The 60948-nt window shown below is 38.9% G+C and overlaps 3 protein-coding genes across 3 annotated transcripts; 1 reads left to right on the plus strand and 2 right to left on the minus strand.

Annotated features, from left to right (window-relative positions):
- Nucleotides 1-11730: 11730 nt before the first annotated feature.
- Nucleotides 11731-13065, minus strand: LOC122036665. The gene is made up of 3 exons (XM_042596064.1): nt 13021-13065; nt 12720-12902; nt 11731-12609 (listed from the first exon to the last, which is right to left on the minus strand). The coding sequence occupies exons 1-3, from the start codon at nt 13063-13065 to the stop codon at nt 11731-11733; spliced, it is 1107 nt and encodes a 368-aa protein (XP_042451998.1).
- A 38469-nt stretch (nt 13066-51534) lies between these two features.
- LOC122036660 (putative germin-like protein 2-2) lies at nt 51535-52512 on the minus strand. The gene is made up of 2 exons (XM_042596058.1): nt 52355-52512; nt 51535-52251 (listed from the first exon to the last, which is right to left on the minus strand). Exons 1-2 carry the CDS (start codon nt 52467-52469, stop codon nt 51692-51694), a joined length of 675 nt encoding a protein of 224 aa, XP_042451992.1. The 5' UTR covers nt 52470-52512; the 3' UTR covers nt 51535-51691.
- Nucleotides 52513-53100: 588 nt separating this feature from the next.
- LOC122036671 (putative germin-like protein 2-1) lies at nt 53101-54092 on the plus strand. Its single transcript, XM_042596070.1, has 2 exons — nt 53101-53288; nt 53397-54092. The coding sequence occupies exons 1-2, from the start codon at nt 53162-53164 to the stop codon at nt 53954-53956; spliced, it is 687 nt and encodes a 228-aa protein (XP_042452004.1). The 5' UTR covers nt 53101-53161; the 3' UTR covers nt 53957-54092.
- Nucleotides 54093-60948: the final 6856 nt, after the last annotated feature.

The following is a 60948-nucleotide window of genomic DNA, read 5'->3' on the forward strand; positions in this document are numbered from 1 at the left end:
CAGAAAGTCCGGAAGCGTCGAGTGCTGAGCAAAAGTCCAGTCGATCTGGAGGATCGCACTGGCAGCAGGTAAATCTCCTGAGTGGAGTAGGTGAGGACGCGTTCCCTGTAGAGGGAATAGTAGGCGTCGGGTCGACCTAGGGTTTTCGGACGGAAATATGAAGTCAGACCCGGATAGTCTGATGACTATCGATAATATTTTGTTACCTTATTTATGATTTTATGTGCTAACTTTGTGTTGCAGGATATTGTTTGGGACTAACATGTCTTGCAGGTACAAAATAATAAAGTCTTCCCTCGGATGAATAGTATCCGAGGCGCCTCCATGGAGCTTGGAGGCGCCTCGGGTGTAAAGTTGGAGTTGGCGTCGAAGCACCTTGGGAGGCGCCTTGAAGGAGACATAAGGCGCCTTGGAAGGCGCCTTGAATGGGGCATAAGGCGCCTTAAGCAGATGAACTTCGACCAGTTCAAGCTTGATCCACGCGGGAGACTCGGCAGCACGGAGGCGCCTTCGGAGGCCTTCAAGGCGCCTTGAACACCCTTTATAAGGGGGTTTCGAGCAGCACCTTGAGATCATCAAATTCCAAGTCTTCTGTCTCCAACGTGCCTCTCTGAAAGACGCCCGAAAGTGCTGCTACAAGTCTACGACGACCCGAAGCTCCGAGACTCTATTCTTGTCATCGGTATAATTAGTTTTTGCATTTACTTGTACTTCATCTTGTAATCCTTTTATCGAGCTTATAGTTGTTACCCACGCAAAGCGATCAAGGATTGCGGGCCTTCGAGTAGGAGTCGATCTAGGCTCCGAACGAAGTAAAAATCTCTTGCGTCTTTTTGTGTGATTGTTCTTTGTTTTTTATTCCGCTGCTTTAACCCTTACGCTTTTTACGATTCCGATAATCTAACGCAATAGCCGCGAGCGCTATTCACCCCCCTCTAGCGCTTTCTCGATCCAACAATTGGTATCAGAGTGGGGTCGCGTTGATCTGGTGCAACCACCAATCACGCATCTTTTTCGTGGTATTTTTAGATTTTCGGAGTCAAATTAGAATTATCTTGCTAGCTACATTATAATTATTTTATCGAATCGGTTTTGCTCGAAATTGGTACAATACCACTCGAGCTCGTTTTTCCTTATTTCTCCCGCACTGCTAATCCAAGACCTAGTCTTGGAACATTCTTTACGTTTTTGTTGTTACATATTACAAATGGCCCTCCAAGAAAGCTTTAGCACTTCTCGCCCCCCGCTCTTCTCCAACGAAGACTTTGCCTATTGGAAGAACCGGATGATCTATCATCTCAAGACACAAGTCGAGGTGTGGATCATCATCTAGACCGGTCTTGAGCTACCACTTGACGGCGCTGGAGAACTCGTTTCATGCACTAACTGGGATACCAGCATAAGAAAGAAGGTCGAAGCTGATGCTAAAGCAACCTGTATGCTGCAATGCGGGTTGACAAAAGAAGAACTGAATAGAGTCGGACCATTTTCAAGTGCGAAGGAGTTGTGGAACAAACTAATCGAGCTACACGAGGGCATGTCAGACGCTAAAGTAAGTAAGCGTGATTTAATTTTAAATAAATTGTATAATATTAAAATACAGGAAGGTGAGACAGCGAACCAGCTTCACGCACGCATCCGGGACCTACTCAATGGGCTTCATGCGATCGACCAAAAGTGGAAAATCACGACGTAATAAGGTACGCTGATACCAATTTATTTGGTATCAGAGCAGGTATACCTGATTCCGTGTTTGTGATTTGTGATTTTATCTGATACCAATTTATTTGGTATCAGAGCAAAGTTTCGCGATACCTACTGGTCGGGTTTTGGATTTACGATGCTTACTTTCGTGAGCATTTCTCGGTATTTTGGATTTGTACGGATTTTCGTCGACTTGTTTCGGAATTTCGAGGTATTTTGACGAGGTTTTGTTGGTTCTATTTGGGGCTAAGCAGCGACAGGATATCTCCAGACGACAAACAGGTAAATTCAGGTAATTTTATAGTTTTCATACCTGTAGTGATATCTGAGTAACATTTTGTTTATAGATACGACACATACAGGTGTTCCGATACTGAGGCATGGTCGCCCCTGTAAGAGGGCGATAGATTCTCCGGAGACAGAGTCTCCAGAGAGATCTGCTAGGGTCGAGCCTGTCCGTTAGGGACAGACTCGTCAGGATATTATAGGCACGTCGGATTATCAGACCCCGATAGTTCTGACTTCAAAGGGACATACCTCGACTGTACCACTAGTGGTATCACCTTCAGTATACCCGACACCCCCTCCAGTCGTGCCTACTGCTGCGTACTTGAGGTACGAGATGAGGCAGAGATCTGGTGGAGTACGCAGCACTCCATTATAGGCGAGTAGCATATTACATGGGCGAGATTTAGAGAGGCATTCGAGAGTCAGTATTTTCCCCGGGCGTATCGGATGACACGTCAGCAGGATTTTCTGAGTCATTGGCAGAATAACCGCTCAATGATGGAGTATAATGCCGAATTTAATCGGTTGGCCAGATTCTGTCCTGAGTTAGTTGCCGAGGATAGATCTCGTATGTTTCAGTTTGTCCAGGGACTGGACGGGCATCTTCAGGTGAAGATTGCCGGTCTTGGTATTGCATCATACACAGAGACACTGGATAGAGCGCTTATGATTGAGTTTGCTTATCAGAGAGTGAACGCAGACAAGAAGAGGAAGCAGACTGATCGGACTTCCGGACAGATCCAGCAGCCACAAACTACGGGACAACAGCAGAGCAGTCGTACTCAGTCGGGTCAGGGTACTTCTGGATCATCTGGACGACTCCAGAAGTCAGGACGATCTTCATCTGGACGTTCTTGGTCTTCTAAGTAGAAGCGGAAATAGTCCACCGGTGACACTGCACCCGATGCGGATCCCGAGATCACATCACCTCTGCGTGTACTCTGGCACAGTCAGTTTGCTATTATTGCAAACTGCCCGGACACATAAGACGAGACTGTGCGCTGAAGTCTCAGCATGTAGCCTTCGGGATTTCTGTTCTGGGAGGACAGTTTGGTCAGTCCGGAACTCAGCGAGGCGGGTCGAGAGCCTAATCTTCGCATCATCAGCAGAGGATAGCTCGCCCTGCAGCAGTTGCATATGGCATGCACGGGCAGGAGCATTTCGGTGTCCTTGTGGAGAACCCCACGGTATTCCGCCCTAGTCTTCTCCGGTACTATTCGTCAAGAAGAAGGATGGTACTCTGAGGTTGTGCATCGATTATAGGCAGCTGAATGCAGTGACTATCAGAAATAAGTACCCCTTGCCACGTATTGAGGATTTATTTGATCAGCTTAGAGATACATCAGTGTATTCTAAGATTGATCTGCGGTCTGGATATCATCAGCTGAGAGTTAGAGATTTTGATATTCAGAAGACAGCATTTCATACCAGATACGGATATTATGAGTTTTTGGTAATGCCATTTGGGCTTACCAATGCTCCTGCAGTATTTATGGATTTGATGAACCATATCTTTCTGGAGCACCTAGATCAGTTTGTTATTGTGTTTATCGATGATATATTGATCTATTCACGTTCTGAGGAGGAGCACACACGACATCTTCGCACGGTCTTAGAGACTTTGCGACGACATCATCTGTATGCGAAGTTCAGCAAGTGTGCATTTTGGCTATCCTCAGTTGGTTTTCTAGGACACGTGGTGTCAAGCCGAGGTATTTCAGTTGATCCTCAGAAGATCGAGGCTATCACTAGCTGGGAGCAGCCGAAGTCATTTCAGGAGATCCGTAGTTTCTTGGGACTGGCTGGATATTACAGATGATTTGTTGAGGGTTTCTCCAGTATTGCTATATCGTTGACACGTCTGACTAGGAAAGGCGTGAAGTTCACGTGGTCAGAGGCTTGCGAGACCAGCTTCCAGGAGCTGAAGCGGAGATTAGTATCAGCACCAGTTTTGGTTTTACCTTCTGGTGATGACGGATTCGTACTGTATATAGACGCATCTCTTCAGGGCTTGGGCGCTGTTTTGATGCAGCACGGTAGGGTAGTCTCCTATGCTTCTCGTCAATTGAAGGAGCATGAGCAGAACTACCCAGTACATGATTTAGAGCTAGCCGCTACTATCTTTGCTTTGAAGATTTGGCGACATCATCTTTATGGTATTACTTTTGAGATTCTTACTGATCATAAGAGTCTCAAATATATTTTCACACAGAAGGAACTCAATCTCCGACAGAGGAGATGGATGGAGTTCCTGAAGGACTATGATTGTACTATTAGCTACCATCCGGGTAAAGCTAATGTGGTTGCTGATTCACTTAGCAGGAAGTCCAGAGGGACTTTAGCTTGTCACCGAGTTTTAGTCACGGACTTGATTCAGGGATTCTCCGAGTTGGGCCTTGAGGAGCAGGGACGTACAGAGTAGGGTATTCTTGTTACCATGGTTGCTCAGTCGTCGATCAGGATGAGGATTCGAGAGGCCCAGGCCAGAGATCAGCATTTACAGTTCATTAGCAGCCAGATAACTTCTGGACAACAGACTGAGTTTACACGAGATGACGAGGGTATTGTTTATTTCTGAGGCAGATTGTGTGCCTCAATCTCACCCAGTCATGGAGGAGTTACTCCAGGAGGCTCATCATTCTAGATTTGCTATCCACCCAGGTGGGACCCGTATGTATCGTGATTTGAGGCGTTCCTATCGGTGGAACGGTATGAAGAAAGACATCGCAGATTTTGTAGCTAGATGTCTTGTCTGTCAGCAGGTGAAGGCTGAGCACCAGAGACCTGCTGGATTACTTCAGAGGATCCCTATTCTAGAGTGGAAGTGGGAGCATATTACTATGGATTTTGTGGTAGGATTGCCTAGGACTCGACGAGGCCATGATGCGATTTGGGTAATCGTTGACCGATTAACCAAATCTGCACACTTTTTAGCGATCCGGAAGACTGATTCTCTGGATCGATTAGCTGAGTTATATTGTCGAGAGGTTATTAGATTACATGGTGTTCCTTTGAGCATCATATCAGATAGAGACCCACGGTTCATGTCCCGATTCTGGCAGAGTCTGCAACAGGCTTTGGGCACACAACTTCATTTCAGTACGGCATTCCATCCGCAGACAGATGGGCAGTCAGAGCGGACCATTCAGACTTTGGAGGACTTACTGAGGTCTTGCGTTATAGATTTCTGAGGCAGTTGGGAGGACCACCTGCCATTAGTGGAGTTCGCCTACAACAACAGCTATCATTTGGCTATCCAGATGGCACCGTTTGAGGTGTTGTATGGTAGGCCTTGTCGGACACCCATCCTCTAGGAAGAGGTTGGGGAGGCCTAGTTGGTAGGATCTCAGAGAGCTCAGCAGGATGCAGAGTTAGTTCACACTATCAGACGGAGGATGTCAGAGGCTCAGGACCGTCAGAAGAGTTATGCTGATCAGGGACGAAGCTCCAAGAATTCCCGTGCCAGCCGTGTCCTGTTGTCAACTGTGAAATACTTTCCATAGAATACCTCCTTAAAATCAGTCCAAGTCAAAGTAGCCAGATCTACAGTCAGCCGCGCACCCTCCCACCATACTCGAGCATCATCCCGGAGCATGAATATCGCACACCTGACTTTGTCCGCATCTGCGAGCTGCATGAAGTCAAATATCATCTCTAGAGACCGAATCCATCCCTCTGCAGCGATCGGGTCCGTGGTGCCTTTAAACTCCGTCGGTCCAAGCTCCCAAAACTGCTTGTAGACCGGTTGCGTGCTAGGTGCAGAACATCTGGGTGTGCTCCCCTGCTCCCTAGCCTGCAGTATTTGTTGAATTTGTTCCCCATGAATGCGGTTATGTTCATGTAGGAGTGATGTAAGTCCTTCTAGGAACTGGTTGTTCTGACCACCCATCTCTCCGTTGTTGTTGTTCCTTCTCCCAGCCATAACCTGTACATTTCCGATTTAATCTCATTTATATCCCATAATTACATATCAATGTATCAATCATAATATGACTAAGTTATCACATTAAATACAAAACTTAAATAACGTAGATCTTACAAACTTGTTGGCTGAAGTAGTCGAGTTCCTGACGAGATGGTTGACGCATGATGTCCCTTAGGAGTGTCGCTCTGATACCAACTGAAACATCCCGTAACCCACCCTCAAGTTTTTTTTTTTTTTTTATATATATATAGTGCATCACCCACCAAACACAAACCAATCATATACTTATGACACGATACCAAATCAAACATTCTGTTTCATCGAAAGTAAAAGAAACCAACATCTCTTACAAAGTGTGACAAATAAAATTTCAAATCAAAACCCTTGACCTCTCCGAAGAAAAGCCCCTTTCCCGTGAAGCACCTAAACTCAGCACTCCTAATATCCGGACAACGCCATGCGTCCATCTCGCCTACTCGCCTACTCCGTCCGTGGGCCCTCCGCCCCGTCCGTGGGCCCTCCGCCATGTCCGGAGATACATCCTCACCTGTAATGTAGGCATCATGAGTCTACAACCTAGCAAGTATAATCTCATGTGATGGAACATGATATCCAAAAAGTAGTAGAGATAGGAGTTAAACGATAAAACCATATTTAAAAGGGTTGTATAATAGAGAAGGAAGATGCGGTAAATAAAGTTCCTACACAGCTAAATAAGAAGAATATGTCACATATCCGGTAACCACAATTAGAGCCAGTCAACAGTCCCATGAACCTAGAGGTACCTCGTAGAGAACATGCATCCAGTCATATAGCCGAAACTAACCATATCAGTCAAGTTTGGATGGGCCCTCCCCGGAGCTCATCCCGGGTCACCCATCCCGTACTGCTACCACATATGCACATATTCAACCAACTAGCCACATAAAACTTATTCTACCTGTACCATAAATATAACAATAACTCAATCTATCCAGTTACGGTCAACATATCAATATACCATATCCATGTGTATCTAATCTAATCATTTCATAGGAAAATTTATTATCAGGTGCACGTATATAAATTTGCAACAAGAGACTGAAAGTTAGTAATTAAGATTACCATACCAGACTTGGACTCAAGGGAAATTAGTCAATTCTCATGGCATCTGTTACTTTACCAATAACCAATTCAATTCCTACTCCAGAAGAAATTTGCAACACTTACAATTGATTCTATCAATTCACTACAAACTGTACCATCACAAAAATCCTAACAGTAATAAATCTCCGAAGAAAATATATTCTTAAATCTCCTAATCAACATGAAGAACACTTCCACCAAAAGAGTCAACTAAGATTTTCTACATCAGTATAAAAAATGAATCAACAATATAGCCAAACCACACAAAATTCCAATTCACAATTTATAAACGATACCAACAGTGAAGTAAATGCATTGAGTAAAACTGCACAACAATTCCGAAGCAAAATTCCCACGGAGTCTCAAATTCAATCTAAAGCCTCACAAAATTCCTCAAACCAAATCCAGAATTTCCATGGAAAGCTCAAATCACAACTGACATCTCGGTCTAACATTTAATCAAACAGGTTATGCACAACTCTCTAAACCATGTTCATCACCAAAAACAGGAACTCAAACTAAATTCCCAACTCATCGATCACCAGCCAAGACTTTCAGAAGTGCATATTGCGGAATTTGACCTCATCAAATTGAAATCACTGCCACAACTTCGAAATCATAAACGAACCTAACACAAAAACCTTCGGCCGAAACCTCCAACAAAACACATCCTTACAGAGGAGAAGTCAATCCAACACATTTACCAGAAAATGATCGAATGCATCCACAAATGAGAAAAACAATCGAAAACATCTACCCAAGGAGCAAATTCGAACATCTCCAAGGAAAGAAAAAGCTACCAGAACATCTCCAAAAAGAAACCAATCGAAATCCATACCCATCCTCTCCTTCATAGGGTTTTCCTCCCCCTCCATACCTCACAGATCTCAGGTTATCACAGTAGATTTACTTGCCTCTTTCTTCGTCGTCTCGCCTCCACCCGTCCTCGCGTTGCGCCCCGTCAGCTGTGGCGCCGCCTGCGAAGATCAGCTAGGCAGCGAAATGGCTCGACGAGTGGCTCTGTCAACTCGGGGAAAATGGAAAGAAGAGAAGGGGCGGCGGAATCGGCAGGGAGATGTGACGAGGAGATGAACAGTGAGCTCTTATAGTTAGGTCATGTTCACATTAGGTAGGGGAATTAAGGTTAATCATCTCCTAATTACATTATGTACCATATGTTTTCCTTAGACTTCGTTTCCGATTTCCCCCCTTAATCACATTGGCCAAGTACATTTAAATTCCGAAAAATCATCAGAATTCCTAAATTTCCATAATTTTATTTCCCTTTATTAACGCTCGTGTGATCCTAACGAGTTATATATATATATATATATTATGATCTATAGCAAGCTTCTTAACCAATCGCTTAGGGAGACCTTACAATTCTCCCTCCCTTATAAAAAAATTTCGTCCTCGAAATTTAACTTACCAAATAATTCCGGATAGCGATTACACATATCTGGTTCGGTTTCCCAGGTGGCCTCCTCCATCGTCTGATTTCCCCATAAAACCTTCACCATCTTGATCTCCTTGTTCCTTAGATTCCGGACTTGCCGCTCCAGGATTTGTTTTGGTCGTTCTTCGTAGGATAGATCTGGCGTCCATTGCACTTTCTCATGCCTAATTATATGAGAAGGGTTAGAGAGGTACCTTCTAAGCATGGATACATGGAACACATTATGAACCCCCGACAAATTAGGTGGTAGGGCAAGTCGGTATGCTCGGGTCCCAACCCGATCCAATACTTCAAATGGTCCAATATATCTCGGACTGAGTTTCCCCTTCTTCCCGAACCTCAACACCCCCTTCAGTGGAGACACCCTGAGAAATACATGGTCCCCCACCACAAATTCCAGGTCTCTTCTTCTCAGGTCAGCATAACTCTTTAGACGACTTTGTGCTGCCTGCATTCTATCTCGGATCTTGACCACCAAATCCACAGTATGGTTTACTATATCCGGACCCAGCACTGCCCTCTCGCCGACCTCGTCCCAATGCAAGGGTGTACGGCACTTCCTTCCATATAAGGCTTCATACGGAGCCATTCTGATCGTGGCCTGGTAACTATTATTGTAGGTAAATTCTATTAAAGGTAGTTTTGCCTCCCAGTTCCCTTTAAAGTCCATCATACATGCCCGCAACAGATCCTCCAAAATTTGGATCACCCGTTCTAACTGGCCATCTGTCTGGGGATGGAAAGCGGTGCTAAAAGTGAGTCTTGTACCCAATCCTCGATGCAAGCTTTCCCAGAATCCAGAGGTAAACTTTGGGTCTCTGTCTGACACAATCTGAATGGGGACCCCATGTAGTCGTACTACCTCCCTTATATATAGTTCTGCATACTGTGTCATTGTGAAGGTGGTTTTTACTGGTAAAAAGTGAGCTGACTTGGTCAATCGATCCACTATCACCCACACCGCGTTTGATCCTCTAGGAGTGGTGGGTAACCCCACCACAAAATCCATGGCAACCTCTTCCCATTTCTAGACAGGGATCGGAAGTGGCTCCAACAATCCTGCCGGTCTTTGATGCTCGGTCTTTACTTGTTGGCAGGTGAGACATTCGTGCACTACATTGACTATGTCCTTTTTCATACCCGGCCACCAATACAGTAATTGCATGTCCTTGTACATTTTTGTGCTTCCAGGATGGGTGGAGTATGGAGTATTGTGCGCTTCTTTTATGAGATCCTCTCGGAGAGTCCCTGTTCCAGGCACCCAAATGCGGCTCTTGTAACGCACCACTCCACCCATTGTTGTGTAAACAGCCTGCCCCATTTTCTCGTCCCTCCGCTTCCATTCCGCTAACTGTTGATCCATCATCTGTCCTTCCCGAATTTGATCCAGTAAGTTTGATTTTATGGTCATTGCTGACAATCTAAGGTGATCCTCCGGCGCTACCACTTCCAGACTCAGCCGTTGGAATTCTGATATCAATTGCTGCTGGGTGGTTAGTTGCAACAACATTGCGGATTTGCGACTTAGTGCGTCTGCCACAACATTAGCCTTGCCCGGATGATAGCTGATACTACAGTCATAATCCTTCACCAGCTCCAGCCACCGTCTTTGTCTCATATTCAGTTCCTTCTGTGTGAAGAAATATTTCAAACTCTGGTGGTCTGTAAAAATTTCACAGCGTTCTCCATAAAGGTAATGTCTCCAAATCTTTAATGCAAATATAACTGCCGCTAGCTCTAGATCATGGGTGGGATAGTTACGCTCGTGCACCTTCAACTGACGTGAGGCATACGCAATGACCTTCCCATTCTGCATCAACATAGCTCCTAGTCCGGTTTTGGAAGCGTCAGTGTACACCACAAACCGTCCAGAGCCGTCCGGTAACGCAAGCACTGGTGCCGTCGTCAATCTTTCTTTCAACTCCTCAAAGCTTTTCTTGCACTGACCTGTCCATTCATATCTTACCCCCTTCTTAGTCAGTGAGGTCAGCGGCAAAGCAATACGAGAGAAGTTCTGGATGAACCTCCGATAGTAACCTGCCAAATCCAAGAAACTCCGTATCTCGGAAGCAGTCTTTGGCGTATCCCAATTCCGGATTGCTTCAACCTTGGCAGGATCCACTTCTATCCCGTCCCCTGAGACGATGTGCCCTAGAAATGGAATCTGGTTCAGCCAAAAGTCACACTTGCTAAATTTGGCATACAACCGATGTTCCTTCAATGTCTGCAGCACCGTGGTCAAATGCAAGCGATGTTCTTGGTAATTCCGGGAGTAAATTAATATATCGTCAATGAAGACGATAACAAACTGGTCCAAATAAGAGTGAAATACCCGATTCATCAAGTCCATAAATGCTGCTGGGGCATTAGTAAGTCCAAATGGCATAACTAGGAACTCATAATGCCCGTATCGGGTTCTAAATGTTGTTTTGTGCACATCCTTCTCCTTTACCTTCATCTGGTGATATCCGGATCGCAAGTCAATTTTTGAAAACACTGTTGCTCCTTGTAATTGGTCAAACAGGTCATCGATCCTGGGCAATGGGTACTTGTTTTTGATTGTCACTCGATTCAGCTCCCGATAATCAATGCACAGACGCATAGTCCCATCTTTCTTACGTACGAATAACACCGGTGCTCCCCATGGTGACACGCTTGGTCGAATGAAACCCTTGTCTAGCAATTCCTGCAACTGTTCCTTCAACTCTTTCATTTCGGTAGGCACCAATCTGTATGGTGCTTTTGACACCGGCATAGTCCCCGGTACTAGTTCTATTCCGAACTCCACCTCTCGATTCGGAGGGAGTCCTGTAACATCCTCTGGAAACACCTCTGGGAAGTCTCGTGCTATATCCACTTCCTCCAAACTTGGTCGTCGTGCCTCCGATTTAACCGAGATGTGGACTAAAAGACCCTTACATCCCTTACTTAGCATTCTTCGAGCTTTACACATGGAGATCATGTGGGGAATGGCCAGTTGTGAAGCTGCTTGAAAAATGAGGAGTTTTTCATTTGGTAGTTTCAACTTAACCGTTCGTTGTTTGCAATCTATGACTGCCTCATGCTGAACCAGCCAGTCCATGCCAAGGATCACATCAAACTCTGTCATTTCCAACACGATGAACCTTGCGCCCACCATATGGTTTTGCATCATCATCTGACAGTTCTTTACCATCCTGTTGCTAAGCAATTCCTCCCCCGATGGTAATAAAACACTATATCCCACAACCATTCATTCAGGTATAATGCCCAGTTTTGTGAGATAGGCCTCAGATATAAAGGAATGTGTAGCTCCGGAATCTATTAATGCATGGGCTGGAATATTGGCAACATAAATCATACCTGTGATAATAGCCGTGTCCAGATCCACATGCTCTTGTGTCATCGCAAATACTCTTCCTTTGGTTGGCTCCCTGAGCAGTGGGCATTCCCTCGCAAAGTGTCCTGACTTCTTACACATAAAGCACGCATCTGTACCTGTTAAGCACTGCCCAGCATGAATCTTCTCGCACTTGGAACAACGAACCTTGTTTTCGACCCTGGAACCAGTGCCTTCAGCTGCTTGTGCCTTCTGAATTTGCTGACGCGGTTGTGCTTGCTTAAACGGCTGCTTTCCTGAATTCTGACCAGGAATTGTCTTCTTCTTCCCCGTCTCCTGTTGATCCCGTCCCTGATAACTTAGTCTCTTGTTTTGAGCTTCCTTGATCATGTCATTTCTGTCTCTTTCGGACATCAATGCCTGGTCAACAGCTTCTCGGAATGTGGTGACCCGACTCAGCCTGACATCATGGCGAATAGCCGGCCTCAAACCTTCTGTAAATTGCTTCAGCTCCTCGACTGGTTGGCTAGTAATCATAGGTATGAAATAGCGTCCTCTCTCGAATCTCCTGACATACTCCGCCACTGACAAATCTCCCTGACGAAGCTCCAAGAATTCCCGTGCCAGCCGTGTCCTGTTGTCAACTGTGAAATACTTTCCATAGAATACCTCCTTAAAATCAGTCCAAGTCAAAGTAGCCAGATCTACAGTCAGCCGCGCACCCTCCCACCATACTCGAACATCATCCCGGAGCATGAATATCGCAAACCTGACTTTGTCCGCATCTGTGAGCTGCATGAAGTCAAATATCGTCTCTAGAGATCGAATCCATCCCTCTGCAGCGATCGGGTCCGTGGTGCCTTTAAACTCCGTCGGCCAAGCTCCCGAAACTGCTTGTAGACCGGTTGCGTGCTAGGTGCAGAACGTCTGGGTGTGCTCCCCTGCTCCCTAGCCTGCAGTATTTGTTGAATTTGTTCCCCATGAATGCGGTTCTGTTCATGTAGGAGTGCTGTAAGTCCTTCTAGGAACTGGTTGTTCTGACCACCCATCTCTCCGTTGTTGTTGTTCCTTCTCCCAGCCATAACCTGTACATTTCCGATTTAATCTCATTTATATCCCATAATTACATATCAATGTATCAATCATAATATGACTAAGTTATCACATTAAATACAAAACTTAAATAACGTAGATCTTACAAACTTGTTGGCTGAAGTAGTCGAGTTCCTGACGAGATGGCTGACGCATGATGTCCCTTAGGAGTGTCGCTCTGATACCAACTGAAACATCCCGTAACCCACCCTCAAGTTTTTTTTTTTATATATATATATAGTGCATCACCCACCAAACACAAACCAATCATATACTTATGACACGATACCAAATCAAACCTTCTGTTTCATCGAAAGTAAAAGAAACCAACATCTCTTACAAAGTGTGACAAATAAAATTTCAAATCAAAACCCTTGACCTCTCCGAAGCAAAGCCCCTTTCCCGTGAAGCACCTAAACTCAGCACTCCTAATATCCGGACAACGCCATGCGTCCATCTCGCCTACTCGCCTACTCCGTCCGTGGGCCCTCCGCCGTGTCCGGAGATACATCCTCACCTGTAATGTAGGCATCATGAGTCTACAACCCAGCAAGTATAATCTCATGTGATGGAACATGATATCCAAAAAGTAGTAGAGATAGGAGTTAAACGATAAAACCATATTTAAAAGGGTTGTATAATAGAGAAGGAAGATGCGGTAAATAAAGTTCCTACACAGCTAAATAAGAAGAATATGTCACATATCCGATAACCACAATTAGAGCCAGTCAACAGTCCCATGAACCTAGAGGTACCTCGTAGAGAACATGCATCCAGTCATATAGCCGAAGCTAACCATATCAGTCAAGTTTGGATGGGCCCTCCCCGGAGCTCATCCCGGGTCACCCATCCCGTACTGCTACCACATATGCACATATTCAACCAACTAGCCACATAAAACTTATTCTACCTGTACCATAAATATAACAATAACTCAATCTATCCAGTTACGGTCAACATATCAATATACCATATCCATGTGTATCTAATCTAATCATTTCATAGGAAAATTTATTATCAGGTGCACGTATATAAATTTGCAACAAGAGACTGAAAGTTAGTAATTAAGATTACCATACCAGACTTGGACTCAAGGGAAATTAGTCAATTCTCATGGCATCTGTTACTTTACCAATAACCAATTCAATTCCTACTCCAGAAGAAATTTGCAACACTTACAATTGATTCTATCAATTCACTACAAACTGTACCATCACAAAAATCCTAACAGTAATAAATCTCCGAAGAAAACAGATTCTTAAATCTCCTAATCAACATGAAGAACACTTCCACCAAAAGAGTCAACTAAGATTTTCTACATCAGTATAAAAAATGAATCAACAATATAGCCAAACCACACAAAATTCCAATTCACAATTTATAAACGATACCAACAGTGAAGTAAATGCATTGAGTAAAACTGCACAACAATTCCGAAGCAAAATTCCCACGGAGTCTCAAATTCAATCTAAAGCCTCACAAAATTCCTCAAACCAAATCCAGAATTTCCATGGAAAGCTCAAATCACAACTGACATCTCGGTCTAACATTTAATCAAACAGGTTATGCACAACTCTCTAAACCATGTTCATCACCAAAAACAGGAACTCAAACTAAATTCTCAACTCATTGATCACCAGCCATGACTTTCAGAAGTGCATATTGCAGAATTTGACCTCATCAAATTGAAATCACTGCCACAACTTCGAAATCATAAACGAACCTAACACAAAAACCTTCGGCCGAAACCTCCAACAAAACACATCCTTACAGAGGAGAAGTCAATCCAACACATTTACCAGAAAATGATCGAATGCATCCACAAATGAGAAAAACAATCGAAAACATCTACCCAAGGAGCAAATTCGAACATCTCCAAGGAAAGAAAAAGCTACTAGAACATCTCCAAAAAGAAACCAATCGAAATCCATACCCATCCTCTCCTTCATAGGGTTTTCCTCCCCCTCCATACCTCACAGATCTCAGGTTATCACAGTAGATTTACTTGCCTCTTTCTTCGTCGTCTCGCCTCCACCCGTCCTCGCGTTGCGCCCCGTCAGCTGTGGCGCCGCCTGCGAAGCTCAGCTAGGCAGCGAAATGGCTCGACGAGTGGCTCTGTCAACTCGGGGAAAATGGAAAGAAGAGAAGGGGCGGCGGAATCGGCAGGGAGATGTGACGAGGAGATGAACAGTGAGCTCTTATAGTTAGGTCATGTTCACATTAGGTAGGGGAATTAAGGTTAATCATCTCCTAATTACATTATGTACCATATGCTTTCCTTAGACTTTGTTTCCGATTTCCCCCCTTAATCATATTGGCCAAGTACATTTAAATTCCGAAAAATCATCAGAATTCCTAAATTTCCATAATTTTATTTCCCTTTATTAACGCTCGTGTGATCCTAACGAGTTATATATATATATATATATATATATATTATTATGATCTATAGCAAGCTTCTTAACCAATCGCTTAGGGAGACCTTACAGTTTGGGATACCTGTTTAAGTGAGGAAATGTTTGTTATATAAATTCCTTTTATTTTAATTCTTTCCCCACATAAGAAACGCCGATCCCTTTTGAATCCCGAACCTGAACCTCTCTTCCCCTCTTCCCTGCGATTTCCCGATCTCCTTCCCTTCCCTTCCTTTGTTCTCTCTTGCGGACGATGCAAAGCCGAGGGTTCCGGCGAGTGTCGACCTTGACGGAAACCAGTGGAGTCATCGCAGCGACCGATCGTCGGTGATACGGTGGCTAGGGCATGGTGAGGAATGAGATTCGCTTCGTCTTCCAACCTATCGACTCCCTCATACGTCTTCCTCGAGCTTTCCTCCCGATTCTACCGATCCTTTCTTCCGCCGATCACTGATGGCACTGGATTGGGACTCGATCGCCGGCGTGAGGGGACAATTAGGGCTTCAAGGGTAAGCAATCGAACCTTCTTCCTCGATGTGGTTGCGTTCTTGTTGCAATTCATGCCCTAGATCCATCGCATTGTATTGTTGTTTACCCTATCAATCTTGATCCTCTTCTTCTGGCGACTATTGGTCACGGTTGAGATGATGGGATCATTGAGCTGTCGGGAGAGGCTTGGAGAGTTCTTGCTTGATTGGTGATCTCCGCATCTTGATCCTGCTTGATCCGATTGATAGCAGCAAGGTGAGGTTCTGTTCCATTTCTATGGTGTTGATTTCTTGATCGCTTGAGATGTTATCTTCATCCGATCAGTAGGAAGGATTTTAGCAGCAAGGTTGAGTGCTGTGGTGTTCTTTGATCTAGTAACAGTATCTTGTGTGGATCAACGAAAGGGAGGGCTGAGCTTGAGGTATGGTTTTTGATCTTGTTGTAGGTTAGTTAATTTAGGTTTATGATTTGAATTAGGGATAATTGGATTTCATGATCATGTGTAGATTTAGATGGTGATACATGTTGTAATTAGTTGTTGATTGTGTGTAGAATTGTTTAGTTTGAATTTATCTAATGGAATGATTAGGGTTAAAGTAATTAACCCTAGTCAACCGTTGGATTTCTAATCTAATTGGTGATTAGGGATTAGGTAACTAATCCTAATTTACCATTAGATTTAATTATGTAGATTGAGGTTGTATGATTAGGGTTTTGCCCTAATTTAGTTCTAGGGGTTCTATTTAGCTATTCATTTGTTTTAGCTAAATAAAATATATATATTGTTTGTTGACACAGGATTCTGATTCGAGACGGGCGTCTCGACCTTGGATTGTTTGACTTGTACCTTCTATTTGAGGTGGGTACCCTTTGACTTATCTTTTGATACTGTCTTGTGATATGTATAGTTTATATATAATTACTAGTGGTAGGTGGTAGATTTATCTCTTCCCTAGTCGTAGCTTAGTTGATACCTATCACATGCTTCTTCTGTTAGTTGTTTTACTTTAGAACTGGATGCTTTTATCTTTTGCCATGTATATATGTTCATAGAGATGGATATTTATGATGCTTATCTACACTTGATTAGTTGCTGGAGATACTTGCTATATGTTGTTGGATTTGCGTTGCTTATATCATTGTTATACATATGCGTTTGTTGTATTGGCACCTACGCATATGGAGGAGGATATGTTCAAGTATGACATACTGTAGCCGCACGCACCATATTGCATGATTGCATGCTGGGCGATTGACGACTCCATTATTGTTGAGCTCGTCGGCCGGCTACATGAGGGCCTGCACACAGCGTGACCACTGCATGGGTAGTGGCACAACACTCAGGGTGTGTATGGCAGGTTGCTCGGTGATGCACCGCCGGGGTGCTCACCTGCGAGGCTTGTGCAACTGACTGTGAACATACACAGATAAAAATAGTCAGAGCAAAAATATGTATCTTGTATGCATGTCATGCACTCACCAAAATGCATCAATCATAAAGAATGCAATCCGTGCATATGATGCAAAATGACATGGTCACCCCTGTCAGCCAGTCAGCCATCTCACACACAATGGTGAGACCGAGTGGGTAGGGCTGTGATACCGTGCACTCTGCCGTCACTACCCCTGATGAGTGACCGAGTGGACAGGATACTGTCGGAGTACACCTATCCTCCAACATCAAACATAGTGAGGGAGCGCAATGCTCTCATCTCCCGGTACACAATGGCGGGGAGGGACCCCGGCTGCAACCCCGCTGTATCGTGCTACCCATGAGCACCCCGGCGGTGCACCACCGAGCAACCTACCATATACACCCTAAGTGTTGTGCCACTACCCATGCAGTGGTCACGTGTGTAGAGGTCCATGTAGCCGGCCGACGAGCTCAACAACAATGGAGTCGTCAATCGCCCAGCATGCAATCATGCGATATGGTGCGTGCGGCTACAGTATGTCATACCTGAACATATCCTCCTCCATATGCATAGGTGCCAATAAAACAAATGCATATGTATAACAATGATATAAGCAATGCAAATCCAACAACATATAACAAGTATCTCCAGCAACTAATCAAGTGTAGATAAGCATTATAAATATCCATCTTTATGAACATATATACACATGGCAAAAGATAAAAGCATCCAGTTCTAAAGTAAAGCAACTAACATAAGAAGCATGTGATAGGTATCAACTAAGCTAAAACCCTGGGAAGAAATAAATCTACCATCTACCACTAGTAATTATATATAAACTATACATATCATAAGACAGTATCAAAAGATAAGTCAAAGGGTACCCGCCTCAAATAGAAGGTACAAGTCAAACAATCCAAGTTCGAGACGCCCGTCTCGAATCAGAATCCTGTGCCAACAAACAATATATATTTTATTTAGCTAAAACAAATGAATAGCTAAATAAAACCCCTAGAACTAAATTAGGGCAAAACCCTAATCATAGAACCTCAATCTACATAATTAAATCTAATGGTAAATTAGGATTAGTTACCTAATCCCTAATCACCAATTAGATTAGAAATCCAACGGTTGACTAGGGTTAATTACTTTAACCCTAATCATTTCATTAGATAAATTCAAACTAAACAATTCTACACACAATCAACAACTAATTACAACATGTATCACCATCTAAATCTACACATGATCATGAAATCCAATTATCCCTAATTCAAATCATAAACCTAAATTAACTAACCTACAACAAGATCAAAAACCATACCTCAAGCTCAACCCTCCCTTTCGTTGATCCACACAAGATACTGTTACTAGATCAAAGAACACCACAACACTCAACCTTGCAGCTAAAATCCTTCCTACTGATCGGATGAAGATAACATCTCAAGCGATCAAGAAATCAACACCATAGAAATGGAACAGAACCTCACCTTGTTGCTATCAATCGGATCAAGCAGGAATCCACCATGAAGACTACTGATCAAGCACAACCCTAGCTCAAGAAACACCTCTTCAACCGAATCCCCACAGAACAGACTCATTGATCCCCTCCAATCCGTGACCTAATTCAGCCGCAAAGAAGAATGAGGATCAAGATCTAATTGGGTAAACATCGAGCATCAATGATCCAAAGGGGCAAAGCACCGGCAATGGATCTAGGGCATGAATTGCAACAAGAACGCAACCACAGCGAGGAAGAAGGTTCGATTGCTTACCCTTGAAGCCCTAATTGTCCCCTCACGCCGGCGATCGAGTCCCAATCCAGTGCCATCAGTGATCGGCGGAAGAAAGGATCGGTAGAATCGGGAGGAAAGCTCGAGGAAGACGTATGAGGGAGTCGATAGGTTGGAAGACGAAGCGAATCTCATTCCTCACCATGCCCTAGCCACTGTATCGCCGACGATCGGTCGCTGAATCCACCGAGCCGCAACCCCTCGACCGAAGAAGATCTGTACTCCACCAGTCCCGTCGTGCTCCAGCAAGCTGCGGTGACTCCACTGGTTTCCATCAAGGTCGACACTCGCCGGAACCCTCGGCTTTGCATCGTCTGCAAGAGAGAACAGAGGAAGGGAGTGGAAGGAGATCGGGAAATCGCAGGGAAGAGGGGAAGAGAGGTTCAAGTTCGGGATTCAAAAGGGATCGACGTTTCTTATGTGGGGAAAGAATTAAAAGAAAAGGAATTTATATAACAAACATTTCCTCACTTAAACAGGTATCCCAAACAGGCTTTATCCGTGCCACCGATTGATCCCCTCAAAACCCTCCGTACGAGCTCAGAAAAATTCCCAGAAAATTCCTAAAAATTCAGGAAAAATTCTATAAGGTTATTTCCCAAATAACCTTATTTATTAATTTTTTTCGAGATCTCACATACGCGCTAAGCACTTTTCCGAGGAACACTTTGTGGGCATCCATGATTGATGCTGTAACGACCCGCCTTCTACTGGCTAAGCTGTAAGGCCGATCGTCACATTATGCTGTGCTAACTACTTCCTGACCATCACTAAATCTAGATGCGGAAGCTGTTCTAATTAAAATTTTGCTAAACTATTATCTTTTCTCCATTCTACATGTGCTAAGGGTGTAATCTAAACTATTCATATCGTTATTACCTCCCCCTATGGTCAAGGAACTTAACTAGAGATTTCCCTGCTGTGATCAGGCCTCCCAATCGATCCACAGATCGATTGGAAAGATCGGATCGATCCAGTGATCGATCCATCATGCTACTGTATGGTGAATTCAGGTTGGATCGATCCAGTGATCGATCCGGCCCGCTACTGTGCTCGGGACGATATTCTGGGGCGATCGGCTGATCGATCCAGACTGGCCAATCGACCCAGTGATCGATCCCAGAGCCTTCTGTTCGCGAGAGAATTAGCTGGATCGATCGGCTGATCGATCCAGAGGCCTACTGTTCGCGAGACAAGTTGGCCAATCGATCCTTCGATCGACTGGAAACTCCCGAATCGATCAGCTGATCGATTCAGGTTTCTGATTTCATGCCAAAGGTCTAATTTCAACACTTGTTCGTGCCAAAATGACTTATAACCATTCCAAACTCAATCAAAACATTCTGATATCACACAAATACTATTCTAAGCATGATAGGGTGCATGATCAACTAATTCATAGCAATTAACAAACTAAGGTGCAAAATAATAAAATGCTAAAAGGTTCTAATGTTTAAAACAAGTTTGCTGAAATTCCCTAAGATCTCTATTCCAAGTTCCATCCACACACATCCTCATCGCATTGCCCTTCAGCCTCCGCTAGTCCATTTTTCCTTTACCTTTATCTGCAGTATAAGGAAAGAGTATCTGTAAGGTTTATGCTTAGTAAGAAACCATCTACCTCACAAAACATGCATATGATGCGAATTATGTTTTTGAAACATGCTATTTGAAATACATGCTAAAGATGCTAAGCATGGCATGACATACAACACATAGAAGTAAAACTGATCATGGCAATACAGCTAATTATAAACTATCAGGTTGCATCAACAGAAAACTAACTGATACCATGGTTGAGCTAAGCTAATAATAATCTGATGCTAAAGCTGAACTGGACTCACATGACTAATTTGTGATGTTTGAAAACTATATTCATAAGTAGATTAAAATAATAATCAAGCTATTGTTTGGGCCCGGCAACTGTACTTGTTGTGCGCGCATTCCTAACTAGACCTGGGTTTGCAAGTCCCGAATTTAGTAAGGTTACTAGGTTATCTGAACCTAGGGACGACTGTGGGAGTCCAACCCAATGGATATCTAATCCAGTACAGTGCCACTGAAAAGTAAAATACTGAACATAGCTAATTATTGATTGTCTTGCTCTTTCTAGGTTAACTGAACCTAGAACTAGGTTGTCTGAACCTAGAGGCGACTGTGGGAGCCCACCCATTGGACATCTAGTCCTATAAGAGCTGTAGCAAGACTAAATAAGCTGTGAAAATGCTTCTTTTGCATTTATCTTAAGCTACTAGAATGCCTAAGTTGCATTTGACTATGCTAAACATTCTACCGAGCACTTGGTGTACGCTAGTGCACACCCTATGTGCTAAAATTTGCATACGACTAAACTAATGCATAGAAATCATACGAATAGCTACTTATACTGCAGGTGAGGGGTTTCTTACCTCGTGCTCGAAGTTTCTTACGATTCTAATCGCTAGATTTCCCGGAGGAGAGATCTTCTCGACGATCCTCTCGCGTCTACGCGTTCCTCTTGCGGAGAGGAACGTCCTCGTATCCTTTATGTTGCCGGGAGGTGCTCCTAAGGCCCTTGGCTTGGTGCGCCGAGAGAAGGAGGAGGAGGGGAAAGGGGCGGCATGAGGCTAGGGTGAGGAAGAGAAGTCGCGTTCAATATAAACCCCACTTAATAATTCCCTATTTATATTAAGTGGAAATTTTCGGCCCAACTTGAATATAAATTTAATTGTTTCCCTTTCCTTTCAGCACGGCCTTGCTGGGTTCACCTGGTTATTAAGGTTCACCATAAGTCGTAGAACCCAATAGGTCTCGGGTTCAATTCCCCGCCTAGGCCATTTTCGTTTTCTATTTGTTTTTGCTACTTCCGCTGCTCTAAAAATTCTATAAAAATATTCTAAAATTCCAGAAAAAAATCATAGAATATTTCTAAAATAGTTTTGAGAATTTTGGGGCGTTTACAGATGCCTACAAAGATTCCAAAGATTTATCTTCAATAAAACTAGATGAATTGTTTTCTGAATTAGAATTGCATGAGAAGACTAATGCACGCCCGGTCGAGAAAGGTGTTGCTTTGGTTGCAGGTACTAGCAGGATGCGCGAACCAACGTCAAGGCGCAAATCCAAACCCGAGTCCAAAGACGAATTAGACACAGAGGACGAAGACGATGATGAGGCTATTTCCGAACTGGTAAAGCTCGTACGGAAGATATGCAAGCTGAAAAAGGTGACTCAAATGAAGACGAAGGACAAGACTGGAGTCACGTGCTACGGCTGTAATCAGAAGGGGCACTACAAGCCAGATTGTCCAAACAAGAAGAGAAGAAAGAAAGCATTGAAGGAAACCTGGTCCGAGTCATCAGACGAATCCGAATCGGATGAAGAAGAGCAAGCGAGCCTTCTCGCTCTACCAGTACTAGCGAACATTATCGACACCAAGTCTGAGTTCAAATTCGAAACGGAGAGCGAGTCAGAAACAGAGTCCGAGCGAAGCCACAAATCCGCATTCGTTTCTGAAGGACCTAACCCCACTGTAAGTGCCTTACTCGCCGAAACTCAATTAGACGATTTAAAAAATATAGTCCCTTACTTGCTAAAAAAGTTGGCTAAATCCAACGTCCGAGTTAAGTCGCTCCAAAAGGAGGTAACAACCCTTAAGGAAGCGACTGACTCAAGTTCTTTAACTGAGCCAGCTCAAATTGGAAGTTCAACTCAAGTCCAACAACTTGAGGAAGAAAATTTCAATTTGAAAACTCAAATTAAAGAACTCAAGGACACATTGGAACGGTTTACCATGGGTTCCAAGAATCTGGATCTGATTCTTGGAAAACAGCGAGCTGTTTACAACAAAGCCGGACTTGGATTTAAGAACAAAACAAAATATAAATCATACCTGTCATTAGTAAATAGAAATAATAGAAACGTAAAACAAGCATGGGTCCCCAAGTCAAACTTGGTTAATCATATTGGATTTGGTTAATACTGGGTCCCGAAGGATCAAATACACTACCTTGATAGACCATATCGAGGCTATGATCCAGGGGGAGTTAAAAGAAAAATGATCTTAATAAAACAAAATTAAAAAATCAAAATCAAATTAAAAATTCGAAATTAAAATATAAATTATTAACTCAAAAATCAAAATCAAATTAAAAATTCAAAATTAAATTATAAATTCAATATTCAAAATTCAAAAATCAAAATCAAATTAAAAATTCGAAATTAAATTATAAATTCAAAATTCAAAATCAAATTCGAATTCAAATCAAATAAAATATAGATGGAGGATCCAGAATAGCTAGCACCCCCAACTGAACTACCAGACAGGGTAACTGAACTTAATCTACCCGAAATGGGTAAAACAAGAGTAGATTACCCGGCAGGGTAATTAAGGTTATATTAAAACGGGCTAGGTTTAACTTGACTCACAGTACTGGTGAAATTTTTGGATGATAGTACGTTAGGGAAGCTTGGGCATCGCATGTCTAGGAAGATATGGCTTCAACCTGGTGCATTTGGCCAAGTGGAACTGACCGAAGCTACCCTTAAATGGAGCCTAACGAGTTAGACCAAGGATTAGTATTAAGTTCAATGGGTAAGACTATTTGGAAAACCTCGAAGGCATGGTTACTTTAATGAGTTCCTTGTGACTCACCATAGCCCAGAAGTTTATCCAAAGAATGCTTACTTGTTGAACCCAAAGCTAAACCTGAATCTAACACAAAGTTAAACCAAACCCTTAAATTGAACCTCAATTCTTCTCACAACAATTATAGGATTACCTGATTGAAAACATAGATCGGGTGAGATCACTAAGAAATTTAAATTTTCAAAATTAAATTCGTTACTATAATTTTATAATTAAATTCTTAATTAATATTATTCGTTTCAAAACTTAATTTCAAAATCATTTTAAAATCTTTTCAAAACTTAATTTCAAAATCATTTTAAAATTGTTTCAAAACTTAATTTGAAAATTATTTAAAAAATATTTTAAAAATCATTTTAAAAATCATTTTAAAAAATCTTTTAAAACTTAATTTCAAAATTATTTGAAAAATATTTTAAAAATCATTTTAAAAAATCTTTTAAAACTTAATTTCAAAATTATTTGAAAAATCTTTTAAAAATCTTTTAAAACTTAATTTCAAAATTATTTGAAAAATCTTTTAAAAATAATTTTAAAAAATCTTTTAAAACTTAATTTCAAAATTATTTTAAAAATCTTTTAAAAATCATTTTAAAATCTTTTCAAAACTTAATTTCAAAATCATTTAAAAATCTTTTTCAAAACTTAATTTCAAAATAATTTTAAAATCGTTTCAAAACTTAATTTCAAAATTATTTGAAAAATCTATTAAAAAATCATTGAAAAAAATCTTTTAAAACTTAATTTCAAAATTATTTGAAAAATCTTTTAAAAATCATTTTAAAAAATCTTTTAAAACTTAATTTCAAAATTATTTGAAAAATCTTTTAAAAACAATTTAAAAATCTTTTAAAATTTAATTTTAAAATTCTTTGAAAAATCTTTTGAAAATCATTTTAAAAATCTTTTCAAATTTAATTTCAAAATTATTTGAAAAATCTGTTAAAAATCATTTTAAAAAATCTTTTAAAACTTAATTTCAAAATTATTTGAAAAATATTTTAAAAATCATTTTAAAAATCTTTTAAAACATAATTTCAAAATTATTTGAAAAATTAACCTTTTAAAAATCATTTTAAAAATCTTTTAAAACTTAATTTCAAAATTATTTGAAAAATCTTTTAAAAATCATTTAAAAAAATCTTTTTAAACTTAATTTCAAAATTCTTTGAAAAATCTTTTAAAAATAATTTTAAAAATATTTTCAAATTTAATTTCAAATTTATTTCTAAAATCTTTTAAAAAATCATTTTAAAATCTTTTCAAAACTTAATCATTTTAAAATCTTTTCAAAACTTAATTTCAAAATTATTTTAAAATCTTTTTCAAAACTTAAATTCAAAATGATTTAAAAATCATTTCAAAACTTAATTTAAAAATTATTTGAAAAATCTTTTAAAAATCATTTTAAAAAATCTTTTAAAACTTAATTTCAAAATTCTTTGAAAAATCTTTTAAAAATCATATTAAAAAATCTTTTAAAAATTAATTTCGAAATTATTTGAAAAATATTTTTAAAATCATTTTAAAAAATATTTTAAAATTTAATTTCAAAATTCTTTGAAAAATCTTTTGAAAATCATTTTAAAAATCTTTTCAAATTTAATTTCAAAATTATTTGAAAAATCATTTAAAAATCATTTTAAAAAATATTTTAAAACTTAATTTCAAAATTATTTGAAAATCTTTTAAAAATATTTTTAAAAATCTTTTAAAAATTAATTTCAAAATTATTTGAAAAATCTTTTAAAACTTAATTTCAAAATTAATTGAAAAATCTTTTAAAAATCATTTTAAAAATCTTTTAAAACTTAATTTCAAAATTATTTGAAAAATCTTTTAAAAATCATTTTAAAAAATCTTTAAAATCTTAATTTCAAAATTATTTGAAAATTTTTTTGAAAACATTTTAAAAATCTTTTCAAATTTAATTTCAAAATTATTTTAAAATCTTTTAAAAAATCATTTTAAAATCTTTTTCAAAACTTAATTATTTTAAAATCTTTTCAAAACTTAATTACAAAATTATTTGAAAAATCTTTTAAAAATCATTTTAAAAAATCTTTTAAAACTTAATTTCAAAATTATTTGAAAAATATTTTAAAAATCATTTAATAAAATATTTTAAAAATTAATTTCAAAATTATTTGAAAAATCTTTTAAAAATTATTTTAAAAATCTTTTAAAACTTAATTTCAAAATTATTTGAAAAATCTTTCAAAAAATCATTTTAAAAAATCTTTTAAAACTTAATTTCAAAATTATTTGAAAAATCTTTTAAAAATCATTTTAAAAATTCTTTTAAAACCTAATTTCAAAATTATTTGAAAAATATTTTGAAAAAATCATTTAAAACTTAATTTCAAAATTATTTAAAAAATCTTTTAAAAATCATTTTAAAAATCTTTTAAAACTTAATTTCAAAATTCTTTGAAAAATCTTTTGAAATTCATTTTAAAAATCTTTTCAAATTTAATTTCAAAATTATTTGAAAAAATTATTTTAAAATCTTTTCAAAACTTAATCATTTTAAAATATTTTCAAAACTTAATTTCAAAAATCATTTTAAAAGTCTTTTAAAACTTAATTTCAAAATTATTTGAAATTCAAAACTTATGTTTTATATCAACTGTAACGACAACTCCATCTCACGCTCACTAATATGCTAATCATGTTTGTTAATCTAGAATGAGTGAGATGGAAAGATAGGAATATAATTTTTTTTAACCTCTCATGCTTGGACTCCTGAACTCAACGAATTTATTAAGGCATTAATTAAGGGGGAGTGATTTTGAGTTGGTTTTAAAATTAGTTTTTCGAATTTAGCTAAGCGTCTCTCAAAGAAATTGTTTTCAAATGCTAAGTTTTGCTGAAAATGCTAAGTATTTTCCAAAGCATTCTCAAAATTTCATCAAAACAAATTTTGTTTTGAAAAACTAAGCCTTTTTAAGGTTAAATACTTAACAAAACTTTTATCTTCATAAGTTTAGCTAAGTCTTTGATAAAAAGTATTTTAAAAGTAAAAATCTTAGCTAAACTGAGTCTTGATCAAATTTTTTTTTAACTCCCTCTTTAAAAACTAAGAATTTAAAGTGTTGTGATATCAAAAAAATTTGCTTAGTTACTTGTTAAAGACAAAAATAACTTTATCTCAGCTAAAAGTATCTCTCAAACTAAAGGAAATGAAAATATTAAGATTAAGCATGCTTGCACTTTAGGGCTCTGATACCTGATCAACACCAATTAGATAATTTGATTGCTATTTAACTTGACTCATGCTTGGACTTAAGGACCAACTGAATAAATAACCTAAATTAAAATTTTAGCTACTCTCTCTCTTCAACCTAAAAATTAACAAGTTCTTTTTCAAAAATAAGTATTATTTTATTCAAAATTAAGCTAAGTCCCTTTTTCACTTATGCTATATTTTCAAAATTCAATGTTTTCAAAAGGCTTAGCTAAGTGATTCATAGAGCAACTTTCAAACTTTTTTCAAACTTAGCCAACCTTGAAACCTAACTTTATAAATTCTTACTAAGATATTTTCTAAGTTACCTTTCAGATAGTTTTGTAAAATTTTAACTCAGTGCTTTCAAAATTTTAGGTGAAAATTTATTTTTCAACTTAGCACTTATCCCATTTTTTTTATAGCCTAATTTACTTTTCAAAAAGAAAAATTGAAAATTGTTTTCAACTGGCTTATTTTTTTTGATAAATGGCAAAGGGAGGGAGTAGGAAATTCAAAGTAGGAAATTCAAAAGTAAAAAGTAAAAATTCAAAAAGGAAACCCTGTATTAAGGGGGAGCTTCACAAAAGTTTAAGTGTTAGCTTAAGTTAGGCATTCATTTGAATTTATATACTTAAGGTTGCTCACTTAAAACTTTTTAATATACTTATGCATTTGTTTTACTTAACTTTGAATTTGGGTTGCCATAATAAAAAAGGGGGAGATTGTTGGTGCGGGAAGCATCCGACGATCGAACCCAAGTTTTGATAATGGCAAAGGGTTCAAAGTTAAGTCTTGTTGTTATCTAACATGTTGAATGAGTGTTTCAGGAAAGTCCTAACTGCGGTTAGGCAGGTGAAAACCCTAGGGGGTGGTAACCCTAGGTCCTAGGGGGCGGTAACCCTAGGTGGAGAAAAGTCCTAACTGCGGTTAGGCAAAGGGAAAACCCTAGGCGGTGGTAACCCTAGGTCATAGGGGGTGGTAACCCTATGCGGAAAGTCTTGGCAGGTCGATGGCTTCAGGCAAAAGTCCTAGGGGGTGGTAACCCTAGGTGGAAAGTCCTGGTGTCGCGAACCAGGTGAAAGACTGGACTAGCCGGGAAGCGGATGTCCAGCAGAAAGTCCGGAAGCGTCGAGTGCTGAGCAAAAGTCCAGTCGATCTGGAGGATCGCACTGGCAGTAGGTAAATCTCCTGAGTGGAGTAGGTGAGGACGCGTTCCCCGTAGAGGGAACAGTAGGCGTAGGGTCGACCTAGGGTTTCCGGACGAAAATTCGAAGTCAGACCCGGATAGTCTGATGACTATTGATAATATTTTGTTACCTTATTTATGACTTTATGTGCTAACTTTGTGTTGCAGGATATTGTTTGGGACTAACATGTCTTGCAAGTACAAAATAATAAAGTCTTCCCTCGGATGAACAGTGTCTAAGGCGCCTCCATGGAGCTTGGAGGCGCCTCGGGTGCAAAGCTGGAGCTGGCGTCGAAGCACCTTGGGAGGCGCCTTGAATGAGACATAAGGCGCCTTGGAAGGCGCCTTGAATGGGGCATAAGGTGCCTTAAGCAGATGAACTTCGACCAGTTCAAGCTTGATCCACGCGGGAGACTCGGCAGCATGGAGGCGCCTTCGGAGGCCTACAAGGCGCCTTGAACACCCTTTATAAGGGGGTTTCAAGCAGCACCTTGAGATCATCGAATTCCAAGTCTTCTGTCTCCAACGTACCTCTCTGAAAGATGCCCGAAAGTGCTGCTACAAGTCTACGACGACCCGAAGCTCCGAGACTCTATTCTTGTCGTCGGTATAATTAGTTTTTGCATTTACTTGTACTTCATCTTGTAATCCTTTTATCGAGCTTATAGTTGTTGCCCACGCAAAGCGATCAAGGATCGCGAGCCTTCGAGTAGGAGTCGATCTAGGCTCCGAACGAAGTAAAAATCTCTTGCGTCTTTCTGTGTGATTGTTCTTTGTTTTTTATTTCGCTGCTTTAACTCTTACGCTTTTTACGATTCCGATAATCGAACGCAATAGTCGCGAGCGATATTCACCCCCCCTCTAGCGCTTTCTCGATCCAACATTGTATATAGAGAATTATACCCACCTATACCCACCTTCTTACCCAGTCTTTGGTGGTCGGCCAAGCTAGCTTGGAGCCCAAGCTAGGGCCGGCCAAGACCCAAAGGTTGAGCCAAGTAGGGGCCAGCCAATGCTTGGAGCTCAAGCATGGTGTGGCCGACCCTAAGAAAAATAAAAGGGTTTTTTATTTTAAATTTTTCTTATGTGGATTCCATGGTTTTAAAAAGAGAGTTTAAAATTTAAATTTTTCCTTCTACAAAAGATTAAAAAAAGATTTGATATCTTTCCTTATTTGTAGATTGAGAGGAAGATTTTAATTTTGATAAAGCTTTCTTTTTTGTAACCATGTTCATGATTTAAAAAGAGAGTTTTAAAATTAAATATTTCCTTTATAGTCTTCTACAAAAGATTAAGAGAAAGATTATGTAACGACCACCCTTCTTACTACTACTACTACCTAAGAGTGATCATTACTTACTACTAACTCTACTTAACCGGTATGATTAAAAATCACATAGAAACCCTACCGAAAAATTTCGACAGAATCTCCCCTGTACCGATGACCTTAAACTGACATACATAACATAATATACACAGCCATAGGCGACTGGAACATATATCAAACATACAAAAGGAATAACATCACCACGCAGTTTAATGAAATCAAATCATGCAAGTAATGAATAGCGGAAACAAAATAAAAACATACAATTAACTAACAGCGGAAGACTAAATGACTCATCTAATACATTCTTAATAAATGACAATCTTAATAAATTCTTAAACTAAGTCCTAAGGCTTCCATAGACCTGGCATCACACACCATCCGCGCCACCTTGTCGCCTTCCTTGCTAAATCTTTTCTTTCCCTTTATCTGCAGTAAGAGGAAGTGCAATCTATAAGCAAAATTTGCTTAGTAAGCGCTATCTAACTCACAAAATCACGAATGTGCATGTATACAAAATAAAATCATGCTAAAACTGAATGCTAACATGTAAAGCTACTCATGCTCATAAATGGCTAAGAGATCAACTAACAGAAAAGCTAACATGTATAGCTACTCATGCTCACAAATGGCAAGGACATCATACTAACTGATATACTAAACATGTATAGCTAATCATGCTTATAAACTAATAAAGAAAGCAAACTAACTGAAATGCTAACATATAAAGCTAAACATGCTCATCAACTAGCAAATAAATAACATGTAAGAAACTAAACATGTAAAAGCTGCTAGCATAAAAGAAAACTCAGCTTGCTGATTTTAAAGATGAAACTTAATTCATCTATTCTAAACTTGTCCTTTAATACTTTATAGTTATGGAAAACTTGCTTTACTTGTTCAAAAACTTATACTTATAATACTTCAAAATAATAATCAACTTCTTCTTGGGCCCGGCAACTGTACTTACTATGCGCGCATCCCTAACTAGACCCGAGATAGCTGGTCACGAATCTAGTAGGATTTGCTAGGTTATCTAAACCTAGGGACCTACTATGGGAGCCCAGCCCAAGGACTACTGAGAGTCCTGCATACTAGATTATCTAAACCTAGGGACCGACTATGGGAGCCCAGCCCAAGGACTACTGAGAGTCCAGCATACTAGGTTATCTAAACCTAGGGGCCGATTATGGGAGCCCAGCCCAAGGACTACTGAAAGTCTAGTACAGTGCCACTGATAAAAGTAAAATACTTGTTATCTTTTAATACTTCTAATATAATGCCTCGGCATTTTCTTTAGCACCTTGTGTGCCAAAATCCCTAAAGTCTTGACTTTGGGATCTACTTAAGGCCTTGGCCTTTTTCTTTCTTTTCTTTATCTTTCTTATACTTGTTAATACTTCTAAAAGAATACTTCTTTAAAAAGAAACTAAAATGTTTAAGCAAATTCTAACTTTGAAATGCTTAACCCAAAATCTTCCTACTATGCTAATAAAATTCTGCATATTAAAATCTGCATACTATACTTATAGAAATCTGCACACTAAAATGCTGCATATTAAGCTAACATAATTCTGTATATTAAGCTCTAAAGAAACTAGAAATTGATTGTTTTAGAAGGAAGGCTACTCATGCACATCTAATAACATAAGAAACTAGAAATCTGCTCATGTTATTCCAATAGCAAAGGAACTAGAAATCTAAATCTGCACATGTTCATGTTATTTACTAAATCTAAATAGCAAAGTAACGGAATGAATATATAAATGCACACTTGAATGTATCTGTTCATGCCTACTTCTACTTGAATGAATATAAATGCTCACTTGAATAGATCTGCTCATGCTCATGCCTACTGGTGGGAGTTGTCTATAGTTCCATGGCAAGAAAGTAACATAAGGGAAGCAAAATGCTATACATAGCTATTCGAACAAACATATATATCAAATTCACAGCTTAACCCTTTTGTAAGCAACCCTAATTCTCCAAATCATGCTTCATCAGATGGCAAAGAAAACCAACAACATAAACTTCAATTCATGGCAGTAAATAAAGGAATCCGAACTACTCTATTGCAAACCACCAGCAACCAAAGCAAATACTGATTACATATATATCAGTAACATTGAAATGCTACAACTGGGATGCTAAAATCGATATCAGAAGAAAGAAATCAAGCAAGCATGCTACTGTTAACCTCCAACAAATCCTAATTCTGAACATAAATGAATTGATCCACTCAATACCACAGGGAAGCTTCTAAAGAACATCAGATCTTTCCAAACCAAAAACCCTAGATAAATTCTGAAACTTGTAGGGCTCGTGTGTAAACCGAACATACTAATTAGGGTAACAAACAGGAAACCCAAATCAAACGCTGAATTGCTAACATCAAAGCTTGAAGAAAACTAAATCCGAAACCTCAATTCACAGCGACAAGGCAGAAAATCCCGGAACTACTCTTACCGCAGGTGAGTGAGCAACTTACCTTGGGTTTCTTGGACTTACAACCGAGAAGGAGGCTTCTAGGGCTTTCGGCGAGCTCGAAATCCGACTCTTCTTCGTGCTCCCGACTCCTCCTCGTCGAGATGAGCTTAAGGAGATGGAGGAACTCCTCGGGAAAACTTGGCCAACTGCCGGATCGAAGCCCTAGCTTCGTCGGCTTCGCCGTCGCTCGAGCCGAAACGCTGTCGCGCGCAGAAGGGAGGAGGAGAGGGGAAAGGTTAGGTCACGGTAATCAATCAAGCCCTAAGTTCTCCTCTTTTATAATCTCCATATTCTGTTAACTTGTTAAATAAATTTTTTTACCTTTTCTAAACAAAATCGATGGCTGGATCACTTGGTCAGCCGGATTTTGACCAACTCTAAGGTCACGGCTTCGATTCCTCAGCCGCGCACTTTTCGTTTCGATTTATTTCCAATGTTCCTAACTATACCTTATATAAATTTTATTCCATATATAATTAACAAAACATTTGCAGACCAGTTGGTTGGCTGAGTTCGTTAAAATTTGGTTCGGGTCCGAGCTCTTGGGTTCAAAACCCAGCTTTAACACTTTTATATATATATATATTTTTAAACTTCTTTCTCTTGGTAAAAATACCAAACGAACTCCAAAAATTACATAAAAATACTCTAAAATTTTCTAAAAATCTCTAGAATTTTTCTATAGCATTTCTAGATTTTAATAAGGTCTTTTAGGATTCCAAATCATGAAATTTGGGGTGATACAATTCTCCCTATCTTATAAAAAGTTCATCCTTGAACTTAGACTAATTCTGGATATTTCTGTCTTATACTATCCTTTACTAGTGGTACTTTTTTGTTTCTTAATCTCTTAACTTCTCGGTCCTCTAGTATTCATCTCGCATCGTACCCATTAGTGGTCTTTGAAAGGCTTGATATCTTCTCCATTCTTTCTAAAGATACTTATGTATATAAATATAAGAGAAACAAAACTTCTATATTACTAAAGCGCATTTAAGCAATTACTTCATATTGCAATAATAAAGAAAGCATAAAAGAAAATTAAATACTTTCTTACTTGAAGACGGCAAAGATGGTGCTGATGTGTGATGCTGGAGAATGGGGACTGCTCTGATACCAACTATAACGACCACCCTTCTTACTACTACTACTACCTAAGAGTGACCGTTACTTACTACTAACTCTACTTAACCGGTATGATTAAAAATCACATAGAAACCCTACCGAAAAATTTCGACAGAATCTCCCCTGTACCGGTGACCTTAAACTGACATACATAACATAATATACACAGCCACAGGCGGCTGGAACATATATCAAACATACAAAAGGAATAACATCACCACGCAGTTTAATGAAATCAAATCATGCAAGTAATGAATAGCGGAAACAAAATAAAAACATACAATTAACTAACAGCGGAAGACTAAATGACTCATCTAATACATTCTTAACAAATGACAATCTTAATAAATTCTTAAACTAAGTCCCAAGGCTTCCATAGACCTGGCATCACACACCATCCGCGCCACCTTGTCGCCTTCCTTGCTAAATCTTTTCTTTTCCTTTATCTGCAGTAAGAGGAAGTGCAATCTATAAGCAAAATTTGCTTAGTAAGCGCTATCTAACTCACAAAATCACGAATGTGCATGTATACGAAATAAAAACATGATAAAACTGAATGCTAACATGTAAAGCTACTCATGCTCATAAATGACTAAGAAATCAACTAACAGAAAAGCTAACATGTATAGCTACTCATGCTCACAAATGGCAAGGACATCATACTAACTGATATACTAAACATGTATAGCTAATCATGCTCATAAACTAATAAAGAAAGCAAACTAACTGAAATGCTAACATATAAAGCTAAACATGCTCATCAACTAGCAAATAAATAACATGTAAGAAACTAAAAATGTAAAAGCTGCTAGCATAAAAGAAAACTCAGCTTGATGATTTTAAAGATGAAACTCAATTCATCTGTTCTAAACTTGTCCTTTAATACTTTATAGTTATGGAAAACTTGCTTTACTTGTTCAAAAACTTATACTTATAATACTTCAAAATAATAATCAACTTCTTCTTGGGCCCGGCAACTGTACTTACTATGCGCGCATCCCTAACTAGACCCGAGATAGCTGGTCACGAATCTAGTAGGATTTGCTAGGTTATCTAAACTTAGGGACCGACTATGGGAGCCCAGCCCAAGGACTACTGAGAGTCCTGCATACTAGATTATCTAAACCTAGGGACCGACTAAGGGAGCCCAGCCCAAGGACTACTGAGAGTCCAGCATACTAGGTTATCTAAACCTAGGGGCCGACTATGGGAGCCCAGCCCAAGGACTACTGAAAGTCCAGTACAGTGCTACTGATAAAAGTAAAATACTTGTTATCTTTTAATACTTCTAATATAATGCCTCGGCATTTTCTTTAGCACCTTGTGTGCCAAAATCCCTAATGTCTTAACTTTGAGATCTACTTAAGGCCTTGGCCTTTTTCTTTCTTTTCTTTATCTTTCTTATACTTGTTAATACTTCTAAAAGAATACTTCTTTAAAAAGAAACTAAAATGTTTAAGCAAATTCTAACTTTGAAATGCTTAACCCAAAATCTGCCTACTATGCTAATAAAATTCTGCATATTAAAATCTGCATAGTATACTTATAGAAATCTGCACACTAAAATGCTGCATATTAAGCTAACACAATTCTTCATATTAAGCTCTAAAGAAACTAGAAATTGATTGTTTTAGAAGGAAGGCTACTCATGCACATCTAATAACATAAGAAACTAGAAATCTGCTCATGTTATTCCAATAGCAAAGGAACTAGAAATCTAAATCTGCACATGTTCATGTTATTTACTAAATCTAAATAGCAAAGTAACGGAATGAATATATAAATGCACACTTGAATGTATCTGTTCATGCCTACTTCTACTTGAATGAATATAAATGCTCACTTGAATAGATCTGCTCATGCTCATGCCTACTGGTGGGAGTTGTCTATAGTTCCATGGCAAGAAAGTAACATAAGGGAAGCAAAATGCTATACATAGCTATTCGAACAAACATATATATCAAATTCACAGCTTAACCCTTTTGTAAGCAACCCTAATTCTCCAAATCATGCTTCATCAGATGGCAAAGAAAACCAACAACATAAACTTCAATTCATGGCAGTAAATAAAGGAATCCGAACTACTCTATTGCAAACCACCAGCAACCAAAGCAAATACTGATTACATATATATCAGTAACATTGAAATGCTACAACTGGGATGCTAAAATCGACATCAGAAGAAAGAAATCAAGCAAGCATGCTACTCTTAACCTCCAACAAATCCTAATTCTGAACATAAATGAATTGATCCACTCAATACCACAGGGAAGCTTCTGAAGAACATCAGATCTTTCCAAACCAAAAACCCTAGCTAAATTCTGAAACTTGTAGGGCTCGTGTGTAAACCTAACATACTAATTAGGGTAACAAACAGGAAACCCAAATCAAACGCTGAATTGCTAAGATCAAAGATTGAAGAAAACTAAATCCGAAACCTCAATTCACAGCGACAAGGCAGAAAATCCCGGAACTACTCTTACCGCAGGTGAGTGAGCAACTTACCTTGGGTTTCTTGGACTTACAACCGAGAAGGAGGCTTCTAGGGCTTTCGGCGAGCTTGAAATCCGACTCTTCTTCGTGCTCCCGACTCCTCCTCGTCGAGAAGAGCTTAAGGAGATGGAGGAACTCCTCGGGAAAACTTGGCCGACCGCCGGATCGAAGCCCTAGCTTCGTCGGCTTCGCCGTCGCTCGAGCCGAAACGCTGTCACGCGCAGAAGGGAGGAGGAGAGATGAAAGGTTAGGTCACGGTAATCAATCAAGCCCTAAGTTCTCCTCTTTTATAATCTCTATATTCTGTTAACTTGTTAAATAAATTTTTTTACCTTTTCTAAATAAAACCGACGGCTGGATCACTTGGTCAGCCGGATTTTGACCAACTCTAAGGTCACGGCTTCGATTCCTCAGCCGCGCACTTTTCGTTTCAATTTATTTCCAATGTTCCTAACTATACCTTATATATATTTTATTCCATATATAATTAACAAAACATTTGCAGACCAGTTGGTTGGCTGAGTTCGTTAAAATCTGGTTCAGGTCTGAGCTCTTGGGTTCAAAACCCAGCTTTAACACTTTTATATATATATATTTTTTTAAACTTCTTTCTCTTGGTAAAAATACCAAACGAACTCCAAAAATTACATAAAAATACTCTAAAAATTTCTAAAAATCTCTAGAATTTTTCTATAGCATTTCTAGATTTTAATAAGGTCTTTTAGGATTCCAAATCATGAAATTTGGGGTGTTACAGATTAGATATCTTTCCTTATTTGTAGATTGAAAGGAGATTTTAATTTTAGAGATAACTTTCCTTTTTGGAAATCATCCACATGTTTTAAAAGAGAGATTTTAATTTAAAGAAATTTCCTTTTATAACCAACCATGAAGGGATAAATTATTAGAGAAATTTTATTTTTTAAAATTTTCGGAAACAAATAAGGAAGTTTAATTTTGTTTAGAACTTGCCTATTTTGGAAGCTCTTGAGGTGGCCGGTCATATAGTTTAAGAAAAGGAATTTGATTTTAAATCAAATTAAATTTTCCTTTTCATGGCAAAGTAATAAGGAATTTTTCTTTTAAATTTTCCTTATTTTGCCAAGACCAAGGATTATAAAAGAGGGGGTAGGTGTGCCTTCATGGCTAAGACATCTATTCTATTTTCCTCCCTCTCTTCCTTGTTGGTGGGCGGCCCTAGAGATTCTTCTCCTTCTCTTCTCTTCTTCTTTAGTGGTCGGTTTCATCCCTCTCTTAGAGCTCTTGTTGGTGCCTGCTCAAGCTAGGAGAAGAAGGAGAGAAAGGAGGCTTTGCTCTTGCATCCCTTGGAGCTTGGTGGTGGTGGCCGAACCTCTACATCTCTTGGAGACTTGGTGGTGGCTGAATCTAGCTTGGAGAAGAAGGAGCTTGGGTGGTTCTCATCTCGGTAGATCGTTGCCCACACCACATCCGAGATAAGAAGAGGAATACGGTAGAAGATCAAGAGGTCGTTGCATACAAAGAAAGGTATAACTAGTAATTATTTTCCGCATCATACTAGTTTTTCTTTGTATGAATTCCAAACACAAGAGACATATGATTCTAGAGTTTTGGATTGGTTTTGAAGTTGTGTTTTTTATTTTATTTTTTGAATTTGTGATTCGATTGTTCTTTTCGGTTAAATCTAATGTTATTTTAGGAAATTAAATATTGAATTTCTGTTAAAGGCTTTGTCGAGGCAGTAGTGGATGATCCCATACCCAAGAAGGCCTAGTGCCTCGCCATGTTTGACCTAGGAGCCGATTTTAGAAATAAATATTTAATAAACTTTATAACATTGGTGGATCTGGATCAATAGTGTTAAGTTCCGCTTGCGATCCAAATCTAAACCATTAAGAACAGATAAGTTAAATTTGGAATCAATAATGTTAAGTTCTGTTTGCGATTTCTAATTTTTCTAAAGAACACAATAGGTTATTTAGGAAAGGTTCGACACTTGTACAAAATTTTTGTACAGTGGAACCGGTACGATCTTCCTAGGACCAACCAACAATTGGTATCAGAGCTAGAGTTTGCCTCTGTGTGTTTGGTTTTCAGATAGATTATGCACATGTCATACATAATTTAGGTAGTATAATAGTAGGATGTGCTAACTTTGTGGTTGCAGGCTCCAACTATTATGGCATATAGATATTGTGTGTGATTGGACCCTTGGAAATGTCAAGGGCATTTTATTGTGTGTGCATGATTGTAATATTAAATACAGAAGGAGCTGTATTAGCCCTAGGATTTTACATTTATGTTCGATCTAGACTTGATGTACATTCCCTTGTGGAATATAGGATCGATGTATGTAAAATTTGATTTTATTTTTGTCGCGGATCGTATCCTTGCGAGACGTGGTGCTAATGGAGGACCATAGGCGCAGCGGAAAAGGAAGCTCGATGGACCTGACGGCATGAACCCTAGGGTTGGCAGCACGCGAAGGACAGTGATGGAAAAGACCATAATAGTTGGAAAATTAATTTTCATATTTATTGCTTTATTTACTATGATATGTGCTTGTTATAGTTAAAATTCCTCACCTTAAATAACTAAGTGGGAGAGGGATTTTTAAATAAATTCCAGGATCTCCATTACTGGTTTGTAAGTGATGCAACAAGCTTGCGTGTTGGCTCTGAGTGCCTCCCTCCACAACGGATGGGTTTGTTGCGGATCACTAGATCAAACTTCCTTTATGGATGGTTATAGGAAATTATTTAGGAGTGTGTGATTTTCTCCAACTGAAGGGGCACAATCCTATTTAATAGACTAAGTATCAAGTAATGGTATACACTTAGACGCATTCAATAGTATCCTCCCCAACGGAGTCATTGCTATTGTTTTGCGTGACCAAAAGAATACCAACTATTAATTTGGCATAAAGTTAGGTAAAACCCCCTCTTACAAATGTTTGAATTTGTATACGTCCACACTAACGTGGCATACAAAATTTACGGTGTTTGAGGTAATTTTATTTGTCATAAAGCTATGTTGACAAAATAAAATGGGTAATACCTCCTCTTACAAGTAATTGGATTTGTATATGTCCAAACTAATGTGGCATACAAAATTCATGGTGTTTGAGGTAATTTAAGCTTGACGAGATAATTAATGGGTTAAACCCTCCTCTTACAAATGTTTGAATTTGTATACGTCCACACTAATGTGACATGCATAATTCCCGGTGTTTGAGGTGTTGGTGAATTTAAATAATATTATTTGAGGAATCAATATTATTATAAATTCAAAGTTTTGACCAAATATTTGATCAAAGAAAGACCAATTATTAATTTTATTTGTCATAAAAGATAGGTTGACAAGACAATAAAATTAATGGATAAAATCTCCTATTAAAGTTTGAATTTGTATACGTCCACACTAACGTGGCATACAAAATTCATGGAAATTTTAAGGTGTTGGTCTTAACCAAATATTTTTGTGATTCTTAGGATTTCAAATATTTGTCAATCCCCTAGCTGTTATACTATAGAATAGACTTGGTAGTCCCAATTATGATTGAAACAAAACTTGGACATTAAAGTTGACTGTCCTCTCAGAACTAAGAACAATATATGTGTATTTTATTCATTAGTTGTAGAAACATGTTTAGTGGTATTATCTATTGGTACCTGGTGTGTAGATACAGGAGCCACTAATCATGTCTGTAATTCATTGCAGGGTTCCAGAAAACCTGACAACTATATAAAAGGAAAAATACCATCTACATGGGCACCGCTACAAAAGTAGCAGTTGTTGCAGTGGGAGATATTTATCCTCTGATAGGAATAAAATATGGATATTGAGAAATTGTCTTTACGTACAAAGTTTAGAAAGAACTAAATTTCAGTTTCTAAAACTATTAAGGATAGATATTCTATTTTGATGACAAAATTGTTATCAAGAAAAATAGTGAAGTTATCTGTTCTGGTACGTTGGTTGACAATTTATAATCCAATAACTCCCACGATTCAATAAATGGAAATTAATAATATATCTTCTAACTTTAATAAGAGAAAGCAACCTTCGAAGATGAACCAATCATATCTTTGGCATCTAAGGCTAGGTTATATTAACTTGAGTAGGATTCAAAGGATAATAGCCGATGAACTTTTGGGTTCATTGGTAGTGGAAATCTTTCCAACCTGCGAGTCTTACTTGGAAGGAAATATAACCAAGAAGCTTTTAAGTCTAAGGAGTATAGAGCCAAAGATATGTTGGAATTAGTTCATTCTGATTTGTGTGGACCTTTGACTATCCAGGCAAGAGGTTGTCTCGAATATTTCGTCTCTTTTATAGATGACTATTTGAGACACGGGTACATTTACTTGATGTGCCACAAGTCTAAGTGCTTTGATAAGTACAAGGCTGATGTGGAGAAACGTCAAGGTAAAAGTATCAAGACACTATGGTGAGATCGTAGTGGCGAGTACCTCTTAGGAGAGTTTAAGAGTCACTTATCAGAAGTCGGGATTCAATCCCAACTGACTGCACTTAGTACACCCAACAGAATGGTGTGGTAGAAACAAGGTATAGGACTCTTATGGAAATGATTAGATCGATGATGAGTTATTCAGAATTACCAAATTCGTTTTGAGGATATACTCTGGAAACAGAAGTGAATATAGTACCTTCTAAGTCAGAACTCTCTACTCCATAGAATTGTAGAATAGGCGTAAGCCTAATTTGAAGCATATTCGGATTCGGGGTAGTCCAGCACATGTGCTAAAGGGAGACACTGATAAGATGGACAGGAGTTCACTTGTTTGTGGGTTATCCTAGAGAAACGAACGGAGGTTTATAGTCCTAAAAATCAGAAGGTCATGGTTAGCACCAATGCACGTCTAATCTAGTACCAACTGTACAAGATGAAATATCACAAGAAACTGCAACACGTATCACAAATGATACACAATTACAGAAAGTGCCTCGTCGTAGTGGGAGGGTTGTTAAGGCAACTTGAAAGATTCATGCTTTGAGAGAGTCTTTGGACTAGAGCCCTTGTGAACATGAATCTGATCCCCGGACATATGATGAAGCACCCCAAGATAAAGATGCAGCATCTTGGCAAAGAGCAATGAATACAGAATTAGAATATATGTATTCTGATAAAGTTTGGGAGTTTGTTGAGTCACCAAATGATGTAAAAGTCATTAGGTCTACAATAGAAAAAGAGGGACAGACGGGAAGGTGGAAACCTTCAAAGCAAGGCTTGTTAAAAAAAGGGAAACCTTTTCACCGATAGTCATGCTTAAAGTCTATCCAGATTCTTTTATCTATTGTTACTCATATGGATTATGAGATTTGACAAATAGATGTCAAGATAGTTTTCCTTAATGGAAGTCTTGAAGAAAACATCCATATAACGCAACCAGAGGAGTTTATTGCAAAGGACTAAAAGCATCTAGTATGTAAGCTCAATCGGTCTATGGACTGAAGCAAAAGCTTTAAGATCTTGGAACATCCGGTTTAATGAAGTAATCCAAATCTATGGATTTATTCAGTGTTCGGATGAGTTTTTGTGTATACAAGAAGTGTGATGGAAACGTGGTAGTATTTCTTGTACTATACGTAGATGTCATTTTTGATAGTTGGAAACAATATCAAAGTGTTGTCGGAAGTAAGGGTATGGTTGTCCAAGCAATTCGATATGAAGGACTTGGGAGAATGCACACATATTCTAGGGATAAAGGGATCACAAGAAAAGAATATTGTGCTTATCCTAAGCTTCATACAATCCTAGCTCGTTTTAGCATGCAAGACTCCAAGAAAGGTTTTCTATTTTTTAGGCATGGAGTAGCTTTATCTAAAGAGATGTCTCCGAAGACATCAAAGGAGATAGAGGACATGAAGGCAGTTCCTTATGCTTCGGCTGTCGGAAGGCTAATGTATGCTGTGAACGAAATCGGATATCTGTTTTGCCTAGGGCATAGTTAGCAAATATCAAAGTAACTCAGGACCGAGACACTAGACTGTCATAAAGCATATATTAAAGTACCTTAAAGGGACTAGAGATTATATGCTAGTTTACAAGACAGATGATTTGTTCCCTGTGGGTTACACAGATTCAGACTTCCAATCAGATAGGGACAATAGTAAGTCAACCTCGGGGTTTTGTGTTTGCTTTAGGAGGTGAAGTCATAACAATGGAGGGGTGTTAAGCATAGGTGTTTTTTCGAACTCCACTATGGAAGCTAAGTATATGACAACCTCTAAGGCAGTCATAGAAGCTGAATGGCTCAATAAATTCATGATGGACTTAGATGTGATTCCTGGTTTACCAAAAATTATTTGGTGTAGTAGCAAACTCGAACGAACCACGAGCCCATAAGGCAAGTAAACACAATAGAGCGCATGTACCACCCAATACGAGACATCGTATAACGAGGAGAAGTTGTTGCCACCTAGATTGCATTAGATGATAACCTGAGAGATCTTTTCACTAAGGTCCTTAAGGCAAGAGCTTTTGATGGACATGTTGAAGGGTTAGGAATCAGATGTATGGCAGGATATATGGCAGCATAGTCTTTTAGTATAAGTGGGAGATTGTTGGAATGTATACTGAAAGCCTAACTTTTTGTATAAACATTTATTTAGAAATAAAGAATCACATTGGTCAAATCTCTACATGCTAAGTGTAGTTGTTCAATTAATTTATATTGTAGATAACATGGTGTGTGGTGTCACACATAGAAGATCATGTTATCAGTTCCTTATAAATTATAAACAGTAGCTCACGATCGAAATGGAAAGGAACAAACCATCAGAACAGTCGTAGTGTAATTAGATATTAGTTTATCTTGACTATATAATTACACTAGTACACTTAGAGTGTATTGAGTAGGACCATTGAGGCAGTTTTTTTATACTGACTAAATAAAAGAACAAGATCTCGGTTATTATGGAAGTGTGTGCTCTTAATCCTAATATAATGACAAACACATATATTTAATATTTATTTCTTTAATTTATCAATGGGTGAGATTTAGTTCGATAAATCAATAGGCCCGATAAGTTGGGAAATGATATTACTTATAGTGTGTGTTGTTGATTATAGAAGGAAACTATGTCCTAGTAATCTAGGTTAATAATATTCCCAAGAGGAGCTCATAAGGATTGTCATGTTAACCCCTGCAGGTGGACTTAGTCTGACATGATGATAAGGTTGACTGGTACTACTCTTGGACTGAGATATTAATTAAAATGAGTTGTCAGTAACTCAATTAATTAGTGGACATCCGACATCTTAAACACAGGGAGACTAACACACTCATAATAAGAAGGAGCCCAAAACGTAATTTGGGATTGGTGCGGTAGTTCAATAATAATTCTTTAGTGGTATGAATTATTATTGATGAAATTAAGTTGAGTCTTCGGGGCGAACACGGGAAGCTTAATTTCATCGGGAGACCAAAACCAATTCCTCCTCTCGGTCCCTATCGTAGCCTCTTGTATATAGAGAATTATACCCACCTATACCCACCTTCTTACCCACTCTTTGGTGGTTGAATAAGCTAGCTTGGAGCCCAAGCAAGGGTCGGCCAAGACCCAAAGGTTGAGCCAAGTTAGGGGCCGGCCAATGCTTGGAGCCCAAGCATGGTGTGGCCGACCCTAAGAAAAATAAAAGGGTTTTTATTTTAAAATTTTCTTATGTGGATTCCATGGTTTTAAAAAGAGAGTTTAAAATTTAAAGTTTTCCTTCTACAAAAGATTAAGAAAAGATTTGATATCTTTCCTTATTTGTAGATTGAGCGGAAGATTTTAATTTTGATAAAACTTTCCTTTTTTCTAACTATGTTCATGATTTAAAAAGAGAGTTTTAAAATTAAATATTTCCTTTATAGTCTTCTACAAAAGATTAAGAAAAAGATTAGATTTCTTCCCTTATTTGTAGATTGAAAGGAGATTTTAATTTTAGAGATAACTTTCCTTTTTGGAAATCATCCACATGTTTTAAAAGAGAGATTTTAATTTAAATAAATTTCCTTTTATAACCATCCATGAAGGGATAAATTATTAGAGAAATTTTATTTTTTAAAAATTTTAGAAACAAATAAGGAATTTTTAATTTTGTTTAAAACTTGCCTATTTTGGTAGCTCTTGAGGTGGTCGGCCATATAGTTTAAGAAAATGAATGTGATTTTAAATCAAATTAAATTTTCCTTTTCATGGCAAAGTAATAAGGAAGTTTTTATTTATATTTTTCTTATTTACCAAGACCAAGGATTATAAAAGGGTGCCTTCATGGCTAAGACATCTATTCTATTTTCCTCCCTCTCTTCCTTGTTGGTGGCCGGCCCTAGAGATTCTTCTCCTTCTCTTCTCTTCTTCTTTAGTGGTCATTTTCATCCCTCTCTTGGAGCTCTTGTTGGTGGTCGGCTCAAGCTAGGAGAAGAAGGAGAGAAAGGAGGCTTTGCTCTTGCATCCCTTGGAGCTTGGTGGTGGTGGCCGAACCTCTACATCTCTTGGAGACTTGGTGGTGACCGAATCTAGCTTGGAGAAGAAGGAGCTTGGGTGGTTCTCATCTCGATAGATCGTTGCCCACACAATGTCCGAGATAAGAAGAGGAATACGGTAGAAGATCAAGAGGTCGTTGTATACAAAGAAAGGTATAACTAGTAATTATTTTCCGCATCATACTAGTTTTTCTTTGTATGAATTCTAAACACAAGAGGCATATGATTCTAGAGTTTCGGATTTGTTTCGAAGTTGTGTTTTTTTTTTGTTTTTCGAATTTGTGATTCGATTGTTCTTTTCGGTTAAACCTAATGTTATTTTAGGAAATTAAATATTGAATTTCTATTAAAGGCTTTGTTGAGGCAGTGGTGGATGATTCCATACCCAAGAAGGTCTAGTGTCTCGTCATGTTTGACCTGAAAGCCGATTTTAGAAATAAATATTTAATTAACTTTATAACATAGGTGACTTTGGATCAATAGTGTTAAGTTCTGTTTGCGATCCAAATCTAAACCATTAAGAACAGATAAGTTAAATTTGGAATCAATAATGTTAAGTTCTGTTTGTGATTCCTAATTTAATTTCTAAAGAACACAATACGTTGTTTAGGAAAGATTCGACACTTATACAAATTTTTTGTATAGTGGATCCGGTACGATCTTCCTAGGACCAACCAACATACCAGTCTATTGAGCTCGGCAAGTCCTACCTTATCGACCGAGATTAACCAGTCGGTCGTATATAAACACTATTGCCCGATAGACCTTCCCTCGGTCAGTCGTAGGCCAAGGATCATGCGAGATTAAATGCCTCTGTGCTCGGTCGGTCTATTGAGCTCGGCCGATCCTACCTTATCGACCGAGATTAACTAGTCAAGCGTATACAAATACTATTGCCCGGTAGACATTCCCTCGGTCGATCGTATGCTAAGGATCGTGCGAGACTAAATGCCTCTGTGCTCGACCGGTCTATTGAGCTTGGCTGGTCCTACCTTATCGACCGAGATTAACCAGTCGAGCGTATATAAGCCTTCTGGATAGCTTAAGGCTAACTATTTCTACGTTCGGTCGGTCTCTTCCACTTGGCTGGTCTTTGCCTGCCAAACTCATATGCTCGGCCGATCCATTATGTTCGACCGATATCTGCCTGCCCAACGTGTAGCAACACTCTTACCAAGTCAAACCTTTTTTTCGTCTTCTTTATTGTCCCCTTTTTCTCTCCTGCAAAGGGCCCACTTATTATAACCCATATCAGTCGGTATAATTTTAATTATTATATTTAAATTATTGTACTTGCAATTCTCTGATTTATTAGTGAATTTCCCAAAGTAAATACTCAATGAGTGTGGGCCTTGGAGTAGGAATCGTCACAAGCTCCGAACCAAGTAAAACCAACTAACCAACTTGTGTCGTTGTTTTCTCTACTTGTTCTTATTCCGTTGTGTTTATCTCTGATTGTGTTTACGAAAAGTGAAAAAGCCATGAGTGCTATTCACCTCCCCCTCTAGCACATCTCGATCCTACAATGACTGTCGATTTCACTCGAGTTTAGATTTATGTTCAAATTATTTTATTTTTTTTTGTTCTACTGCCGCTGTTAATTATTTTCTTGCCTTCATTGAATAAATGAGATTTTGTAATAATAGTATAACTATTATCTTGTGTATATTAGTATATTCATATGTTCATGTATACATATATGTTATTTTGTAATAATAGTATAGCTGTTAGAGCTCTAACCTAGGGGGAGCTAATTTTTGAGCAATTAGACTAGGAGTTGTTCCAATCATATTTTCATGTTTATTAGTTTCAAAATATGATTTCAAAAATGATAGTATTTTAATCTCATAAAGAATTTTGTTTTACTTCTTATCAAGCTGAAATGGACTTAGCTTAAGATCTACCATAGACAACATGTTCCTATAGATCTAGGTAGCTAGTATCTCATAAAATATCAATGGTATAGCTTGCTTGTGTTTGTAAAACATAGAATGGTGTAAAATGTTTAGGATTACTACCTCTAAATTCTACGATGACTGAGGACTGATCATAAATGTGAAGATGGCAGTGATGGTCATCAAAGTTGTGAAGATGTGAAGTTAGGGTTCTGGTGAGTTAGAAAATCCCAAGGAATTGTCAGATCTGCATCACTATTCTTCCTCTTCATTCTCTATCACGCGCCTCACCGATGGTGAAGATGATAGCCAAACCTTCAATGGATGCAAAAATGAAGATGGGCGAGGTAGGAAAATCCCTAGACCTCAATGAATGGGAAGCATCAAGCTCCGGTGGCTAGCGATCATGGTGGAATAGTAATCTCCTCGCCCCTGTAGAAAATTGATGATCCTTTTCTCGTTACTGTAGCTTCTCATTTGAATCCCATCATATCTGAATGGATGGTCCACAATGTTTCAGATCTTGATCAACTACTAGATCAGTTTAGATCTAGATCAAAGGCTCCAAATCTAGGTCAATGGTCATGATCTACTCTCTCTTTGATTTGGATGGACTAGATCATGATGGATGGCCTAGATTCCTTCAGATCTTGGATGAACAATCTAGATCAATAAAAATTAGTCATTCTCCCTAATTTCCTATAAAATCAATTCCATAAATGAGCACAAAATTCCACAAAATAATTTAAATCATATCAAAACTCTAAATGAATCCAAACACATGAAATATAATATAAATGCGAATTTAAACACATAATCAACTCAAAAAATATGATTATATGATCTTAAAAAATATGATAAAATGATAGTTATAAGGCAACCACCACAAATTCTATCCCAACAATTATTTTTATTATCTAGTATCTCACTTCTACTACTTCTGCTTATATTTTGAATTTTAATCCATCTATGCTTTATTATTGTAGCAAAAGGTGGAATCCGCCACCCCAGTGACCCCACACGGTCGGCCCCACCACTATCTATGAAGAGGTAAATTGGGAAGCTGTAGTTGGCTAGTGCGAGGGAGGACTTTTTCCTCGGCTTTGTCGAACCATCTGTGCTTTATTATGCTTTGACTTGAAGTTGACATATTACTTGATATGTCTAGATTTAATTACATTTATTTATTCTTGACTTTCATTTCGATATATGATTTGAGTTTGCTTGTTTAACTATCCAATTATGCTCTAACTTAAGTTTATTATTAACCTCCTTATTTCTTTACTATATGTCATATTGCTTTTTTCTTGTCTTGCCCTTGGGGCTACAGTACAGTGTAAGGGCATCACGTTGTCACCCAAGGAACAACGATTCAATCCCCAATAAAGACGCATTTGTATGAATTTTTCCATCAAATGGGCGCGTAACCATGGGATGTTGTGTTTTTGGCTGCCCATCACGAGTACTTTTCGATTTACCCTAGCGACTGGTGGAAAACTTTCATGGGGCATGGCTGGTTCCTCCAAGTTCGATGTTACCTAATTCATATTTTTTATGTCATATTTCTTTTTACCCATTTTTTATATATAAAAAATGGGGAGAAAAAAGGTGAGATAAAAGAATTATTTCCGCAAACTTAATATTCCTTGTCTGATTAAGGAGGAGCAAAATTTAAGGGGAATCATATTTTTAAATTTTTTTTGATACATGAAAAAGGAGGAGAGAAATAAAAAAAGTGAGATAAAAGAATTATTTTCCCAAATTAATATTCCTTATATGATTAAGGGGAGCAAAAATTAGGGAGAGACATATTTTCAATTATTATATTCATGTATGACTGCACTAACTCTATCTTCTTTCATGCATTGAATATTAATCTAAATTTCAAACTTATTTTTGATTATTGATTACTAATTTGAACTTAGTTTTTATATCATCAAAAAGTGGGAGATTGCTTGTGCTGAGTGCACAATATTTAATCTAGAGTTTTGATATATGACTAATGTTTAAATTAGATTAGTTATGATCTAACCAGTTGTGTCAAGTTTGTAGGTGTAGTTTACTTGACAGATATTAAAAGTCCTGGTTGTGAACCAGGAGGTGACTAAGTAATAGTGAATATAAGCATCCAAAGTCCTAATTTGGATCAAGCATGAGTTAAGTCTTGGTTGGAGACCAAATAACAAATTCCTTGCTAGGTGAATCAAGTCCAAGTGATTAAGTATTGGTAGTAAAATTTGTAACTTGGGGCTAGGTGAATCATGTCCAAGTGATTAAGGCTTGGTAGTAAAATTTCTAGCTAGGTGCTAAGTGAATTAAGTCCAGGTAGAGTCAATTGAGAGCTGAAGGCTTGGCAAACAAATATAGGTGGAAGCAGCTGGGAGCTGTGGCTTGGCAACTCAATCTAGATGAGTTAGCTGGAGGCTAAACATCTAGTTCCAACATAATTGTAACTTTACATTCTGCAACATACTCATTACGTGTAACCACTATAGTGAAGCATTTTCGTAAGTTCTAGTCAACCAGATGGAGTCGGGAGGTGACTGGCTGGTATTAACTCTCAACAAAAGAATTTAACAAAGTCAAGGCGATTGTACAAGTCTAGGCAACCGGAGTGTACAGGCGACCGGAGTAGCTTCCAAGCGACTGGGGGATGGTGTTATCCACAATTAGAATAAAATGATCACGATGAAGATTGGCCTTTACCTAGCTGACCGGCGGGGTGTACAAGCAACCTGAGAGCTTTGTTAACGGTATATTATTGATAGAAGTTGTGGCCATGTCAGTATTTGTATAGGCAATCGAAAAGCTTTCGAGCGATTGATGGAGTATATATAAGGAGTTTCAAAGCAGAGCTTCAACACAACTCATCTACTATCAATTCTCTCTTGTTTTGATGCTCTAAGTTCTTCTTCTCCTTTTGTACTATGACACATTGTAACTTGTGCTTTATTTCTGATTAGCAATATCTAGAGTAACAATTTCATTTATTTTAGTGTTACCTTATGTGTTATTATTATGATTTAATTTTTATATTCTTTTTTCTGAAAGGTTTCTCCACCTAGGAGAAATTAAAAATAAGAAGCACATTTTTTTAATTATTGTGTATGCTTACTTGTGATTTAATTGATAAACTTGCATGCTGAAATTGTTAGCTTAATTTACTGTATATTTACTATTTTGTCTTACTTGATTGAATCTGTCTAAAGTTAAATTTATTTTTGTCGTGCTAACTCTGATTGATTCAACTATTTATTTTTACTATATGCTCATTTTTAATTTGTAACATTATTCACTCCCCTCTAGCACTGATTTTGATCCTATATGATAGATATTTTATTACTTGTTGAAAGTCGTGCACTTGCAGATTTCGCCTATGACCAGTAAAGCCGACTCCCTTCAATACTTAAGTCAGGATAATCTTGGAAATAAAATTTACCTTCTCTAAGGGTAAGGGCTTATGCTTGAAAAGAAAGTGTCTTCCTCTAGGGAAGAGCTATAGCAAGCTGTGAAAGCAAGTGCCTTCTGTTGAGGAAGGGATATTTGGTGGAGCAAGGATGAAAAATTAACATAGTGGTGGAGTCGATCAATTGCTGCGTTGAATGGAAAATACTCATAGAATTTGAATTCAGTAAAGAGCATGCATGGAAGAGAGAACCTTCTTCTTGGCGAACTTCCTTTATCTTATATTGGCATGAAGCTTCCTTCCACGTGGACTCCTCCATGCCTTGTCCATCATCTCATATGTGTGTTGCAATCAACTCCCTACATGGAAAGAAGTATGGTTGTTATTCTCTTCTATTAGACAACTTCTTACTTACACGTCTAATAAATACTAGTAAGGGTACAAATCCTCCTACTTGCTCAGTTCGTTGACACTGTTGCCATCACCTCCCTTGGTTAACTTTCACTATAGCCATGTTTAGTTCACTGCTCACTATTTAATTAGCTCCTAGTCTAAGAATGACTAACAACGATAATGAAGTAAAGTAGTTTGTGAAACCAGAGTCCCGAGGGATATCTACAGGTGGGGATAATCTCGTAGCTTGAGGGACAACGCCACCTAAGAGGTTATTAGCTAGAGAAGTGTTTATAAAATTGATAAAATAAGATCACCGAATGAGTTGTAATCTAGAGGAGACTTCAGCAAGCTAGAAGGCTTTTGCGGCCTAGGATAGTTGAGGTCCAGTGGAGAGATCTCCAAAGATAGGGAGACTTTCACAGCTTGTGATAGTCGAGTTACAGGGGAGATATGTAAAGGCAGGGAGGCTTTCGAAGCCTGGGATAGTTGAAGTTCAGGAAAGATCTCCAAAGGTAGGGACGCTCTCGCAGCCTAGGATAGTTGAGGTACAAGGAATATCTTCAAATGCAGGGAAACTCTCGTAACCTAGGATAGTTGAGGTCAGGGGAGATATTCAAAGGCAGGGAGGCTCTGGCAACCTGGGATAATTGAAGTTCAGGGGATACATAAAGCAAAGTGGGAAGAAACGGAGGCCGAACAACCATCTCGCTCGGCTAATAGTAGACGCGACATTCGGATGAGCGAGCATCCGCCTGAAGGCCGTCAGCCGACGGGCCTCCGCTCGACCCGGGAAAGGTACTAGCCGAGCAGTTCCCCCGCTCGGCCCGGGAAAGGCACTGGCCAAGCGGTTCCTCCGCTCGGCCCAGTAAAGGACAAAGGGAGCGGGTGGATAGATCTTCCTGGGAACCAGTGTCGCCGACAAGAGGCATGGCCAGCGGCCTGGTCGGACAGAGAATCGTACGGTGGAAGCTTCCACTGTCACGTCTGAGATATGCTCGTGCTATTAAGGTAGGGTGTCAGTCATGCTTTTCTGACACATCCATTCCAGGTATGCTTTGAGGAGCGTGCACGCCTCGGGGAGCGTGCACGTGCCTCTCGGGAGCCCTATATAAGGACCCCCAGACGCCGATGGAGGTATACACACATCTCTACTGTAGCTACAGTTCTCGCTTCTGCTCTACTTCTTTCTTTCTTTCTGTCAGAGGTTTGACTTGAGCGTCGGAGGGTCATCGCCGGGGAACCTCTCCCTGTCTCGACACTGTGTTTGCAGGTCCACAACGGCAAGGGATCTACATCTTTGGAGTCTTCGACCAATTAACAGGAGTGTCACGTCCCCAGCGTCCATCGACTCAGTACTCGGACAAGATCAATCTCCAAAGGTAGGGGCGCTCTCGCAGCCTAGGATAGTTGAGGTACAAGGAATATCTTCAAGGGCAGGGACACTCTCGTAGCCTAGGATAGTTGAGGTCATGGGAGATATTCAAAGGCAGGAAGGCTCTGACAACCTGGGATAATTGAAGTCCAGGGGATATATCCAAAGGCAAGGAGGCTCTCGTAGCCTAGGATAGTTGAGGTCCACGGGAGATCTCCACAGGCAGAGAGGTTTTTGCAGCCATAATTGAGACTCAGAGGAGATTTCCACAGGCAGGGAGGTTCTTACAGGGTGAGATAGTAGGAGTGTGGGGAGACTTCCATGGGCAAGGAGGTTCTCATAGCCTAGGATAATAGGAGTTCAGGGGAGACTTCCATAAACAGAGAAATTTTCATAGCTTGGGATATCATTTGTTAGGGAAACATTAGCTACAGGAATAATGAAGTCAAGTCCAGAGGACATAATTAGCACGGTTAACATTCAAAGATAAATAATGATTCTTTAATTTTCCCTTAGCTTCTTTTATTGATTTGGAATCCAAAAATAGTAAAGCAACAGAATTGCAACGTAGAGTAACAACAACGAATACATCATGCAGATGATTTATTGGCAATTAATTAATTAATTAAGCGAGTGAGTGAGGGTTGGTTGAGACTAATTGTTGTTGTCCGTCCATTGTTGAGCTTGGAGCCGGTCAACGAGGCGTTTGTCCACCTGAAAAGCCTTGGCGAGCACATCATCGGAAATGGGCGGCGTCGATCCGAACACAGCCTTGGCAATGGTAATGACGCCCGGGTTTTGACTGCTGAGACCGGCGAGCGCAACGGCATTGTATTTGCCCGTGTTGAGTTGGAAGTGGATGAGGCCTTGGGGGAACACAAAGACGTCACCCTTCTTCAAATTCTTAGTGAAGAGGCGGTTGGTTTGGCCGATGTTGGACGTCACAAAGCCGACGTAGAGCTCTCCTTCTAGCACGACGAGGATCTCAGTGGCGCGAGGGTGGGTGTGAGGAGGGTTGAGCCCATTAGGCGCGAAGTCTATGCGAGCCAAGGAGATGCCGAGGGTGTTCAGCCCGGGGATCTTATTCACGTTGACGGCGGTGACGTTGGAGCGGACATTGTTGACGGTGTTGCCGGGCTTGTCGAGGCCAGAAGTGTAGAAGTCGTCGGCTGTGACGTCGTTCATGTTCTTGCATACGGCGCCGTTGACGAACACTGCAAAAAGGTAATTAAGGTCCGATTGGTAAACATATGCATGCATGCGTACTGGAAAATGGAAATGAAAGCGCTTAGCTTAATTAATTGTAAAGCTATGCACCTTTGGAGCTATCATCTGCGACGCAGAAGTCCTGAAGGGGACTAGGATCTGAAGCCAATACAGCATGAGCGAAAGCCAAGGCGAGGAGTGCGACGAGGAGCAGTTTCATAGCCATGTCTTTGATTAATTGTATCACTGAGCTGAGCAATGGTATATTGGTATTGCTATGCATGCATTAATAGGTTTATATAGAGAAGAAGCTAAGTAGGCTTGAAAGTTGAAACATTCTTCCCTGCCCTGCTCTGCTTTCATTTGGTAGCGTGCGTGAGAAGAGAGATCATGAAATGGTAAACTAAAAGCGCATGACATGCTCAGTCTTCACCTGCTCCTTAATCATCAGAGTAATTAACTACTTGGTCTTATCTTATTACTTGACCAATTAAAAGTTTAATTTTCGCCTGAGAATTTGACCATATCATATGGTGCTAGCTACCAAATACAAGACATGCACAATTAATTAAAGCTAATTGACTTAGTGATCCTCTACGTCCTTTATATTAATTTACTTGGCCAACATAGAAGCAAATTAGAATGGGCAACACAATATAATTAATGCGTTTATCATCGTATTAATTAATTGATTATATTGGCTTGTACTTAACTAATCCACGTTCCCATTAATGTTCATAATTATACATTTATAATAAGTTGTAAAGTAAGATTAGTTCAAACCTTCTAGTCTGATAGTCTATATATATATCCCTTTCCTCTAACCTATTCGCATATCATTCATTCATTGCAGCTAGCAACCAACCGCCGTTTCTACTCTTTTATATATTAATCTCCTAAACAAATTAATTAGCTAAGATGGCGGCTAAAATTCTTATGGTTATTGCTGCTCTCCTTGCTTTGCAATTGGCTACCTCTCGTGTAGTATGGGCATCTGATCCTAGTCCACTTCAAGACTTTTGCGTCGCCGATAATAGCTCCAAAGGTTTATATACATAACTTCTTCTCCCTTAGCTTAATTAGCTTGGTTGATTTAATTTAGAGTGGCTTGTCTAATTGCATCTTATATATTCATTGGTTCCTTGATTTACAGTGTTTGTCAATGGATTCGTTTGCAAGAGCATGGATGACGTGAAAGCCGAAGACTTCTTCACCTATGGCCTCGACAAGCCCGGCAACACCATCAACAAGCTAGGCTCCAACGTCCGTGCAATCAATGTGAATACAATTCTTGGGCTCAACACGCTCGGCATCTCCATGGCTCGCATCGACTTCGCCCCTCGCGGACTCAACCCACCCCACACTCACCCTCGCGCCACTGAGATCCTCACCGTGCTAGAAGGAGAGCTCTATGTTGGCTTTGTGACATCCAACATCGGCCAAACCAACCGCCTTTTCACCAAGATTCTGAAGAAGGGCGATGTGTTTGTGTTCCCTCAAGGCCTTGTCCACTTCCAATTCAACCGTGGTCATACAAGAGCTATTGCAATCGCTACTCTAAGTAGCCAAAACCCCGGTACCATAACCGTTGCAAATGCAGTTTTTGGCTCAAAACCCTCCATATCCGATGAAATTCTCGCTAAGGCTTTCCAAGTGGATCGGAAGATTATTGACCGACTCCAAGCTCAATTCTGGATGGATAACAACAATTAGATATATGGGAGACGTTTGAATATCATATATATTATCAATATCACCGTTACTATGCATGGGTTATTATAACCAGTATAATTGACTTAATAAAGTAATTTGTCATGTAACCATTTAATTTATTTCAATAATAAAGATCATGAGGATGATGATGATGATGAGATATTTTCTTTGAATAATGATATAATATGAGATCCAATATGTTTGAAACCTAGGTTTAATCATGCTAACAAAGACAAAAGCGTCAAATTTATAAATTATGTTGTTTAATTGTACCTTTTAAATTACAAATTAAGCTGCAATTATATATGATTGAAATAGACTTAATTAATCAATGAAAAAATTTGTGCATGGTACATCCGCCCAACCTTTTTTTCTCAACATACCTATCTTTGTCGACATGCACACTTCAACTAAGATTTTCATAACACATCTAGCTTGTTTGATTTATTATATGTACTATCGATGTGATTTGTCCATCCCTCTAATTATATGCCTAACTCAATTGGCTTTCTTGAATCGTCTTGGACATAATTAGTCAATCGAATTTGCCATGTCAAATCTTTTTGAGCCACCTAGCACAACGATGCGATAATTTCATTTAGCTTGTTCGGCATACTTAGCTTGATTGACACCATTGCCTACTACTAGCTTGATTGACATGCTTAATTAGCTTAGCTAACCCACTTGGTCCTCTCATAAAATGAATCTGCCCCGCTCACCAAATACAATTGACCAACCTACTTCTCCCAACATAATAGACTTACCCAATCAATTATAATCCATTTGGGATATTTTGAATACAAGTTATTCATGACCTTAGATGCATTAAATATAAAGAAGAGATTGTCTATGCATACTTTTGAGGTATGTGCAATGGGGAGAAGGGAAAAGTCTAAAGTTAGAAATTTTATTCTCCTATGGTGGAAATTGGAACATTCCTAGCTAGCTCCATGGGTAGCTTAGGTGTAGGGAGAGATTGTTTTATGTCCCATTTTATTTTTTGATTTCTTTAGCTTATATAATGAATTGACAAACATAAAAAAAAAAGAGAATACCCGATCACACAAAAATTTTCCACCAGCTGTCAGAGTAAATCGGGATGCGCTTGCGGTGGGAGGCCTAGAAGCCTAGCATCCCTTGGTGGTGAGTCCCATTTGAAGAAAAAAAAGACCCTGCAAATGTCCCGTATCTGAGAATCAAACCGTGGGTGCCTAGGTGACAATTAGACGCCCTTCCACTACATCGTCGCTCCGGGGGCTATTTACGACGTACAAAGTATGATGTTAAGGAGGTGTTTGTGTTAAGATTATTGATGTCGTCTGTTGTGCGCTACAGTTATATTTATTCGTGGGCTATAAATGTTCTATTAACGCTATTATAAACCAAAATTGAAATAAAAATAGAATCAAAATTCAAATAATTCTCATACCATGATCAACCCTTAGCAACACACTTGAGCAAAACTATCAGCACCACACTCAAACAATTATCATACCTTGTTCAACTGTCATACCATTTATATGGCTTTTAGATCAATATAATCTATAGCAATATAATCACATGAAACTATAATTTTATTTAACAAAGAGACGGTACTTCCTATTGCATCCTCAAGAAAAACATTTCATCATCTTAGCCATTGACACTACATCTCTGATGTTCAAAAGAGATGGAAGACCAACCAATATTACATCATAATCCCTAAAGTAGATAATGACTGTGTCATGAGCACACTAGCAAAAAGTGGATAAAAAGGTCATAATAGCTTGTTCTTACCTTAATATTTTTTTTCAAACACAGACATGTGTGCTACATGTTCAAAGGTACATTTAGCTCCTTCCCAAGCAATGGCTTTCATGAGCATCTTCAAAACATTCATAAACAATTGTTCATTCTCAATTTCTAACACTACAAAAAAAATCGAGATTACCAACGGAATATTCCGTTGCAATTCCGTCGGTGAAGTGGTTTAGGGACAAAATTATGACAGAAAATTATTTGTCGGAAGGTGATTCATTGGAAACGATTTTAAAGATGGAATTTGGGTCTGTTGGTAAATTTTACTATGAAAATTTATTTTCCGTAGCAAATTTTCCTGATGAAAACACTCATTCCGTCAGTAATATCAAAATGGAGTTTCTGTCAGAAAGTTCATTTTGATATTACCGATAGAAATGTTGTTTTCGTTGAAAAACAATCGATATTTACCGATGGAATACTGATTTTGTCAATAATTAAAAAAAAATCAAGAATCATTTATATTCAAGATATACCTTGTTTATAATTTCCATATATACAACACTACAACAAATGTATAATCAGGATCTACCCAATGGAATACTCTACTCCTCTGTTAGGATATGATATCTATCACATGTATGTAGGTATAGTTTTGTTAACATATATACACTTGCGTAGGTATACAGGAGTGTACTTATAGGTACAAACCTAAGTATATAACTGAAATGTGATGTAAATGCACGAGTATCAATCGGTAACTATACTATGGTATAGTAATGTCATACAAGGAATATTCGGTGCTAGAAGTTGTTGGGTGATCGAAGGCGTATAGTCTTCCTCCGAGAAATCTTCCGTTATACGTGTATGAATAGTCTTTTATAACCTCCATAATAATGATAGAAGCTGAGTAGCCTATCTCATAATAAAGTTTTATTGCTTGTATATGTCAGATATTAGAATATTCCTTAATGAATAGTTATTATTCTCTGACTGGTTGTTATGATTTCCTGACAATGTTGTATCTTGGAGGTGATCCAACCGGACCCTTATCTGATCGGTTATATGTAATAGGAGACTTACTGCTAGTATCCTGGAGTAGTTTTGATGTGTCAACTAAGTTTAGTTAGGTCATGTTGTATTTGATCTTTGTTTCTAGGTGTGCAAGAGCTTAGGAACACAAGAAGTTAAGCGAAAGATGCAGCTAGCGAGAAGGATGATACAAGAAGAGAGTTTACAGGATCGGTGCATCGAAGGACGAGATGATATGGAAGAGTACACCAACGAACAAGAAGGACGCATGCGACGGACTGAGGGACGGGATGCCGGGGAGAAAGGCTACTCGAAGAGAAGGTCGGAGTTGGGTTCAAGTGACCTCAACTCCAGTTAGCCGAAGAATCACCTATGTGAAGAACTACGTGAAGAGATCAACTTTTCAGCTGAGTTGCCTTGTGAAAGACGCCATCCATGGCTGGAAGGTGCCTAAGATGAATTGTACGAAGACATCTTCCAACCTATTGAAGGCTTCTTCCCTAGCTATTAGCCGAAGATAAAATTTTGTCTTCGGCGATAAGATTTGCCACGCTGGAGGCGCCTTCCACCCAATTGAAGGCACAATCCAGGTTCGGATGAAATTTTCTAGGGGCTATAAAAAGACCTTTGAAGTTAGGAATAATTCAACAACTTGAACAACAAGCATTGTGCACTTTCCTAGTCTTTCTTTTAAGTAACCAACTTCTGTAAGAGGCTTCTCTGCCTGCAACAAAGGAGAATTCTAGTGGAGTTTTCTTCAACGCATTGGATTAACAACCACCTAGGTTGTAACAAAGTAAATAGAATTATTCACTTAATTTCTTTTATTTAGTTATTCAATTAATTCATTATTAATATTGTGCTAATCTAATTTAATCAAAGGATTGAGAAATGGGTTGTTTTTTTTAAGGCAATTCACTCTCCTCTTGCTGGCTCTGCTGGACCAACACTAACAAGGATGGGGAACTGAGTCCATTCATTTTGATCGACAATTAGGATGACCAGACTATATACTAAGTTGTATTGTAATAGTGAGAAATGAGTTGTCCTTTAAGTTCAAACGATGTTGCGCCCAACCAATAGTATTCTTAAAGTGCTTTTATTGGGAAGTTGGGAGCTCAACCATAGGTTCGTCGGATACTTTAGACCGAGCAACTATATATAATAAGACTTACCCCTACACTGCTATGCAGGGATCTGGAAGTTTAGACCGGATCTTATATTGGTCGGCACTAAACCCTATTTACCCTACCAACATTAGGGTTGTTTAGGTTTATTTTGTATATCTTAGCATCAAGTGGATTGATAAATCCTCCCAATTTGCCCTGTTCTTAGGGCCGGTCATTTTTATACTAAAAGTTATATTACAACACTGATAAGATTTTGCATGTAAGCAAAAAGTAATATTGTTGGAACTCCAAGGTTGTTTTGATGTCATCAACAAGTTAAGTTAGGTCCTGTGGTATTTTAACCTTGTGTTTAATTGTGCAGGAGCTTAGGACCATAGGGAGTCGAGCAAAAGATGCAGCTAGCGAGAAGGACGACACAGAAGAGACCCGACAGGCTCGGTGCGTCTGAGGTACGAGGTGCTGCGGAAGAGTACACAGGCGGACGAGAAGGAGGCATGCAACATTTTAGAGGGACGAGAAGCCGGAGTAGAAGGTTGCTCGAGAAGGCCAAAATTGGGTTCGGGGTGAGCTTTATTTCGGTTGGCTGAAATCATCCAAGCGAGCGGAATCGGAGCGAAAGATTGGGACCGAGGTGAGTAGCACTGGAGCAGAGGGACCGGACCAAAAGTCAACTTTGTTGACTATTGTGGTTCGGACACCCGGAACTATTTCGGGCGCCCGGACCAATCCGAGCTGCTCGAAACCCCTTTCGGGTGCCCGGACCTGAAATTTTATCCTGATCACGGCCAAACACGATCTATGCGAGAAGGGATAAATTTTTATTCCCTCCCAGATGCCTGGAACCCTTCCAGGCGCCCCGACCAAGGTTATAAATATAGCCTTAGTCCAAGAAGCTCAATCAACACAAGCAATTAGCATTTCGAACACTTGTACGCTTTCTTTAGAGTTTTGCTTCTATTTTCTGTGCGTCATTGTTACGATTCCGCAAGTGCACGGATTCGTCGTCAGTAATATATAAGATTATTGAACCACAGGGACTGTTGATTAAGCACTAGAGATGTCGCAAAGGAAGTTATCTAGACGGTTGAAAGTTGGCTTTGGCGCTTGCAAACTAACGAGAGTGATTGAAGAGAGAAAGAGAAGGATGAGAGAATCGATCTTGGAGGGAATTGAGCTTTGGGAAATGAATTCTATGAATTCGGTTTCATTATGGTGGAACCTGATGCATCATGTTCTATCTTTTACTCATTGTCAATCAACATACCTTCGTCAGAAGTTAAAGCTACTATCTTTAAGTACTAATCAGAGAAGATCCCTGTGAAATCCTGTTACAGTTAATCCCTGTCAGTAGGGCGCCTCGGTAGATCACAAGAATACAAATCTAATCGGTATCATTAGGGATAGAGATAGGGGTTTGGTTTGGTCTCTGACTTCCTTGTAGAGAAGTTGCCTCTCCTTTCAAGGGAATATCCTAGACGTCCGTGAACGGGTTACCCCTAACATTAGGGCCCCTCGGGTATACGATCAAAGATCCTCTCTTTACGAAATTAGCAATTCCTACACAATCACTTAACATGACAAGGCAACAAGTCTCATGCACATCAAATAGAAACAAAGCAAGAGAAATCATCCAACAAGTAAAAGCACGAACATGACTCTTACATCAAACCCTATCCAAAACTACTCCCTACATCCATATAAAAGGAGATCTACTCCATTGCGAGAGACCAAAACATAAAGTAAAGAACACTTACAACCCTTGATGTGAGAAGAAGGGGAAGAAGAGATTCTTGCCGAGGTTTCCGATGTCTTGGTGATGCCTCCTTACTTTGGAGATGGACGGAACGTCTAGAGATGGCGGCGGATGAAGCTCTCGAGTTTCCCCCGAAGGGGAGAACCCTTTCCCAAGGAGAGGGGGCGAAATCCCAAACCAAATATCCTCACTACAACAAAAACCCTCATAGACATTGGTTTTTCACCGATGTTTATTACATTTTCGACCGATGTCTATGAAGGCGATGTAAAAGGTCTGCCATTTTAGACACCGGGTTAAAACTGGTGTAGTATCACTTAACGACACCGGTTTTCAAATCCGTTATTAACCGATGTAGTATCACTTAACGATACTGTTTCATCAACGACTTAAAACTGATGTAATAATATATGGAAATAACACCATTTTTGGTAGCGGTATAGGACCGATGTAATATTAGTTAATGACACTGGTTTTGCAGCGGTGGAAAACCGATGTAATATCAGTATTTTTTACCAACACAAATTTGATTTCCGAAACAGTGAAAAATCGACTGTAACCAAGAAAATACACAAATATTCACAAATTACACAAATATTCTTCATTCAACAGTATCCATAAAATACATAAATATTGTTCTTACAACAGTATCCATAAAATACACAAACATTCTTTTTACATCAAAATCTAATAGATATCAAAATCAAAGTAGAACATTCTTTTAACAACACATTAAGGTAGAACATCGTGAGTCAAAAATCAAGCTGAGGCTACATTAAATTATGAGAATCAGAATCTGTTCAACTTGCTATACTGCTCCATTCTTCTTGCGCCTTTCATTTCCCTAATCTCACCACTTTTCACCTTCAAATGCCTAGTTTTCTGAGTTAAAACATCCACTGTTCTAATCTGTCAAACAAAAGTATCATTTGGTCTACTTAACTAAGCAAAGAACAAAAACAGAAGAATTATACATGCTACAGAAGTCCTAGAATATCACCATCAGAAAGAAATTGACATGGGACAATATACGCAATTTACATTCCATGCAAATGCATGCATCATCCAAAGTTTTCAAAAATCAAATACTTTTCCTACTCAAATGTAATCTAGCATGCATTCAGCCCACTCGAACCGCACTTCATCAATTTCAACTCTGGAGTGCTTGAGATTTGTAAACTGTAAAAACACATAAATAATATATTAGTAAACCAAGACCAAAAATCATAGTTGAAAAAGTAGTAAGAGTACCAGGTAACAAGATGACTAATTTGAATGCTTAAAAAGAGACACATTCATCATTTATCTCAACCACATCATATAGTAATAGATCTATCATT

The sequence above is a fragment of the Zingiber officinale genome, unplaced genomic scaffold (genome assembly GCF_018446385.1).
Source record: "Zingiber officinale cultivar Zhangliang unplaced genomic scaffold, Zo_v1.1 ctg187, whole genome shotgun sequence".
NCBI classification, from domain to species: Eukaryota; Viridiplantae; Streptophyta; class Magnoliopsida; order Zingiberales; family Zingiberaceae; genus Zingiber; species Zingiber officinale.

Excerpts from the sequence above, each read along its gene's own strand:
- LOC122036665 (XM_042596064.1), bottom strand. The coding sequence starts at position 13,065 with ATGCGTCAGCCATCTCGTCAGGAACTCGACTACTTCAGCCAACAA. Across the intron at positions 12,903-13,020 it reads TCGACTACTTCAGCCAACAA|GTTATGGCTGGGAGAAGGAA; the intron begins GTTTGTAAGATC and ends GGAAATGTACAG. Across the intron at positions 12,610-12,719 it reads CTGCACCTAGCACGCAACCG|CTCACAGATGCGGACAAAGT; the intron begins GTCTACAAGCAG and ends GACTTCATGCAG.
- LOC122036660 (XM_042596058.1), bottom strand. The coding sequence starts at position 52,469 with ATGGCTATGAAACTGCTCCTCGTCGCACTCCTCGCCTTGGCTTTCGCT. Across the intron at positions 52,252-52,354 it reads CGCAGATGATAGCTCCAAAG|TGTTCGTCAACGGCGCCGTA; the intron begins GTGCATAGCTTT and ends ACCTTTTTGCAG.
- LOC122036671 (XM_042596070.1), top strand. The coding sequence starts at position 53,162 with ATGGCGGCTAAAATTCTTATGGTTATTGCTGCTCTCCTTGCTTTGCAA. Across the intron at positions 53,289-53,396 it reads CGCCGATAATAGCTCCAAAG|TGTTTGTCAATGGATTCGTT; the intron begins GTTTATATACAT and ends CTTGATTTACAG.